Source organism: Saccostrea cucullata, unplaced genomic scaffold, assembly GCF_032062105.1.
Source record: "Saccostrea cucullata isolate Sc308-1 unplaced genomic scaffold, CSIRO_AGI_Scuc_v1 ctg3722, whole genome shotgun sequence".
Lineage (NCBI taxonomy): Eukaryota > Metazoa > Mollusca > Bivalvia > Ostreida > Ostreidae > Saccostrea > Saccostrea cuccullata.
Window position 1 is genome coordinate 1 of NW_026919432.1, and position 61,650 is coordinate 61,650.

The 61,650-nt window shown below is 31.4% G+C and overlaps 3 protein-coding genes across 3 annotated transcripts; all 3 read left to right on the top strand.

Moving 5' to 3' along the window:
• Nucleotides 1-2,099: 2,099 nt before the first annotated feature.
• Nucleotides 2,100-10,035, top strand: LOC134231403 (neurotrypsin-like; the record flags this gene model as incomplete). Its single annotated transcript, XM_062713366.1, has 8 exons — nucleotides 2,100-2,241; nucleotides 5,515-5,684; nucleotides 5,796-5,937; nucleotides 6,389-6,564; nucleotides 6,758-6,908; nucleotides 8,944-9,119; nucleotides 9,543-9,684; nucleotides 9,769-10,035. Coding segments are annotated over 8 exons (1,268 nt in total), but the record flags the coding sequence as incomplete, so codon positions are not given.
• A 5,330-nt stretch (nucleotides 10,036-15,365) lies between these two features.
• LOC134231461 (deleted in malignant brain tumors 1 protein-like) lies at nucleotides 15,366-27,642 on the top strand. Its single transcript, XM_062713425.1, has 12 exons — nucleotides 15,366-15,450; nucleotides 16,467-16,812; nucleotides 17,025-17,166; nucleotides 19,550-19,713; nucleotides 20,451-20,592; nucleotides 24,090-24,259; nucleotides 24,362-24,503; nucleotides 25,390-25,565; nucleotides 25,874-26,024; nucleotides 26,614-26,789; nucleotides 27,039-27,180; nucleotides 27,268-27,642. Exons 1-12 carry the CDS (start codon nucleotides 15,424-15,426, stop codon nucleotides 27,437-27,439), a joined length of 1,950 nt encoding a protein of 649 aa, XP_062569409.1. The 5' UTR covers nucleotides 15,366-15,423; the 3' UTR covers nucleotides 27,440-27,642.
• An 8,263-nt stretch (nucleotides 27,643-35,905) lies between these two features.
• On the top strand, nucleotides 35,906-37,679 carry LOC134231413 (uncharacterized). Its single transcript, XM_062713374.1, has 3 exons — nucleotides 35,906-36,139; nucleotides 36,789-36,968; nucleotides 37,408-37,679. The coding sequence occupies exons 1-3, from the start codon at nucleotides 35,920-35,922 to the stop codon at nucleotides 37,653-37,655; spliced, it is 648 nt and encodes a 215-aa protein (XP_062569358.1). The 5' UTR covers nucleotides 35,906-35,919; the 3' UTR covers nucleotides 37,656-37,679.
• The last annotated feature ends 23,971 nt before the right edge of the window (nucleotides 37,680-61,650 follow it).

Here is a 61,650-nt window from a genome sequence, read left to right on the forward strand (position 1 = left end):
TATTCCATTTGAAGTCTAATCACTAAAAATAGCAATGTATGGAATAAAATAAAAATCGAATGCCATATCCTGCGTCTTGTTTTCTTGAATGAGATGTTGATCCCCCAAGTACTTAAGCTTCAACGCCATTAAGCATAACAAATCAAAAAAATTCAACAAACAGTCAAAATATCAAAATTAAGGACCAAAAAATGTGTCGAACATGCCAAGCAATGTGACTTTTGAATGATCTGTGTATCAATTTAGTTTGTACAAATGATATCCAAATTCGAACAGATTGTTTGAAGGCCTGATCATTCTTTTTGCCAATAATTTCTCCTAAGAAAGGGGTTTTTTTGGGTAAAAGATGGATTAAGTCCCAGTTCCTCCAAAATATGATTCAAACAATGAGCCTTACAAAGATAATGTTGTAACCTGCTTTGTCAACTGGGACCAATACATATTAATCATGTAAGCTATTTAATTTTTTTTCACATCTGAATTATGAAACAGAAGGACAGGTGGTTTTCTCATTGCCCCTCAATCGCTCAGTAAGAGATTTTAACATACATCTGATACTTTTAATCCATTTTGACGAAGTGTCAAGGTCTTTTATTAAATGTTTAGCCTATTGCCTGGAGTAAACTTCCACAAAATTCACAATATTTATGAAAAAATGAAAGATCAGGGTTTCATAAGTTTTGGACCTTTTAAAATACTTTATTGATAACTATATTTACTTCATCCATTATGATGAGCTTAAAAAAACTGTAGTTGAGAGGTTTGAAAAGCATGAACGCATTTGAGGATTATGTTTCAGATGTTATAAATGAATGATATTTAAGCTCTCTAGAGTAGATATGTTATAAGTTAATAGTTTCGACCAAATAATAGTCAATGTATATTTGCAAGATATTTTAAACAAGGTCTTTTTGGAAACAACCTACCTTTTATAGGAAAACATATATTTCATTTGTTGTACCGATCCCAATCTATTTTCATATTATATGTCGCTTGGAGAGCTAGCGACACTTGTCAAGGTGTAGATCACTTAACCTGGAGTATCTTGAAAACTTTGCACATTAATTGCTTGACATTACGGGTTTAGATAACCAATTTCGTGACCTTTTGGACTCCACTTTGACGTACTTTTCAAGATAGTCCATATTGCCAATTATAATAAACAGCATACATTTGACATTTAAAAATAAACCTTTGTTCTTAAACATGTGTTCTGTTTTTGAAAAAAGTCTTTTAGCTTGACCTCACTAATGACATACTCTGAAAATTTTAGTCTTTTGAATTTGGAGAGGGTTTATTTTAATCATTGGTATTCCTATTGGTTTTTTAAAAAAAGGTTATTTTGCACAGATCTAGGAATCTTTTTTTAAATCAAAACTCATTAATCAATCTGTACGTGTACAATGTTAGAGTGTAAAAATGGGGAATAACTTTGAATGAATTGGGACATTGAGTGGCATATTTATGTCGTCGATGGTTTTTCTCTATTACTTCTATACGCAAGAGCATGCTCTACGTATGAACAATGTACGAGGTAAATTATTGACAAACAATTTGATGAAACAAATATCATCAGTCTCTTTTAAAGTCACCATTTCGTAAGTTCTATCGTCGATACAATGACTTTGTCAGGAAATACAATTATCATTGAGTCAAATGTTGACTGGAGTTTTTCATACTAATTGTTAGTCCATTATTCATTCACTGAATTGACGACGGATTTTCCGTTATTTCCCGATCATGACAGAGAGCACACGGCGGGTTTGTCTGGTCGCCAGGGCATCTTCACTCTTCCATGATAACTGATCCCACCTCCGATGTTTTGGAGGTCCGTGTTTATAAGACAAATAATAAGTCACTTCTTGTGCGCTAAACTTTATTAACCTTAGACTAACCTCCTTTAACAGATACTTCTTGTTTACTTTAGAGAGCACAAATAAACGAAATTTTTAAAATATTTTTATAATTAAGATTAAGATAAATAATCATTCGAAATAATTATTAGCCTAATTCTTTTTTTCGAGCTTGGTAATTTACATTAATTTGTGCTTTTTCGAAGTTTGCTTATGCATCTTAAATTTGTATCTATAATATTTTAGCACCACTTATACGACTTTCAAGACAATTAGAATTTCAAGGACGAGTAGAAGTTTACAAGTACAGTGAATGGGGAACAGTTTGTGATGATGACTGGGACCATAGAGATGCTGGTGTTATTTGTAGAAGTCTAGGTTATAGTGAGTAAGTCTGTAATGCAACCTTCAGTTCTAATAAGTTCATTTTATTATCTTTTGAACAGCGCAAAGCCTGTCCGTCTTTCTGCTTGTCTCCGGAATACTAGTTCCCATTGGTAAATCGATGATACAGGTATTCAAAGTAGATGGGAGAACTTAGCGTGCAAAATACTCACTAGTTTCAGATATATACAATTCATATTTAAATTGTGAATTTAATATTTAAAGTAAAGTTCTCATTATTGATACGATAAACAAAAAATTCTGAGGAAAATTAAAAATGTTATTTTTTATTAAAAAAAAAATAATGTGGTATCCATTGGATTAGATTGATTGATTGATTGTATATTGTTTAACATCTCTCTCGAGAATTTTTCACTCATTTTGGAGACGCCACCACTTGCCGATGGAGTGATGCAAATTTTGTCCTATACTCGGCACTCAGGGCCATTGAGCAGGGGGGATCTTTTTCGTGCCAGCATCTACAGCGACACGGGACCTCGGTTTATACGGTCTCATCCTAAGGACCGGTCTCTACGTCCCACAGTGAGATTCAAACCCGCGACGTAAGCATTAAATTCGAGGCCTTGCAATAAAAATCCTGAGTAGCATTCTCTACTGACACTAGCACAATAACCACTACGCTACGCAAGTCCTGATAAAGGATGGCATTTAATTCATATTAGTGATATGACCATTGACTTAGTGGACTTCAAGTATTTTTGGAAAAGATACGACAGTTATGTCATATAATTATATTTTTAAGGTATAGTAGGTCTTTGCTCCATCAATTTGGAAACCAAAATATGTATATTTGTATACAAATTTTGAGGATTAAAGTCTTTTCACCCTAACAATTTTTATGGTTTAAAGTACAAACATTGAATCTATTTTCATTTGATAAAGTTTAGAATTACCAATTATTGTCTAAAATGTATAGGTCGCCATATTATTTAAGATGGGAGACGTAAATAAACAGAAGCAAATGTCAACATAAAAATTCATACACTTTTTGTACACAGTATCATAAATATTATGTAAAAACTGATTCAAATGCATAATTCTGATGCTGTAAGTTCCTAAATACTTGATACTTATAAGATATTTTTGAATTGTTGATATCAGGGACACTATTTTACATTAGAAGTACAATAAAAGAAAATGCCTGAATAAAACTGCCTGAGTAGGAGTTATTGCCCTTCTCAACATTTTTTTTAAAGATTGTATAATTGATTAAAAAAAAAACATGCATTTTTTAAATTCTTTTACTTAACATTCTACCACGATTGTTGTAAAGATCAAAGAAAACCGGCGGACATTATTCTCCAATAAATCACGCACGTCATCAAAAAATTATAAGATCAGAAACACGTATCAAATCTGAACAATTCAAATGCATGTTTGGCTGTAGAATGAAATACTTGTTTAGACAACATCGATGTGTCGTCTTTTGCAGTATAAACACTGTAAATTGCATAAAGTTGCTGATGAATGTCGGTTTTTATAGCTAAGCGGGGCTATTCCACGGACCTCCCTACACATTTAAACAACGTGATTTTAGTCCCAATAGAGTAGTAAAACAGGAACATGATTTTGTTATTGTATATTCATTATAACTGATCAATACATATTACGAACAAATTTGTAATTTTAAAAGGCTATTTTTAATGTAACGAAAGCTCAAATCGCCTGCATTCCATGCACAGGTAAGCAAACAAATTTTACCTGTGGTATTAAATGGAACAGCGTAATGGAGACATGGTGACCTAATTCGTTTCTCTGTAGAGGACACGATCAGCCATATTTTAGCGATTTTAGTAGACATGGAAGAATAGAAATAAAGTTCTTGTTGTCGTAAATGATGCAGAATAACCTCCTTGGTCTCGAAATGTTGCTTGAAATATAAAAGCCTCGGCTAACGCCTCGGTTTTATATTTCAAACAACATTTCTCGACCTCGGATGTTATTTTGCAACATTCACGAAAACGCGGACTTTATTTCTTAAATATTTATCATTACACCAATGGAAAATAATTCTTCCAAAATATATTGTTCTATTGGGTGTGGATTTACTTTAGTAACAGTATTTGCAAAAACCTATGACATCATAGGAGGGTGGAATTACCTTAACTTTCAAAAAATGGAGCGAGGACCCACTCATATCGAAAAATAGTGTAATAGTGTGAAAAAAAAACTCATTTTGCCCTCTTTCGTGTGTGTATAATATTTCTTAAGCAAATATCTTCAATCTTCATGAGATTTGTGTAGTTGTAGAGATTTTACATATAGTATACTTTAATGTTAGATGAAATATGAAGGAAAATTTTGATATTAATGAGATTTAATTTTTCACCTTCATGTTTGTTGCGTTATAGGCATATCGCTCGTCAAGTTCACCCATCTCCTTTCTCATTTAAATTTGGCCTTTTGTATGGTCGTTATTAAATTACCTTGTTAGAAAATATATCCTATCACTGGGTGTCTTGGCTGACTTGATTCATTCAAATTGTTAGGCCTTTGTTTTCATACTGAATGCGATAACGGAAAAGTCTATCTGTTCAATACAAGGCTTTCAAGGCGGATATGACAAGTCAACAGGGAATGCTTACTCCTCCAAACCACCTGGCCACGGATCTCGATGTTTTGATGTTGTAATAGACTGTAGAATTTTTAATATGATCATTCTTTTATAATATTTGAACAAAGCTGCATTTGTAAAACTCTAAAAGAACTATTTGAGAAAGGTATAATGTATTATGATCAATACCTACACCACAGGAGACGTAAATCAAGACAACCATTAAATTTTAGAACGAAAAAATAACTGAAATGTTTGTGTCGAGATTGACATGATTTTCTCTCTTGCAAAATAAACTTTTTATGTGTTTTGGAAAATAATTTTCCAGTATAAAAGGGTCATATGCATATCATATATTAAAGTATCAAATGCTGTGGGGATTCAATAACAGTAAATCAATGCATTTGATATGCATAACACCTCTTATGAAATTAAAAAGAACTGTTGATATAGAACAAAAGGGCCAACTCAGCAAAGCATTTTGCGCTAAATACAAATATTAAGAATACTGCAGTATTATTACAGACCTCGAACAAATTAATGCATGCCAAAAGTATCTTTTTAACCTAAAATTACATATTCAGAATAAAAAACATCCTTTTAAAAGAAAATATTTTGATTAGTAAATAAACTGAAGTGTCATCGTTTCATAACATTACCACAGAAACATCTAAAATAGACGTTTTATGAAACATTAATTAGACATGGACTGGCTGTATCAAATGCAGTGTTTGGACAGGGAACTGGGTCTATAATCTTTGATGATGTGGACTGTAATGGACGTGAAACTGGTCTATCTGAATGTACATTTTCTTCAACTCACAATTGTCATCATACTGAGGATGCCGGTGTAATATGCAGACTTCAACGGGGTAAGTGGCTAAAGCTAGTTATACATGTACTCTGAAATGTAGTTCACTCAAATTAAGAGAAGTTACAACGTTTAAAATACGTATAATATGTTGAATATCTGTATACTTTAGATAATATCAGACTATCAAACGGAACATCTGTAAACGAAGGTATTCTTGAGGTGTTAATTAACGGAAAATGGGGAGCTGTCTGTGATAGTGACTGGAATCAAAATGATGCGAAAGTAGCATGTCGGTCTTTGGGATACTCTGGGTAAGAATATTTGAATAAGACTGTATTAAGCATTGTATTGAAACCTTGTTTACTCTGATGCTCTGGTTCCCAATTATAAATCGTTCAAACTTGGTTTTGCCTCAATGTCAGTGCTAAGTTGCTCATATTTGAAAAATACATTCTCACCGTTGAAATGTTTTTTTTTCTCGGAAATGCTTGAAGCATTTAGCAATAATCACAAAATAATAAACAGCTTAACAACTAAACAGTTCTAAATTTGATAACCCCAAAACAACCCAGGACAAGAGATTAAGTCCCATGGTAGGATTGTCACATATCAAAAATTACAATATTTTATTCTTATATTTTTGAACTTCTTATACAAATGATGTACTAGTACATAAATGATTACAGGTATAGTTGTAAATTTTTCTTATATGTCCAGAACACATTGTCTAATATTCATATGCATAAATGTTTATACTTCTAGAGGGGGGCTCTCTGCTGCAGCAAATATTTATGGAGGAAATGAACAGATATGGCTGGACGAAATAAATTGTAATGGAAACGAAAAATCTTTGGTGGAGTGCTCCCAGTCAGTAATCACATTAAGGTCCTGCAATGTTAGAAGAATCGCTGGAGTCATCTGTTACAACACCGTAAATGGTATATATACATATTAAAAAATATACAAAAGGTCTATAGAATTTTAGCGTTCAGTATCTTGACGTTTTATTGAATGCTGGGTAACTGTATATACCGGTAGGTATACTAGGTTAAGATATATGTGAGAGAGAAAGAGAGAGGGGGGGGGGGGCTATGTAGCCTTCATAATAATTTTTGTTTGTTTTCTTAAAAGAAATTATGAAACTTCAGAAGGATTCATCTATAGGCCACGACATCATAGTGATACCAACAATATATATAAATGGAAATTGGACTGAATTTTGTCGGGACGGATGGGATGATTCAGCGGCTAAGGTTGTGTGCAGAAGTCTTGGTTACTCTGGGTATGTTGACGCACTCATTCCCCTCACACACACCTTTTCACACACGCGCTTATTTAAAGAAAGTCTCTCTGTAAGGTAGGACCTGTAAACAGAGTTAGCCTAGAGACTGGATATCTTTAACGTTGTTGCCAGATTCTTTTCTACAGTACATTTAATTCAATCTTTATATTTTCATTAATGAGAGTAAATGTCACACATAACAATTTTTTTTATTTCTGTATGTTTTAAAAATTAATATACCTTATAGAGAAAATTTAGATTCTGTTGTTAATAACTTAAACACCACATGCAAGAACTAGTGCTAATTGTAACGGGGACCGTTACAGATGTTCCCCAAACGCTCCCCAACTCCCTTTTATAATCATATTCCATGTAGGCGTAATTAAATAAGACAAACTCTATGCATTTGAGACTTTAACAACGTTTACCAAGAAGTGTACCATGTTCATTCAAATTTTATTATTGCACACTTGCGCATGTGAATGCATGTGCGTAATGACCATATCATATTGTCTACACAATCTATATATTTTAATATGCTAAATATAATCCAAAAGTATATAAAAAAAACGGTCATTCAAGTGTATTTTTGATTTTACCCATTTCATGTGCACGCACGTGCATACATGAGCATGGTGACCATACATTCTTGTAGAAGTCCATTACATCTATCCATGTTCTAAATGCCACCCCGTTTGGTTGAAAACCAAGGGAGTTATACCTGTTTAAAGTTTCAGCCAGTCAGATTGCAGCGCATGTACACGCACATGTTTGCATGTGCATAGTAACCATACCTTCTTGTAGAAGTCCAGTATAAATATCTATGTTCCAAATCCCATCCTGTTTGGTTGAAAACCAAGGGAGTTATGGCTGTTTAAAGTTTCAGCCAATCAGATTGCAGCGCACGTACATGCACGTGTATGCCTGTGCATGGTGACCATACCTTCTTGTAGAAGTCGATTATATATATCTATGTTCCAAATCTTATCCTGTTTGGTTGAAAACCAAGGGAGTTATAGCAATTTAAAGTTTCAGCCAATCAGATTGCAGCGCACGTGCATGCACGTGTTTTCATGATAATTGCTATATACCATGTTGTAGGATATTCTTATGCATGGCTATGTTCAAAGTTTCAAAGGATTTCGTCAAAAAACAAGAAAGATTAAGAGACTTTAGTTTCAGCCAATCAGAGCAAAGCGCACGTGCATGCGCGTGAGATCTTGCTATTTTGACCATGTCATCTTGTCTATAGTACTAATATATCTTTACACTATGAGTTTCAAAGCATTTCATCAAAAAATAGAAAAGTTAAGGCAATATACATTATATTGGTCATTTCAAATGATGCACGTGCGCGCTCTTGCAAGCACGTGCGCACAAAATGACCTTGATTCCGCAAATCTACATAACATGTCTACTGACCCTAAAAAGGTTTTACCTACATCGGATCAATAGTTTACAAGATCACTCCCGGACAAAAAAGTACCCAGGAAGAAGAAGAAGAAGAAGAAAAATAATAATAATAATAAGAAACAGAGTAAAAACAATATGTTCCCCAACTTCGTTTGGGGAACATAATAATGAGTGTTATCAAATGTTGATATGATTTTTTCTAGTGTTGTGAGAAATGGTTAAAAGTAGGAGAAATCTACTTTAAATTTATAAAAAAAATAATTTTTATTCTTCCAGAACTTATCCTTTTCTTAAATTTATTTCTCTGTAAAGAAGGGATATACATTTTCATGCAACAGTTACTTAATATTTAGCCAATTCCTATAACTTTTAAAAAGTGGGAAAATGTAACATTGCCATTCAAAATCAAAATTTAATAACGTTTTTTTTAATCGCAATTTTTCAGGAAATATATCGATGGAGTCTGGTTTTTTTTCATTTTACACATGTGAATTAGTTTCTGTTGAAAGAAATATCTTTTTAAAAAAATAACAATGTTACTCTTCTTCGTTTGAAATTAAAAAAAAGTGTTTGGAGTAAGTATTAAGAGTGTATTAATAAACATCTATTGTCTTTTCCTTAGTTATGCTGGTTTAGTGGACAAAGGGCAAGCAGGAATAAATCAAAGAGAGGTTTTTATGAACGTTGATTGTACTGCAAATGAGGAAACTTTGACCCAGTGCAACATTGGCACAATTGGCTTTGAACAATGCAATGATACTAGCCCTGTAGGGATAAAATGTTATGCTAATGTTGAAAGTATGTTTATATATATATATTCATATACATCGTACATGTATTTATTAATTTCTATACACAAATTTCGGCAAATATTTATATGCAAATGTTAACAGTAATTTTAAATCTTTGCATAAAAATTGGGTTTTCTTGAAATAACGAAATATATATATTTCTTTCTTTCTTTCTTTTTAATAACGTAATATGGTCAGAATTAAACTTGTAATGCATTCACTTTCAAGTGTAGATTGTATAAACTGTCGTAAAACTTGATTCAAGATTAACAACAGAATTTTAATTACGAAGAAATCGACGGTATCCTTCACGAAAGTCTAATTCAGGTTTAACAACAAGAAAGTAAATATAGATGATGTTTATTTCAGTATGCATGTAAACAACATTGCTGAAATGTTTCACTTCATGTTACATGTATCATTTTTACAGAGTTTATTAGGCTAGTCAATGGAACTACAAGAAGCGAAGGGCGTGTAGAAATATTTATTAATGGGGAATGGGGAACTATTTGCGAAAATTATTGGAGCGATACAAATGCAGAAGTGGTGTGCAAAAGTCTTGGATACTCAAGGTAATTATATATGCGTTTTCTTTCCATTGAATCTCTTCCTTAAAATAGAAGTATCATTGCAATTTTTTTTAATTTTCTTAATAGAACCTCGACTGCTCACCGCCGTGCCTATTTCGGACCTGGGACCGGGCGTGTTTGGTTAGACAGAGTTCAATGCCAGGGCACAGAGCCCTCAATCTTTGACTGCAGACACACAGGCTACGGAAAAGGATATTGTGCACATATCAGTGATGCTGGTGTAACATGCTCATAATTCTTTCATAACCACAAGTTACTGCTACCGTTTTGACCTTCTGCAATTTAATTATCTGATATTGAGGATGTCTGTATTTGTGTTTTGTATTGTAATACATTTTTATGGCGTCGAGTTTTAGCTCGGCGCTCATCTAGCTATGAGGAAATCTCTGACTGCTCACCGCTTTCTTCATGCGCTAAATCATGTATCTGGCGTAGGAATATACATGCCAATTTTTGCATTTATTCCATAAATTAATTGCTTGAAAATCATACATTTTCAAAAGTCCTATACATGATTGCCTTCTCACCCACTTTTGTCGGGATTGCCGGATTTGGTTCGTAAATTAGGTTGTACTTTTAACTCCCAGTTACAACTTTATAAACAATGCAGATGGCTATGTGCAGTAGGCCAGTAAATTATCAGTGCAGATGTAAACAATAAACTGGAATTGTTTTGACAAATCAAAATTTAAAATGGCCTCCAATAGAACAAGATTAATTGTTATCAGGACCAGCAGGAACAAATTGAAGTAAGAGAAAGAGAAACAATATTTATGTACATGTCAAGGAATCTTGAAACAACTTTCATTACATAAAATAAAGTGATCGAAGACAGTGTAGGTCTTACTGTACACATGTACATTTAGTACACGCTGCACTAGTTAATTAAATTAATTAGATCCCTTGGGCTATTTTTCTACAAAAGTAAAATTTTTCGATGTCAGCTGGGAGACCATTTTTCAACGTCGAAAAATGACTCGCGACCGTTTTCCTGTGGGGGTCAATATTCGTCTTTACTCCAGTGTAAGTTTCTAAATGACCAAGCAGTTGAGTTTTGTTACGAGCGATTGCTACAAAAAATTATTTTAATGCTTAAAAAGGGCATCATTTTACTCGCATTACGAAAGGCAATTTTAAATGGATTTCAATCGCAGATTAAATATGTATCCCCAATATTTACATGTAATTTATTGTAATTTATTTATTTATTTTATTGTATAATTTTAGTTTGTTTTGTGAGGCGATTGGTGGAAAAACTTATTAGTAGTTGGCTACATTCCCGAGTATCTGTGAATACAAAGAAGATGAGTGAATAAGGCGGGCAGAATGCTTATAGTGCGACAGATAAGAAGTGAAAATTTTAATCTCTATTGAATCCAAATTTTACTTGATATTTCATCTAATATTAAAGTATACTTTATGTAAAATCTCCACAATTTACAAAAATCTCACAAAGACTGAAAATATTTGCCTATTGTAATCTAACAACCAAGCTCTATGATAAACGTAATGACTAACTTGTCAATTGTCAACTTCCCTTACTTAATGTAGCAATATACCTTCATCAACTGTATACAGGGAGTATATCTCTCAGTTGATTCGATACGCATGCTCTACATATGTACGATTTCAAATAAGAGAAAACTTATTGACAAAAAAGTTTAGGAAATTAGAATATCAGCCGTCCGGTTTAAAATCATCATATCGTAAGTTCTATGGTCGATATAATGATCTTGTCAGCAAATACAATTTATCATTAAGTCAAACGCTGACTGACGTTTTTCATACTATTTGTTATGTAAACTGAATTGACGCTTTTCCGATATTTCCCGATCATGACAAGGAGCACACGTAGGTTGTGACCGGTAGACAGGGGATGCTCACTCCTCCATGGCCCCTGGTCTAACATCTACTTTTTTTAGAGGTCCGTGTTTGCTCTGCTCCTATTTTGTATTGTTTAATGGTTCTTAACATCTAATTACTTTTTATTATCTATATATATTTCAAATAATAAAACATGGTTTAATCTTGTAGCTCTTCAACTCTTGAAATATTAAGAGAGACTATAATATTAAAAGAAATGCTCTCTTTGGCAACAAGGTTTAAAATAAACCTTACATCCTACGTTGTTTGTGCTCACTAATTTATGATTTCTTTGCTGTTGCTGAACTTGTAGTAAAAGTGTAGCTCTTTCATTTGTTGCCACGAGTGTCCAATAGCTACTGAACTGTTTGTTTTAGTAGTTGAAATAGTCTTTTTTTTTAATCTGTATTGTGGTTGTTTGAAGGGTTTATATTTTAATTATCTTTCGTGTTCTGTTTAAGGAAAACTGTCCAAAATTCTGCTTATACGAGCAAAAAAAAAACCTTTTCATCCGGAAATTACTATACTTCTTGACCAGGATAAGATTTAGAATGCGTTGTTCTTTCAGTTGTCTTAAAAAGGCTTCTGATCGATTCTTTTCTTAGCTATGAACATAGCTTACTTATTCTTAGTATCTAAACGAGGCTACTTTCTCCAGGCACCTCAAAGAAGTGAAATATCATGGAAAGGTTGATTTTTATTGGGATTGTGGGCGTGAGTTTAGTTCTTTTTACGCCCTGAAGTATCACATGACAGCTGCCCATGGTCTAAAATCTAATATTAAATGTACAATTTGTAACAAAATGTTCCCATACCAAAGCTTCTTGAAAAAACACATGATTTCACACAGCAGAAAAAGCGGTGTTATGTGTTTTCGCTGTGGAAAAAGCTTGGAACAAGTGAATCTTTAGAGTATCACTTGAAAAGTGTCTTAAGAGTTAAGCACTCGTTGAATACTTCTTTTCCTTAATTCAGCTACAATGATTTTCATAAAGGTTTTATCTTCTTATTACGAAAGCCCAGAAGGCTCATTCGAGATTCAAGTTTCGAAATACGAGATTCGAAATTCGAGTTTCGAAATTCAAGACCCAAACTAACCAATCAAAAGATGGTTCAAGTTTTGATTACTTCCCTTTGTTACGTTTTTACTATCTAGAAATCGTTGAATATATTTATAACAAATGGACCATTTGCTAAAATGATAATGCAAGAAAAAATGTTTTATGTATTACATTTTGAAAAATACATATATAATCTTTTTTTTTTCTAATTTAACAAAATAGTAAATACGTATATATGTAATATTATATGGTCTTATCGTTGACTTGCGGAACAAGTGGGTCAACTAATTTTATTATTTAATACCATATATATATATATATATATATATATATATATATATATATATATATATATATATATATATATATATATATATATATATATATATATATATATATATATATATATATATATATCATTCCTGATATATGTATTCTATTTAATATTTAAGAAGCCATAATATAAATAGAAGTATATCTTGCTGATCAAAAATCCAGTGATTATTCAAATTTCCTTCTAATATACTGTAAAACGAGATTGGCGCATACGTATTTTAGCGCAAACGCAAGTGGGAATGCATTGGCGCAAATAAATTTTAGCGCTTGCACTTGTCAGTAAAATATATAAATGTGATATTCTGTTTTTTTTTTTAAATCTACATCCGTATTTGACTTTTTGGTTTGTCAAGCACGGAAACACATTAGTACTCTCGTATATCAGTAAACATTCGTTAACTTTACCGCGTACGTGTTATCACATGGCGGTGGTACAATGTCAGATTTTTTTTTATTTCTAATTTCAATTAAAAGAAATGGAGCATTTACTCATTTAAATCATATTAAAACAATGCATGCATCGACAGGAAATTACATAGAGAAAACGGTAATCCTAATCAGGTATTGTCTGCAAACTCAATCGCCATGCTTGACTGCATTGTTTCCCTCCAATCGATAGATGATTGACACGCCGAGAAGCCAAACTTTGAGGGTGCTAATGATAATAACCGGCTAACAACTACCGGGGTAACAATAATTAATCAAATTATAATTTGGCGAACTTTCTGTCTTCCGAACATCTGCAGTGCTAGTGTGTATATAAAATCCTATGACCCTTCGACATTACGTAATCGCGCGTTATGGTTTACATGTACTTATGTAAAAGCTTTGAACACACACAAAAATGATATTTAGAAACCATTAGCGCACAATAAATTTTAGCGCTCAGGGGCTCTTGCGCCAAAGGCGCTAAAATTAGTAGTGCGCCAAATACTCTCGTTTTACAGTATATAACACTCTTTCTTGCATTGTAATTTAATTGAATGACTTATTTGTTATTTACATATTAAAGGATTTCTTGATAGTAAAATCATAATAAAGGGGAGTAATTAAATCTTGAACCCGTTTTTGATTGGTTAATCTGGATCTTGAATCTCGAAATTCGAATTTCGAATCTCGAATTTTGATTCTCGTATTTCGAACCTTGAATCTCGAATGAGCCTTCTGGGCTTTCGTATCTTATAAATATTTTCAGTAGGTCTTAATTAACAAGAGTAAGTTTAGGTAGCTACATTTTATAATGAAGATAACATGCATCTGTTTGATGTAGTTTCAATGTAAATACTGTTCATTGATCCAGTTCGATTCTTTTCTTTAAAAGAAGTAGTTTTTTGAAACCATTAAGCATATTTTTCAAAACTTTATATGGTATCAGATTTTTTTTATTATGATGAAGAATCAGTTCAAATATATCTGGTGAAATAAAACTTTTTTGTACATTTTATGTTCTTAAATCGATCAATAAAATACTTTCATTAGTCATTTTGGATAATTTACTGACTATATACGACAAAGGTTAAAAATCTATTAAATAAAAGATACAAACCTGTAAAGAGGGTATTATCATTGATTCCTGAAAATTTCATAGGTCGGATCAGGTTATTAGAAGGGGGAAGCTTCTCCCTGTTAGTCGGTCATGCCAATCGTGAACGCCATGTGTTGATCAGGAAAATGGTATGAAACAAGACACTTATAGCCCAAAATACGTCCTAATGATAGATATATTTGTTGACATGGTTATTTAAATAACCATAGAATTTACGAAATGTCGACCTTGATCTAGGTTGTTGATTATAAATAAATGGTTAAAAGTTAAATGTATCAAATTTAGATAATATCTCCAAGCTTACTTTTTTCCGTCCCCGACTGCTTGTGCTTGGCTTGTGAGGTCTACCGGAGTAGAGTCGTCTGACAGCTAGCTTTTTGACTATGTTAAATCTGGTTCAAATACATGATTCTGATGCTTATAGTTCCAAAATAATTGTTTCCTTATAGATATATTTGAATACTGTGAATATCAGGGAAACTGATACTTTACATTAGAAGTACAAAAATGAAAATGCTGGTAGTGGTATAGATACATGTACGTGAGAAGGTTTTAATGCCCTAAGCAACATTTTTTAAGATAAAAAAGAGACATTACATTTGTTAAAATCTTTTAAACAATATTTTTCTCTACACCTATTGAAAACCATTGATTCAAAAGGTATTTTTCTATTGGGAATGATTTTAAATCAATAACAGTTTTATCAAAAACTTGACACCACAGGTACAAAGAAGCATGTTCTCTGGTTACGACATGGGATGCACCTGTATTTGTTCAACATTACTTCCTTGTTATATAACTAGAAACAGAGCCTAATATGTCGTCCGAAAAAATAAGAATAAGGTTTTTCTAAATCAACAGAAAGAAAAATTAAGGTTAACTTTTGTTAGGTACGTTATGCATATCAGAAGTTAAATGGACATTTTAAATAGTGTTAACAAGGTAAGTTAAAAATTGTTGATATATATCTATATGAACTGATAAAATATTTAAGCATCTATGTTGCATTGGTCGTCACGGTGCCTTAGTCCATAGGGAGCTCGCTCCGTAATAGGACGGCCTTGAATTTGTATCCCGACTGCAATTGACCTATGTGTAAGTCGATAAAAAATAGGTAGCAACTGTTAATGGGGCGTTAAACAACAAACAATCAATTAATGTATGTTGCATTAAATTAAAAAAACATTTTATGAAATATTTTAATTTTTCTTAATGCTGTACAAGTTCTTAAAAAATATGAGCTGTGGTACCTTATGGTTAATAAATCGCAAAAGAAGTTAAAAACGTAAACTATCCAGCCAAGGTTAATTGTTCAACTCTGATAAAAGTAATCCTTATTTTTTAATTTATCTTTACATTTTTAAGACATTCTATTCAACTGTCTCATTATAATTTTTGCAAACAAAAAATGAATTATGTTAAACATATTTCTTCTATCAAAATATGATCAAAGTTACATAAATTTTTATACTTATTTCATATGTTTAAAATTTCATTCAATATGTTAATTTTTTAGCGTAAACCATATGTGTCAGCTGACTAAAATAATTCTCCAGACTTGATCTATGAAATATATGGAGATAGCGAACAGTATATTCAAGCTCAAAAGTCCACTAAAACAGTACAAATCAAGAGCAGAACAATTAGAGGTGGAATCAGGTGTCATGGAGAATTGAGCATCCCCTCCTGGTCGTGTGCACCTTGTCATGTCCGGGAAATAACGGGAATACATAAAAATGCTCAATATTAATTATAATATATAATATATTATACATGATTATATCTAGTTATGCTTAATTATCAGCCTTTTAAAACTTATGTTTACTGTATATAAGATATAAACTCTAACAAAGTACAAAATTGCAGAAACTCAAAACATTCATAAACTATAGATTTTCAGATTCAAAAGTAAAGTATCACATACTCAATGGACTATATAGTCTTTTCTCTTTATATAGTTTGCCTCTCAAATGGATATACATAAAATACTGTGTATAACACTCATGGCGATGTCCGTGAATGGCCAGAGTGTCTTAGATAAATCTAGCCTTCGGGAAAAATGTCCATTAGTTAATCTGGAGGAGATGGAACTTCTGATCAACTCCGCAGCCCAAAAAGTGATAATGTCATACTTCAAAGATACAGATTCTCGGTTCAATCAGAACAGGAGAGAAATGGATGATCTTAAGAACATGCTGCAAAAGAACACTATGGAAATTCAATTGTTGAAAGGGAAAATTAAAAATCAAGAAGTCTTGATAAAGAATTTGCAAAACAATATGGAGGCACAGGCTGTGAAACAGGGTAGCTTGCTTTCCAAATTCAGAATAAAATACTAGCTTTATTTAATAAAACTAACCAATTTGGTTAGAACACGCCACTTTCTTAACATTTTTTTTTTTACATTTTTGCCTTGTCAAAAAATCTTTTTAGCTCTGGTAATAAAGTCTGCTGCTTGTGAAAATTGTGTATCTTCTATATATGCAAAGTATTTTTTTTTTTTACATTTTTAATAGGTGCACGCCTCGTAAATGGAAGTTCTTTTAGAGAGGGCAGAGTTGAGGTCTACAAAGATGGGGTATGGGGAACAGTTTGTGACGACAGTTGGGACTACAGTGATGCCAATGTGATCTGTAGACAACTATTTGGATTAGTTGGGTATAACTACCAGATATCTTTGATGTCCCTCATTGGATTTTATATTGTTTAAGGAAGTAACATTTCAGAGGTTTTTAATTTATTGAAGGAAAAAGAATTTGCCTTTTGATTTCAATATTTACTATGTATATTTTTGGAGATAAAATCTAAACAAATAAGAAATCACCAAAAAAAGTGGTTTACGATCTTGGTGTAGGACATTTTATAATTGTATATAGTGTAAGAAATGAAATATATGGAATAACGAACGGTATTCAAGCTCAAAACTCATTCAAACACAATACAAATAGAAACAGAGCAAACCTGGACATCTACAACGTCAGATATAGGATTAGGTGCCACTGAGGAATGAGTAACCTTTCTTTGCAATAAGAAAACAGAAAGGTGCAAAACAATTGAAACAAACACTAGTATCTTTTCAAAATATTGATATAATTTTATTTGGTATTGTTTGTATTATTGTGCTTTGTTTGTTAGCGGATGGAAAATGAAAAAAAAATGGTCGGTTGCAAAGTTAGTCTTATTAGTTTGAGCTTTAATACTACTAAATTTTAGCTTAAATAATTATAAAATATAAAAGATACGACAGGATTGAAAAAAAACTATCCCTGGCAGATCAACTTTTGACAGTTTATAGAGAATGTGATTAAAATTTGTTAAGTTTTAAAGAAGAAACAGATGAGTCAGTGTTAAATTCATTAGCAACATTTTGTTTCATAAAATTATTTACAATATATTTCCTATTTCCGTGGAAGAGAATTTCTACGTGTGATTTATTTATAAACATACAAAAACCTAAAAAAAATTATTCAACTTGAAGTTTCAAGTCACAAATAAAGACAGTATTTTAAAAAAATCTTCGAAATAATATCTTTTGTTACAATCCATCAACATGTATCAAAAAATTAAATAGCATGCATGTCAGAAACTATTAAAATAATATGAGCTAAAAATTTGATGTCAACATTTTCTTTTGTAAAATTGTCATTAACTATTTCAAGTACAGATAAAAAGTTTAAACCTACAAGTGTTTTACTAATGTAAATTTACATCATTGTGGTCATGTGCAATTTTTTTCTTAAGTAATACTAAATATTTGATTGTACAGAGGTTTTTCTCTTGAAACAATTTAATACTTTATTTTAGTATAATTGATCGTAAAAGTTAAATACTTACAAATCTATCATAATTACACATTCTAATTGCAAAATAAATTCTAAAAAAAAATGCAGTTTATATTGCTTTAACTCCACTTGTTCATTTATTTTTAATTTTGATATTTATGCCCTGTTCACACGACGAGTTTAATTCGCAGTAAATTAATGCGAAGTAAACTAATGCGAATCAAATTAATGCGAATTAAATTGCGTTCACACGACAGCTAATGCGAAGTAAACTAATGTGAATTAAAAAATTTTCTTCTATAGTCAGGCGCCAGTAAGTCTATTATGACGTCATTTATAAATCACGTCATGTATGCAGAGCCATCCTTTGATACATCATGTAGTGGCTTCAGGTATTCATTGATTTTAGTGATTAACATACTTTCCCTCAATTTTTGATCCAAATATAGCACAAATACCTATATATAACCACCAACACGTGTCCTGTGACTTAATTCTGGCCTTACGCATGCGTCAAAATTTAATTCGAATTAGCTTCGCTTAACGTTCACACGGAGCTAATGCGAAGTAATTTAATGCGCAGTAAATTAATTCGAATTAAACTAATTCGCATTAAATTCTCCGTGTGAACGCTAAGCGAAGCTAATTCGCAGTAAACTTACGTTTAATTCGAATTAAACTCTCCGTGTGAACAGGGCATTAATTTCAATATTTTATTTCTCTGTTGATAAAAAGATAAGATGTACGACTGGTGTCACCAGTCAAAATGCTTCCTCCTCCAAGGATTCTGATCCCACAGATCGTGTTTCCAGGGGGTCCATGTCTTTTATTGGATAATGAATGTTAAATTTCCTGTTTATAATGTTTTATAATGTTATAATAGGAAGTCTTTTTTGGTTATTTAAATTTCAGTGACATGGAAAAAAACTTCCTTCTTGAACTTAATTTAATCAATTGTATAACTTACAGTACAGTAATACATGTAATTTATTTTCAACTCACTTAAGTATATTGTATTTCATTTGACTTAAAGGCATATATCAAAATTTGTCAATTTTTTAACATATAAGGTTCATTGATCTGGTCTCTCTTTAAACGTATTTTTTGTCGGTTTCGATAATTTTTTCTATTTCAAAGTATCCATTGCTATCTTTCTTGACTTATTTGTTTAGATGAATCGTGAATATTAAATGTTCAAAAGTCAGGGTACATCATAGATGCAATCATGTTTTTTTTTTTTTTTTTTTTTTTATTTACAGAAGTCCGTATTCTTATGCACGTTTTGGACAGGGAGTTGGTATCATTCAGATGGATGATGTCAATTGTAACGGTTTTGAAGGCTCCCTACTGCGTTGTACGCATAAAAATCATCTACACCACAACTGTGGTCACTCAGAGGATGCCGGTGTTGTGTGTATGAGAGGTATTTGTAACATAACTTTTTTCATAGGTAAATCATTTGCATACATGTACCTAAATGGTTGGATGCGTACATGTTTGTTTGTAGGTTCGATTAAATTTTAATCATTCAGAATTTTCCAGAACCAGTTGATTTAATTTCAACAAGTAAAGAATGTGTTATTTGATATAAATATGTTTTTAGCATTTCTTTGTAAGAGCTACTGTCTTGTATCTCTTTAAGACTTTTATGTCAATAATGATCATGTTTCTTCAAGTCAAACACTGAAATTTATAGTTAGGGTCTGAAATATTACCCTCCAATGCGTAGAATATAGGTCGAGCCTTTTATAAGCAATAATTCAATTGATTATGTAAAATTATTAGAGATTATTGCATTAGGTTTAAATTGCTGGTAGTTATTAACAGTATTTTAGTCTAGAGACAACTCCTAGAAAAGCTATTAATGTTCCTTTCTCAGGAAGTCTGAAAGAGATAGAAAGAGAATTTGTAACACTGCATTGACATGTTTTAAACTGCTTACATTCTGTTTAAGCTATAGAGAGATAAAAGATATAATTTGAAATAATATTTTTGTTCAACTTAAGAATAAGATAAATAATCATTCGAAATCGAAATAATACATCTTATTAGCCTTTTTCATTTTTTCCGAGCTTGGTGATTTTATATTAGTGATTTTCTTTTCTAAATTGAATTATGTATCTGAATTTGTATCTTCATGTACATGTATTATATTTTTAGCACCACCAATACGACTTTCAAGACAATTAGAATTTCAAGGACGAGTAGAAGTCTACAAGAACAATGAATGGGGAACAGTTTGTGATGATGTTTGGGACAATAAAGATGCTGGTGTTATATGTAGAAGTCTAGGTTATAGTGAGTAAGTCTGTAATGCAACTTTCAGTTTTAATAAGTTTATTTGATTACTTTCTGAATAGCGCAAAGTCTGTTTGTCCGTCTTTCTGTTTGTCTCTCCGGAATAATAGTTCTCATTGATAAAACGATGATGCTGGTAATTTCAAAATTCTCGTTTAAATTCGGCCTTCCATATGGTCGTTATATAATATCAGAAAATATAATCTATCACTTTGTCATATTTTGACTGATTTTTTCATTCCATTTGTTTCGCCTTTGTTTTTATATTGAATTTGATAATGAAAAAGTTCGTCTACCTGTTCAATACATTAGGCGTTCACGCCGGGTATAAAATGTCAACAGGGGTTGCTTACTCCTCCTAGGCACCTGACTGCGCCTCTCGATGTTTTGATGTTTTATTAGATTGTGGAATTGTTAAAAATTCATTAAAAATACAATGAACAAAGCTGCATTTGTTAAACTCTATCATAACTATTTGAGAAATATACAGTTAATTAATATCTACTCCATAGGTGGTTTGTATCAAGATTGACATGATTCTCTTCCTTGCTGAAGAAGCTGTTTATTACAACTGGACAATATTTGACCGGCTGTGACGGTGGAATTAATTTAATTATGAAACTTTAGTAAAGGCTAGACCGAAATTAGACATTTAATTTTTACCATAAGGTAGAATCCTTCTCTGTTTCTGACTACATGAGTTATTCATTTGGTTATATGTCTTATATATTTAGGTATGAGATTTAAAAGACCATATTTTTTTCCTCATCATAATTGTACAACTTTAAATAGAAATGGTAAACAGTGTTTGAAAACTAACAGGGACTATATTTTTGGCGGAATGGTGGCGTATGAAATTAAAATACTAGTATCTTCTTTTCTGCCTCTCAAAATTATTATAGAACAATGAATTTCGTTATAATTTTTACACAATCAAACACTTGGAGAACTTTTCAAATGTACGTTTAATCAATAATAAGGGACTAAACTTCCTAATAATATCAAAGAAATAAGATTTTTCAAACAAACTAGAACTATGTTAGCTTTTATAAGCTTTCAATCTGAGTACAGATTTGAGCCAAAAAATTCTCTCTTTGTAATCGATCAAAACTTTTTGTTTGTGTATCATTTTTTATCTGTATGTGACAACTTTACCATATGTGAAAATGAGAAAAATTTAAATATAGGAAGCATATAAAAATAACTAATACATCCTAAAATATTTTAGAAAAGCAGAGAGAATTCGGATAAGACAATATCCATTTTAGTTAAATGATTTATGTCAATTTGGTAATATCATCTTATAAGCCCTTTATGGTAATATCTTTTTATGCAAAAAGAAAAACATTCAATCTTTTTCAATGCAAGTAAGGATCGCATAATTGGCAACGGTAATAATTCATTATTAATGTCCAGGAAAACGGTAATGACCTTGACTAGAGATTCAACTAAAGTAAATCAACCGTCATAGGAAATGGTCTGTATAAAAACTCTTATGAATTTAAAAGGAACTTTGATATATGATAAACGAGCCAAACAGACTCACATAAGTATTTTGTGCTATACAAAAACTTTTTGTTATGTTGATTTGTTTCTCTGGAATGGCGCCCCGTAATTAGCAGACCTATTTTTGTATTCATATGAAGCAGAATTTGTGCAAAATCTTATATGTGAAAAGAAGAAAACATTTTCTGTGGTCTTCAACTTGACATTAAGATATATCGACGACGTATTGTCAATTAACCATTGTAATTTTAGTCTTATGTCGATATGATATATCCTTGTGAGCTTTAGATAAAAGATAACATCAAAGGTCGAAAGATCTCATGCATTGTCCACATGTCTTTACGACTTGTCGTTAAGAAGTTTTCAGTTCTTCGTAAACATGAGAAACTGTTAGGGTCAATAACTGCTTAAAATAGTTTACGAATTCCTTCGCACTAATAGAATGAAAAATGTACTAAATAAGTCACAGACATTGTTGAAGGTTTTATACCTCTACGGTTTACGGTTTCGGAGGAGTAGCGATAACAAGGGTTTACACTGAAAGGGGCACTAACTTTTAGAGGGGTCAATCTTAGGGGACAAGCATGAAATCTCTGAAAGGGTTTTAAGATTACATACTAAAGATGCAAAGATGTGTAGAATTTGGTGAAGAACAAAAGAGCTATAAAAAATGCTTAATTTTACATATTTTGAATGACCTTGACCTTTGACCTTGACCTAGATTTTAAGGTCAATGAATCTTTTGCAGTTGGCCCCATGTCTCCACGACTTGTCGTTTAAGAAAAGATCTTGATATTCATAAATATCGCAAACATTCAGGTGCAATGATTCATTATAGGAGTTTACAAATTCTTTCGAAAAGACAGATTGAAGCGTCTACTAAATAAGTCGTAGACATTAGTTAAGGTTTTGTAACTCTACATTTTAGGGTTTCGGAGAAGTAGCGATAACAAACATTTATTGCGAAAGGGGTCGTAACTCCTTGAGGGGTCAAAGTCTGACACATCTGTTTCATATTTGGATATTTTACTTGTAAAAGACGATAATGATAATCTAACAACCAAGCTATAAGATAAACGTGATGACTTTAACTTTTCTATCTTCAACTTCCCTTACTTATGCAGCAATATACCTTCATCACCTGTATAACAGAGTTTATGTATCTCAGTTGATTCGATACGCAAGAGCATGCTCTACGCATGAACAATTTAAAAAGCGAGGTAAATTATTGACAAAAAAGTTTGAAACATGAATATCAGCAGGCAGTCTTGTTTAAAGTTATAAACTTGTAAGTTCTATGGTCGATACAATGACCTTGTCAGCAAATACAATTAATCATTTAGTCAAATGCTGAATGACATTTTTCATACTAATTGTTAGTCCTTTTTATACACTGAATTGACGACGGATTTTTCCATTATTTCCTGATCATAACAAGGAGCACACGGCGGGTGTGACTGGTCGACAGGGGATGCTCACTCCTCCATGGCACCTGATCCCACCTTTGAAGTTTTGGAGGTCCGTGTTTGCTCTGCTCCTGTTTTGTATTGTTTTATGGACTTTTGATCTGGAATACTGTTCGTTGTTTTCATGTTTCATTTCTAGGTACTTTTTTCTTCTACTTTTTCTGGGGATCAGACTTTATCATATTTTACGTACTTACAACCAGGGCTTGTAAATCTGATCCTCTTCTTGTATGTTAAATTGTTTACATTTATACCGTTATTTAAATAAATGATATATCTTATCTATGAAAGTGTTTTATTTGATTTATACAAAGTTAGCAAAAACTATCTGCGATGAGCATGCTTAGCATTAGAAGACATAAATACCATTTTAACCTAAAATACATCTTCATACTTTTTTTCGCCAAGAATAAAAACAATTCTTTTAATACATATAACATTATTATTGATAAACTGGAGTGTCGTTGTTTCATAACATTTCCACGGTATACGTCTAGACTAAAATAGACTTTTATAAAACATTAATTAGACATGGCCTGGCTGTATCAGATGCAGTATTTGGACAGGGAACTGGGTCTATACTCTTTGATGATGTGCAGTGTAATGGAGGTGAAACTGGTCTGTCTGAATGTACATTTTCTTCCACTCACAATTGTCATCATCCTGAGGATGCCGGTGTAATATGCAGACTTGAAGGGGGTAAGTGTATAAAGCTAGTTATAATTTAAAATGTAATTTATTCCAATTAAGAGGAAATACGTTTAAAATACGTGTAATATGTTAAATATCTGTATACTTTAGATTACATCAGACTGTCAAACGGAACATCTGTCAACGAAGGTATTCTTGAGGTTTTAATTAATGGAAAATGGGGAGCTGTCTGTGATAGTAACTGGAATCAAAATGATGCGAAAGTAGCATGTCGGTCTCTCGGATATTATGGGTAAGAATTCTAGTGTTTTAGCAAACTTTGCAGTTCCTTGTCAAATTCATTCGGAAGAGTGACGTGACTTATAAAACTTATATATTATATCCTCTTTTTCTTAACGTGCACTTTAAGGAGGCTCTAAACACAAAAGACTGCTAATTTTAGGGTAGTTTTATGCCTTTAGAATTACCAACCCTTAAAAATGAGATAGAAAAATTGTTGTCAACAGTTTATTACACAATTTGTTATAAGCAACAATAAGCTAATCATTTTATTAGACTAAAAATAAATAATTACATTCATTATTTTCATTAACTTCCCCCAACGTAAGTAAACAACAGTGTCTCTGTTCAAGCATAGCCCATTGTCTTTGAACATTTTAAGGTAGGTACCCTATGTTGAAAATGAATTAAATAGTCTCCATAGGCACACCTTTATATATCTTTAATACTTTCAAGTCCAAAAAGCACTCTTTGTCAGTGATTAGAGCTTCCTGAAGTTCAATTTTTCAGAATATTAAAATGGAGAAATATTGGAAAATCTAATTTTGTACAGATATTGCTTATGGCCAGAATGTGGCACCAGGGATTTTTTTTAATTCGCACAGTACCTGTTGTTTGTCTTTTAATTAAATTTCTCTCAACATCTATGGTAATCAGTAAGTGTCTGCAACGAATTCTAAGAATTTTTCAGAGACAGCCATGATATCCAGGTGCCCTAGGCATCTAGTTTAAAAGGCTACTAGTTTCCTCAATATATATTTTTCTTATTTATTTCATTTTTATTATGATTTTCAATATCGTACAGATTTTCAAAAGAATTTTTGATTGTTATTTTTGTTCCTTTATGATTTATACTGCACGTACAATAAAACATATGATGCCCAATTATTTTTTTCTAGAGGAGGGTTTCCGGTGGAAGCAAATGTTTTTGAAGAAGGAAATGAACAGATATGGCTAAGCGGGATGAATTGTGATGGAAATGAAAATTCTTTGGTGGAGTGCTCTCCGTTGGTAGTTTCAACGAGACGTTGTAGTGATAGAAATGTTGGAGTTGTTTGTTATCACAATTTAAATGGTAAAAGTCTTTCCTGCCATTTAACAGCCATTCCTTGCTCTTGCTTAACAACTATCGGTGCAGCAATGAACTCCTGTATTTTATTTTTTCTTCAAAATATTTTAACATTATTCATTGCAAGCAAACATTTAAAGTTTAAAACCGATATATCTATCTAGCTTATATTGGAATCATTGAAAAATCAGGAAATTAATGTTTCAGAATAGACCATTTCCAATGCCTAATCCTGGTCAATAATTCTCAAGTCAATCTGATGTACTTTTTCTCTTTCATATATATACATACAATATTATAATTCTTTTTTATAGAAATTTTGAAATTTCAAGTGGATTCATATATAAGCCATGACATCGAAGTAATTCCAAGTATATATATAAATAATAATTGGATGGGGTTTTGTCGGGACGGATGGGATGATTCAGCGGCAAAGGTTGTGTGTAGAAGTCTTGGTTACTCTGGGTATGTCCACATACATAACAAGTGTGCGTAGGGAAAGTTATTATCTTAGCTTACACCTGAGACTGTACGTCTTTAACGTTATGCGAACTTGTTTTTGCTGCTTTAATTGCAATTATCACGTTTTTAATAAGAAATTCAACAATTTATGTACCATGCATGTGTAGCTGTCAATTTGTATATTATTTCTTTATCATTTAATCTTGTCATGAAAATAATATAATCTTACTCTTGTTTTAGCGGCGCGTCTGCTAAAAGAATTGATACATGTCTATTATTATATGTATACGTATACATGTATTTAGCCAAACTGGACAAGTTTTTAAAAGTGAGGAAATGTCTCATTGTTAAAAAGAGATTCAGTTGATTAAGTTTTGCTGTCCCAGAACATTTTCAAGAGCCTGTATTTTAATTTAAAACAATTTACACATTTGAAATTTTAAACGTAGGCTTCTATTGAAAGAAATATTTTTTTAAAATATATTAATATGACTAGAAGTATTTTGTAGAAAAGTTAAGAAAATTAGTTAGAGGTGAATATCCAACTTTTTCACGTCGTAAAAAAACATAATAAACATTTACTTTTTTAAAGTTATGCTGGTTTAGTGGAAAATGGACGAGCAGAAAGATTGCATAGAAAGGTCTTAATGAACGTTGAGTGTACTGCGAATGAGGAAACTTTGACCCAGTGCAAGATTGGCACAAATGACTTTGAACAATGCAATAATACTACCCCTGTTGGTGTCAAATGTTATGCTAATGATGAAAGTATGTTAATCTGTTATACTAATATTTAGTTATTTATCTATTTTATTTAGTTACTTACACGTATTTATTCAATTTAATATGCATTAATTTCGGTCGGTCGAGACTTGCATATAATAAATATGTACATTTCTATACATCGTGTGAATATTGCGTTTTCTTAAAATAAGTTTACATGTTGTTTTTTTTTACCACAACTGTTCCTCTTGAGAAAATTGAATATAAATCTTATGTTGTTGCATTGTTTTACAGAGTTTATAAGGCTAGTCAATGGCACTTCAAGAAGTGAAGGACGTGTGGAAGTATTTATAAATGGGGAATGGGGAACTATTTGCTATCATTATTGGAGCGATGCAAATGCTAAAGTGGTGTGCAAAAGTCTTGGATACTCAGGGTAATTATAACTGCGTTCTATTTCCAATGAATCATTTCCTTGAAATAAGAGTATCATCTCATGATTTTTTTAAAATTTTCTTAATAGAATCTCGACTTCTCACCATCGTGCCTATTTCGGAGCTGAGTCAGGGCGTGTTTGGTTAGACAGAGTTCAATGCCAGGGCACAGAGTCCTCCATCTTCGACTGTAGACACAGTGGCTACGGAAAAGTAGTTCATTGTTTATATAATCATTATGCTGGTGTAACATGTTCATGATTCTTTCATAAGCAGTGAAGAAGTTACTCCTACAATTCTGACCTACTGCAATTCCTTCATCTGATATTGACAATGTGTGTATTTATGTTTTAATTTGTAATACATTTTTTGTCATTTTTAAGGGTTATTGGACGTATGATAACTGTAAAGTTTGATAGTTTTCTTCATTAAGTACAAAAAAAGCTTTACAATATTGAAATTTGTTTACAATTTTTTTTTAAAGATGACTCTGTTTATCCTAGGTTTCTTAACTTATAATCAATATCAACTTAATCAACTTATAATCAATAGTTTGATTTAATGTTAAAATTACTTATGTAATTGCGAACAACTCCTAGTAACGCGGTGTAAACTCTTAAGGTATCTTCCATCACGAAGAAAAGGAATTTCCTTCTACTGTTGGTGATTTATTTAAGGATGGGTTTTTTTTGGTGAGTACTATCCTAAATTTTTGCAAAGAAGGAAAAAAAATGCAAGAAATATTTTATATCTATCCTTATTGTTTATTTCTTAAGATATATTCTTTTTTATACATAATTGTGTAGAGTATTGTTTTCTTAACATTTATGAAATGAAAATTTATCATGTAAATTGAATTTTTTTTATATAATTAGAAAACCCCTCCTTATTGGGATTTTAGACACCGTATGTATCGAGTGTTTGAGAGTGGTTTGGTTAGAAAGAGTAAAATAAATGATAAGTTACCGACAGATTTTTTGATCTGGCTTGTGATATGTTTACTTCCAGTGTTAATACTTCTGTCCTCTACAAAAATTTGAATTTTTCAATTAGATTTTGTATATGACATTTGTCATACTAGTATACAAATTTTCATTGAAAAATTCAATTTTTGTAGTGGAAACTTTGTTCACAAGTCCTTAAAAGTACACGTACGTCTACACTTTTGTCTCGATTCAGCAATCAAGCTCCCAAAAAGTACCCCTGTCTCTTTAAACATTATGCGTAAAATTGATGGATAGTGCAAAACTAGAGGTACTGTTAGCACTTCAGGATATCTTATCCTCAGCCAGGAAGGATAACTCCAAAATTTAATTTGAAATGCATGAAAATGAAACTTGAAAATTAAATTTTTTCGTGCAATAATTTTTCATTTTATTCATTTTTATAAGATTCAAGGTTTTTGGAAGTCGTAGAAAAAGTCCTATAAAAGTTGAAATCTGTACCCTATACAAAAAAAAATATTAATATACAGTTTTAGATCTAGAGAAATAAGATTCTCCTGCATCAAGCCTTAGATACCAATGCTTATTAGCATGATATGAAATAAAAAGTTATTTGTAGTGTCTTGCAATGATAGAAAAAGCGTTTTACACTATGTACTGTAGATCACTTGATTTTCGCGAAACTTTATTTTGGCGAGATAGTCATTGACTCTTTATCAGCGAGACAAAATTTTCACGAATTGTGTTCATTCAACTTCATTGCTCTATATAATCTTAAGGAATTCTTTTATACGCGAGAATTAAATTTTCGCGAGCATACCGTCTCGCGTAATTACGCGAAAATAAATTTATCGCAAATAAAAAGTGATTTAAAGTATTATAGAATACATGACGGAAAAAGAACACAAAAAACAAATAAGTATAAAAATCATGACAATTTCTCTGAATGCCTGGATACCTATCGTTTTTTAACCTAAAATTTATTTGTTGATCAATTTGCAATTAGAAAAAGCATTGCTGATATTCCAATTTGCTTTTTCTACAAAAATATTGGAGAGTTGACAACTTTCACTATATAATATGATTAACTTTAATCTCTAACTTCAAAGAAATACTGTGGATAAATTTACATAACTTTGTGGATTCAGAGATACTTTATGTATGTTTGATTTCTTAACTGCTAAATTTATAAACCTGAGGATCGGACTACCTTACCTCACTAAAATCACTATATGATACCCTTCACCTCCAATATGATAATAATGGCAAAGCCAATGTTTTTCTCTGGGAGACCAGAAATTAATGTCAATTAAATCAAAAAGTAGAATAAGAGGTGCATAATGACATTATGTAATAAATAATATGTGAAAGAATAATTAAATTTTATTTAGTAGTAAGGGAGGAATTAAGGATACACTGTAAGAGATTGACACCCTTCAATAAAATAGAAAAAAATGGCAGTGTCAATGTTTGGCTATTTCACTAATTGATCTGCCACTTATGTCTGGTTTCCCAGAGTAAAACTCTGTCATTATAATCATATGGGAGGCGGAGGGAATCATTTCACCGCTCATAGTACCTCTAAGTGAAGGTTCTGTTGCCTTCCATTCAACATCTATATTTATCAATTAATCTATGTAGAACATTTTAAGTTGATTCATTATATGTTGCATTTAAATGATTTTTCGAAAAAGACGGAAACTGACACATTTGCCTCATATTAGACATTTTACTTGAGAAAGATATTCATGACAGACTTAAAGCTAAACGTTATCATAAACGTGATGACTTAAACTTTTCTATAATAAAACTCATTCTTGTAGCTGTATACACATGGATTTAATATTTCTGTGTTGATTCTGTATGCAAGAGGATATTTTTCCAAAGAATGATTTTTAAAAGTTAAATGAAGCAGATAATTGACAAATAAGTTATGGATAATACAAGGGTATCTATGATCTCCTTTGAAGTCAATTGTTTTATCTTATGATCGATGCAAAGACATTTTATGCATGCAATCTTAAGTAGGTCGAAATATTGACTGACGACTTTATATTATAATACAAGGGTATAAGTCAAATATTCATACTCAATTGACTTCGAGTTTTTCTTTTCTCTTTTCCGTTTTTTATTCAAAGCGAAATAATATTAATTACAATGTCATTAAATAGTTGAGAGCTTATAAATAATTATTATTCTGAGCATGTTTTTTAAACAATTTAGATTCTGTTAGATGAATTCCGATAATAATTAAAATATATTGAACCAGCTATATTTAGTATGCTTTAATGTTAAAAATTAGAAACGAATCGTGTAGAATTACCTTAATGCATTTTCATCTCAGTCTTATTTTCACCATAGATTATGAATAAACTGGTTTGTTTATGATTAATATGATTCATATGATATGAAACTTTTATTGACAGAAAATATACGACAACGACTCTTTTATTGGAATAAAAGATGATTGATATTTGATTATGTATTTCTAGTTCCTTAATTGTAATTGGTACAATTTTCATTCTTTGTATAGCGCATATAAAGTAAGAAATCTTTTTATTAAAATTGTTTTAATTTTTACCCTAAACTCTTTTTCAACATATCAAGAAAAAAACGTTCTGTTTGCATAGACGTAAAATTTTTGTACATACCAAAATATCAATTTTCTAATCAACCATTTCACCTTTGCTTATATTGAAAGCAAGTCCAATGTTTCTAAAACCAAGTTTAAAGCATCTTAATTAATGCAAATTATATATTAAAAATAACAAAATCGAGGTAATGAGAATTAGGCCATTTTGTATTCTTCAAGAAAGAAGAGGAACCGGACTTCACTCCCACATGGTGCAATTTACATAACTCGATTTTGAGTGCGAACTTAACTATATAATAGTGTGTGTATATTTGATCACAAGATATATATATATGATCAACATTAAAAAAAATAACTAAATTTTGCATAAGACCCCATTTTAACATAAGACTGATTTTCACATTGAAACAAACTAACAAAAGTCAAACAAAACGGAAAAGGGCAAAATAAAACGAAATAATAACCAAGAAGGAAATTACAAATACATCAACAAAATATCGTAATGAAAACAATGATTTGGTGAATACAAAATGGTAAAAAAAATGATTTTTTAATATAACAATATAATAGAAAAATATGTGGAAATAACGAACAGTAGTCGAGCTCAAAAGTCCATTAAACATTACAAAATAGGAACGGAGCAAAAACGGACCAACAAAATATCAGAGGTGGGATCAGGTTCATGGTGAAGTGAGCCCCCTACCCTGGTGACCTATCACACCCGCCATTGGGTCCTTGTCATGTTCGGAAATAAGAAAAAATCCGTGGACAATTCGGTCATAGTAATAACGAAATGATGACTTTTAACGGGACTGCTGATACCCTTGCTTCATCAAGATAGGATGAAAACTAATATAACTTTTGATCAAGAAAAATCCTTTATTTACGGATTTCTTTGAAACATAGAAATACTGCCTTTATTTAAAAAGGCCTACGCAAGATTTAAATAAATTTTTCTGTAAAAAAGTAGACATTTTAATTTTATTATATCTTTATTTCCAAAAGGAGTTCAAGAAAAAATCTTGAAACTTTGAGATGAATAAACTGACCAACTTTCTACCGGTCAATGATCTAGATCTGAAGGTGGGACAGTACAGTGTATCACAGTGTGGAAAATGTATACAGATGAGAATAGTGATCAAACATTCTTATACAAACCCCAAGACGAAAAATGTTTTTTCTACACATACCCATTGTTGGAATATACACCTGTAGTCCCAGAAGCAGGAGTAGATGTCTACGAGATGATAGTATTGTCTTCCATAATTTTTTTATTGAAATAAAAATTTGGTGATCCAAAACTATTTTTTTCAAAAGTGTTCTATTTGTAGGAAAGCAGTATAATTATGACAATAACAAAAGATTACAATATTAATTTTTGAAACACGCATTTGCTGTTTTTTGTCCGATTTAAAACACTTTAAAAAATATCTACCGTATAATTTACAGCAGAGATGGAGAAAATTATAAAGCAGTTTTGGTTATTTCATAGAGTAAAAAGAATTATTCATATGTTTCCTTTTATTCATTAAAAATTACCATTCGTCTTTGACTAACAAGACAACAATACAAGAATTCTTTTCACTGTATATTAATCGATATTATGTTACGTCTAACGTACTAGGACATCAAGGGGATAAGATTTACATGCATTTACTTTTTTATTTAAACAAGGCCTTTATCTGCATGAACCATAAAAGGACCTGCTTATTCATCATTCATTTATGTTGAGAATTTTAACCAATAATATAGTCTTATTTACAGCAGCAGAATTTAATACATTAGACAAATGATTTTGATGGCTCAATATTTTTTTTTTGCTTTTCAGCATATCCTCTGTCTAGTTTTACTTTAAATAGAGAAACTGTCTATATTTTACACATATTCTACACTACCTGAGGATGCTTCCATATAAATAAAACCATGCAAGCAAGGTTGTGAGGTTTTAAGAGATTTTGCCTATATATTCCTATGTTAAACTTTGATCACCCATTGTGGCCCCGCCCTATCCACGGGGATCTGGATTAGAATACATTTGAATTTACACTACCTGGGATATTTCCAGATAAATATGAGCAAGCGTGATTTTGTTGTTCTTGAGAATAAGATTTTTAAGGATTTTTACTATATATTCCTATGTAAAACATTGTGGCCCCGCCCTACCCCCGGAGGTCACGATTTGAACAAACTTGGCTCTACACTACCTGAAGATGCCTCCACATTATCTCCCCTTGGAAGAGGGCGTGCCCTTCATTTGAGCAAACTTGAATCCCCTTCACCCAAGACTGTTATTTGGCAAGTATGGTTGAAATTGTCTGAGTGGTTCTTGAGAAGAAGTAGAAATGTTAAAAGTTTACAGACAGACATACAGCTAGATGGACAAACGGACTACAGACAGAATGTGACCAGAAAACCTCACTTGAGATTTCAGCCCAGGTGAGCTAAATATAGGTCTGGTGGTACTGGGACGCCATTGATACCCATGGAGATTCCAATAGATTGTTGGAAGACCTCCAAACACCACATATATATTGTCAATCAGAAACTCGAGCATCTTTTTAATATCAACTTCAGAGTACTTGTGTGTACAATCAGAAAGTTTTTAAATGAACTAATTTTGTAAATGACCGCTGACAAAATAAGTAAATTTTTCGAGTTCCATTGTCATTGAAAAAGTATCTGAACATGAAATCAAATAGCCTGGACTCTAAATTATCAAAAAACTTCTTTTTTTAATTGGACTTATTAAAAAGATAAATGTTATCTAATATGTTTAAACGTTAATATTTATAATAAATCTAGATAAATTTCACTCTTGGATTGAATTTTCGTACAAACACGATTTCTCTGAACTCGAAATAGAAGGGTAAATATTTTAGAAACAATATAAGATTAAAAAAAATGGGTACAAAATGCATTTTGTTTGATGAATAGCGTTCCTCTGTTGCTCTAAAATGTATTTGTCAGAAAATCATACCTTTACAATTGTTTTAAAACATGTATACACAATTTTTGTTCAGTTAAATGTTGACTATCTACTAATATTTTAGAGATTTGGCTTTTTTGACGGATTTCCCCAGAGAAAAGATTACCTAAAATTATTTTTTTTTTTGTTCTTTCTTTGTTTTTGTTTTTTAAATACATACATGTATAACTTTATAATGTTTAGACTTGTTAACAGGACCATTTTCTGAAGAAATGTTTGTCCTAGATATTTATTAACTGATAATCAATAGACTGATTTGGTGTTTACCTCTGTAATTGTAAAGTACCCCCAGAAACGTAGTTAAAACTGTTAAAGCATCTTCAATCATGAAGAAAAGAAATTCCCTCGTTCAGTTTGCGATTGCTTTGTGGATGTTTTATCACTTTGGTGAGTACAATATTCCTATTATTTTGAAATTTGTAATACGATAAAAATATTTTGGCAAGAGATATTTTATTTCAACATTCGTTGATTATTTGTTAGGATGTATTTATATTTATTCTTTTTTGATAGATACTAATTCAAAGAATAACTATTTCTGCTCTTAAGAAATGATAAATTATCATCTAAATTGAAAATTTTTCGAAATAAGAAGAAAATTCCTTTAAATCGAGATTTCAGATAAAGTGGGTATCGAGTGTTTGAGACTGGGTTAGTAAGAAAGACTAAAATAAATCAATTACAATTCATGCAGTTACAAAATGAAGAACTTTTTATTTGGTTTGTAATATATTTACATAAAATTAGAAATGAATTTTGTAGAAATAGTTTAATGCATTTTCATTTCAGTTTTTCTACAATAAATTTTAATATACTGGTTTGTTTTTGACTTAATATGATTCATATAATATGAAAATATTTTTTTCTTGATAGGATAAAAAAAAAGCCTATGGTGAAAATTAAAATACTTTTAAAAGAACTCTCTCTTACTTTATAAACATTTTATTTACTATGAAAATTGTAACAAACGAAATAAAGGAACTAGAAATACATAATCAAATAAATAATCACCTTTTATTCCCATAAACGAGTAGTTGTTGCATATTTTGTGCCAATAAAACGCTCTTATTGTGTAGACGTAATATGTTTGTACATACCGAAATATCAATTTTCTAATTAAGCATTTCACCTTTCCTTATACTGAAAGCAAATCCAATGTTTCTTGACCAAGATTAAAGTACTCTTAATTAGTGCTAAGTATATATTGGAAAGTAAAAAAATCGAAGTAAGGAAAATAAGGCCATTTCATATTCTTCGAGAAAGCAAGTAAGAAAAAAGGGAACCAAAATTCACTCCCAGAATTACTCGATCTGAGTGCGAACTAAACTATAATAGTGTATGTATATTTATCACAAAAGATATGTATGAGCAACTTTAAAAAAAAAATGAACACTTAATTTTGCAAAAGATCCCCTTTAAGCATAAGACTGATTTTTATATTAAAAAGAATCAACATATTTAAAAAAAATAGCAAACAAGTTAGCAAAAATGAAACAAGCCGAAAAGGGCCAAATAAAACGGAACAATAACCAAGAAGGAAACTACACATACATCAATAAAACATCGTAATGAAAACTATGAATTGGTAAATGAAAAATGGTTTTTAAAAATTTTGATTTTTTTTAAAAATATAAGAATATAATTGAAAAATATGTGGAGATAACGAACAGTCTCCGAGCACAAAAGTCCATTAAACATTATCAAATAGGAGCAGAGCAAAAACGGACTTCCATAACACCAGAGGTGGGATCAGCTGCCATGGAGGAGTGAGCACCCCATGCTGTCCATCACACCCGCCGAGTGCTCATTGTCGTGCACGGAAAAAGGAAAAACTCGTGGACAATTCAGTGTGTGAAAATTGCGCAATCAGTATAGAAAACATCAGTCAACATTTAACTTGATAAATTGTATTTCCTGACCAGGTAATTGTTTCGACCAAAGAACTTACGAAATGATTACATGTACTTTAAATGGGACCGCTGATACTCTTGCTTTATCAAGATAGGATGAAAATTGATATAATTTTTGCCTAAGAAAAATCCTTTACTTACTGGTTTAATTCTTTGAAACATAAACTATACAGCATGTATTTTAATTCAGAATACATATGCAAGATTTAGATATTTTTGACAAATATTATTCTTAGATTGGGAGACATTTCAATTTTATTATATCTTTATTTCTAAAAGGAGTTCAAGAAGAAATCAGAAACTTCAAGATGAATCAACTGTTTACCAACTTTCTGCCGATCAATGATCTAGATCTGAAGGTGGGACAGTACAGTGTATTACAATGTGGAAAACTGTGTACAGATGAGAAGAGTTGTCAAACCTTCTTATACAAACCCCAGGACGAAAAATGTTTTCTCTACAAATATCCATTGTTAGAGTATACACCCGTATTGTCGGAAGCAGGGGTAGTGGCGTACGAAATGGAAGGTAGGATTAAAGCAGTTACAATACAATTAATCTTGCTGTGGAATCGTTAGACTTTGTGGTGGCTTAATTTTCCTGGAATTCGTGGTTACCTCTCATCCAAGATATTAATGAATTAGGGTTACACATTTCCTCTGTAGGTTTAAGAGAACACACGAAATAACATGCCCACGAACCTGTAAAAATTAAGTAACCCCCCATTAGTTTTGATGATTCCAGAGTATTGAATTTGACACAAATATTTGCTGTCATATAATTGTTTTAAAACATATTGAAAAATAAATGCGGTATTTCATTTCTTGCAAAGCTAGAGAAAATCAGCAGTTTGGGTAAATTAAAAAAAATAAAATTATCCATTTATTCCCTTCTTCATCATTAAAAAATTCGCCATTGATGACATGTATGAACCACACAAGAATTAATGAAATGCACAGCATCCAATATTTTATATTTGGTCTGACATTAACCAATTGCATAAGATTTCTTTTCATTGAACAAAGCTTTCACATGGATTTCCTTAAATAGACTTACTTAAAATGCACTCAATTTTATGTTAATTTTATATTTAAAATGCCTTTTTCGTTTGTTATTTATAATAAGAGTATTCTTTATATTCAACATTTTTTATTAGTTAAATTTGTTTCCTTTTCAGGATGTCCTCTGTCTGGTTTAACTTTAAATAGAGAAGCTGGGTTATGTTTAAAAATATTATTCACAACAAACAGAACGTCATTCTACGCCAGCTCAGTGTGTGCTCAGCTTGGCGGAGAACTAATATCTCTAGAGACAGACCAAAAGATGACGTTCCTAAAGACCTATATTCTCCAATATTGTAAGTAACAAATATAGACAAATTAATACATTAGTAAAAAGAGTTTGTTATGAGCAATTAAACTTTTTATATTTTGATTTAGGCTACTATTTCTGATTTTAATCGTACAGAACATACTGAGCAATCTCTCTCGAAAAGTTTTAAAATTCCACTCTTGTACAACGCATTTAGCACTTCTCAAAACTGCCTTCGAGCAATTCTTCAATTTAAAACTTGTTTTTTCCCAGTATTTTTAAATATCGTATCTCCAATGCAAAATAAAAATAATAAAAGAAAAGAAATAATTCCGTATACCATTAGATTTATTGCATGATATACAGATACAAATGATATACAATGTATTGATTTATTGATTTTTTTTCTGGAGAAATGATTTTCATACTTATGAATAGACAGTCAAATACATGTTCAATGAAACTAAATATTTTATTTCTCACAGATGGAGAGAAAAAGGGAGTTCTTGTGGGTCTCAACAGTACTGGTGGTTGGGATTGGGCCAGTGGTGCACCATGGGTACCCAGTTCCTTAATCACAAATAAAATAAACAATTTTGACTCTGGAATGAATCCATGTGGTAGCGATTTCTGTGGGGTGTTTAGTTTGTCATCTTCCTCAGCTATGGAGATTTTTGACAGCTGTTGTCTCAATATCCCACTACTGTTTGTCTGTTCTACATCGGTTCTGTGACCCAATGTCTTAACTCAAAATTTTAAACATTTTTCCCCTTTCTCAACTTTTTATTCAATAGGTTTATTACCTACCGAAGAAACAGTATATACATTTATCAATAATTACTTCAGCATCGTTGCTTTCAATATAGCAACAAACATGTGCAATTCATATGACATTTTTTTTCAAACCTGCTCTGATTTTGATTCAAAGCAAGCAGGGAGCTTACAGGAGCTTGAGAAATAAAATATATAGCAAAATTACCTTAATTTTGGAATTCGGAACACATTTTAGATACGTTTAAATTCAAGAAACAATCACATAATTAAACAATATAGCTTATTCAAATTTGAAGACATTGTAAAAGACCTTACTCTTCTAAAAGTATGTATTTCAAGGCTTCTGTGTTTTTAGCTGGATGTAGGGGTTGAAAACATGCTGTTTTTCTTTAGTTGCTGCTCTTTTGTTTTGTTTTTTATATACGAGTGTTAAACTATTATTTTTTTTAAATAGATTTGGGTTAATTTTAATGTTTCAGTTAATTTTGTCAACGTTTTATAGATTTGTTTACCTGGGGAGAAAACTTTTTTCATATTCAGAGATTTTTGTATAAGCAACTTGTCCTGTCAGTTTTTTTTTCTGGATCTTCCCTTAATTTGATTTTGTTATCATTATACAGAATGAATATTTGACTTATTAACATCTAATAAATGACAATATCCACAAAATTCTTTTGTTATGTAACGTTTGGATTGTTAATAAAATAGTATTTAAGTAATCACTGTCTAATTAGTAGAATATGCCAAGACATCAACGATAATTGGAAAAATTGGGATAATTTGCATAACAGACGAAGCCGTAAATTTACCCGATGTATTTAATATGCTGGCAAGAAAGTCCATTTCAACCTACACCAGTTGTCTTTTTGATTTGTATAACATCATCAACAAGATGTGTTTGTGAAACACTGATGCCCCTGTATGGTAGCTTTTGTCGAGTGTTGAATTTTCTCAAATGCATGCCAAATGCAAAGGTCAAGGACAAAAGTGTTAGAACCCAAAGGAAGGCCTTCTTCAAGGAATACACATGTGGAAAATGAAAGCCATTTTTAACTGTTTAAAAGATATTACTAATGTTAAGATTTAGACAATGAATACACATGTGAAGTTTGAAAGCCCTAGCTCTAACTGTTCAAAAGTTATGGCCAAGATAAAATTGTAATAAATTTTTGCAAAAGTATGGCAAATTTTAAGGTCAAGGAATCAAAATTAGTGGTATCCAAAAAAAGATATTGTCACAACGGATTCATCTGTGAAATATGAAAGTCATAGCTCTACCCAAATCCATCGTTATGGGCAAGGCTAAAGATTTGTGGACAGACATACGGACAAACAAGGCAAACACTATATACCCCCTGCTAAAACTTAGTTTACAGGGTTATAAAATATTGTAAATTATTTATTGCCTTTTTATGACTGTTTTAAATACTAATATAACACAAATCAAAATAGCTAGTACATTCGTCTTTACAGAGATAATATTTATTCGTAAAAAATCCCTTTTCATTCGGTAATTTGAATTTCATTTGAGTTATCATGGCTGTGAAAGATCTTCCCTTATTTCCTAATGTTCATGTCTGCTAGTAGAGCAATGTTCCTGTAAATCCTGAATATCCATTGTAATGTATTATAAAGCTTGTACCTGTGTTTTCGACCTTGACATGGTCACCACGCTTCAGTTTTACTATAACGGTTCTGCTGATCTGCAAATAAATTCCGTCATCTTTAATTCTCCTGTGCACATTTGCTACAGCTTCCTTGTTTACTTTTATGGCAAGCCAAAAATCTTCATGACAGAAAGTATCAACAACAAACATATAAGTTCCTGCCACTGGACACACGAATACCCCTGTTCTATCATCATATCCATTACCATCGTTTGTCAAGATTCCATCATATTTAATGGTCTGTCCTTTTCCAACAGAGAGATCTTTTGCCCTTACATAAACGGAGAAACTGACTATCCTAGTTGGCTTTGATGAACCTACACATTTATAAAATCAGAAAATTTTTGTAGTGGATGTTCATAAATGAATTATAAGAACACAAAAAAACTAACATACGAGGGTTGTCCCGTAAAATCGTGGACAAAGCGTTTTTCTCGAAAAGTAATGGGCGCACTAAGCTGAAAATTTCAGTAAATGTTTATTTATTATATTTAAGTGCATGATAATTTTTTTGATTAAATATAGGCAAAAATAAAGATTTTATTATACTTGAATGTGCACGAGGTATTGTCCTACGGCGCACAGTCACAAAACCGAGGATTTATTAAAGAATACACAAGTTTGAATTCAAAATAAAAGTTTTAAATACATAAGATTTGGATTAAAATTATCCTAATTCAATTCCACAATCAATTTTATAGTCTTTGTAAAAATTTTAAGGCATTTGCTTAATTTTTGGCAGTTTCTCGAGCATTCAAATGAGAAAATGGTAAATACAACACACGAAAAATGGCGACGTTTTGTGACGTTACGGCGCACCGGAGAACAGCTCAGTTTTATTTCTATGTTGTAATGGCACCTTTAGAGACTTGAAATGACCATAGAAGAAAAAAGATTATAAAAATATCACCATATCTTAAGTATACAAATGAAATAGGAGTTTTCTTAGGGAAGTTTTTTTCTGATCGAGTCCCTGGGGAGTACAAAACATACGGACAAACTCCTAATGCAATAGCAAAGGACGCTGTCACAGTAGACCGCCGATATGAGATTTTCTATTAGTTGAATGATGGTGAGAATATTGTCCGTAACTTACTAATAAATCTTCAGAAGATCGCATGAGGGTGCCAATTGGTTCTTCGGCTGTTTATGGAGACTAAAGAATGTGTATCAATGAAATTCCTAAATTTAAGTCGGACTCATCCAACTTCATTTTCAGCAAAGATAAAACGTGACGCTGTTTTAGACACTTTGACGTTATAATCCATGCGCCGTAAGTTGATACAATACATGGCATAAAATCTCATAATTTGTTTATTTATGCATATATTTATCTGAAATTTGCTGTGTATATTACTAAGATATGTACTAAATAAAAGTGAAAATTTCAGAACGCAGTGATGTTTATTTTTCACACTAGACAACTTGTCCACAATTTTACGGGACAACCCTCGTACATTTTGAATTAACTATTTTTCCCCTGTTATGCACTGCCAGATGTATAAAGCTAGGAATACTGTGCTTGTTTTGTTTACAATTTTTAAAAAAAAGTTTATTTCTGTGAACGTAGTTTTTTTAATAACATTAAACGTTTTTTTTTCTTTATTAGTGACTTAAGGTTCATTGATACTCTGATGAGAGAGATAACTCTTAATGACATAAATGTCTATTATTACTTTATAAATTTGTCAAGTTGAAGTGTCTTTTATTTCAATTTTGCCCCGCAAGCTATGCTATGATTGTTTATATTTTACTTATAAATACATTTCTTTTCCAAAAATCATTAAGGTTCAAGCAACAATTTATATGAGTGAGAAGAAGATTTATGAATCTTAATATTTATGATTCAATTTTAAAATAAATCATCTAATCTATATTCTTCTTACTCATCTGTGAGTGATTCAAACAAGACAAAATTAAGTACCTTTTCTGTTAACCAATCTCATGTGTTAAAATTTTGCAAGAAACGTCCAGAAAAAAATCAACACCATTTTTATATTATTGTAGCTCATATTTATGAAATATCATACTTATTACATTGTGCTCTTCTCAAAATTGCTCATCACAATTTACAACACGCAAGTTAAGAAAATTATATTATTGTACAGTACTCCTAAAGTTCATCTTTCATAATTGCTGTTAATATTGTAATAGAGTTGTAAAAGAGAGAGAGAGGCTCGGTAGAACATTAACTGAAATTCGTTATGTATATTTAAAGGAATACAGCATGTATAGGTGTAGTATTCAAATTCATTTATATGTTGGGAATATAAAACTGACGTATCATTTTGAATAATTTCCTTCTTAGAAAGACTGTTGAGATTTACCGATCCCAATCTATTTTCATATTATGTCACCCGGGGAGCTAGCGACTCTTGTCAAGTTGTGGATCACTTAACCTTGAGCATCTCAGAAACTCAAGGGGTTTGATATTTTAATTGCTTGCATTGATTGCTTGACATTACGGCTTCAGGTAACCAATTTCGTGACCTTTGAACTTTACTTTGACCTACTTTTCAAGGTAGTTTATATTTCGATAAATATCCTTGAATTCCGCCATAATTCGCAAAAAAATTATCGTCGCGAAATATATCATTTTCTTTGTATTTGTACCAAATGTTCTTTAGTTTATTTAACTATCGTCGCGGATCTATTTGAGAATGTCTTATCGCAACGAGAATAACAATGGGTTATTTCGTGACATTGGACTCAGACAATAACAGAAACACACTTGATCAGATTAACCCCAGTAAAAGGTTTAAGAAGTCTGAAAATACAGTCAATAAAAACAAGACTATATTTGTTTTGGCGTGCTTGTCATGGCCATTTAATAATAAATTAGATATAACACAATGTATGCGACGATCATTATGATAATATGGCAGCATAGGTAAATGAATACAGATAATGAGCAAGAGAAATACCATCTTGATCCAAGGAGTCTTGAAAAAACAGTACCCCCCGGAGACAGCATTCTTTGCAAAATTATGCAATTTTTTTTGCGTCTGCTTCTTTCAAATTACAGATTAAAAAGGAATATTCTAGAAGACATGCGCATACAAGAATTTTTTGAGCACCGAGCCCGATGATTTATGAAGTTAAGTGTTAAGAAAGAGTTATCTGTCTTTGCAAGTAAAACATTAAGTTGCACGAAATAACCAGGTTTATCCATATTGGATAAACCCCATTAACAGTGTGGTAAGAAAATATCTATTTCATTTTTAAACAATAAAATCCCTTTAAGTGGGTGTTAGTTTGGTAATTAATGTTGCTGCTGTTTAGATAATTATTCTGCGTAAATGAATTATTTATTCTGCAATAGCTACAACGCTAATATACTGAAAGGAAAAAGAAACGCATCAGAACATAATATGGGAATTTTTTTGACTATGTGGCCGAAAAATATGAAAATTGGTCAGATGTGAATTTTGGTTACTTAGCACTAAAATCGCTAGTCAAAACTACTCAACCATGAAATGTATGGCGTCACAAAGGGGAAATGATAAAAAGTAAAAAAAAACACGTGCATGTTGATGATGATAATTTTGTGATAAAATTTTGTAGTGCCATACGATGCATTAGAGTTATAGACATCGTTTTTGCATATTTGCAGTCAGTATAAATTTCTTGCAATCATGGTATGGCTGACGGAAGCTACTTTGGGTTTAGTAATTGAATTCAAAATTGTAAGTTAGTAAAAAGGCAAAAACATGCGGCTGTACAGATTGTTTTCAACTTTTCAACCAAGTAAAAGTTTGGTTTTTTTTTGGTTGTCAGAGAGTTAACTTAAAGTGTTTCCAACCAACCATGCCACCTCGGTTATTGTCAAGGCATTATCACTGAAACTGATATTTATACAGCAGACAATCATACTAATTTTTTTCATCCTAAATTGACAGAAACTCTCTGCTCTAACTTGGGCCACGAACTTGACCACTTTACGTCGATTTTACTCTCAAACGCGCACGTATGCGTCGTTTGCGTGATTTTTTTTTTAGCATGTTTACACTGGAAAAATTTAGCTAGTGTTTGTCGAGCCTTTCTTTTCATAAATCCACGTGTACCAAACCTGCTGGATTCCGTACATTCTATCTTAAATCGAAAATTCGTATTCGATTGGGCGGGGGGATTTGTTGGCTTTGGAATAATACAGCTAATCTCAGCCGTTTAGACTACCGACGGAAGAGTTGAATAATAATGTTATGAAAAAGAAAAATGCTCTGGTGAACTCAATGCACAGGAAAATCAAGTTTGTTACTGATGCAAAAGGGAGATTATGAGGATTTTTAGTTTTATTTTTGGGGGGTGTCGATATATTGATATCAATATCTCAGTAATTATCGCTCAAAATCACACAAAATTTTGGTAACTTGTTTATTAAAGATGGATTAGAATGTATGATAACTATGGTGGAAAACATATTTGAAATAATTGTTTTAATTAAACTCAAAAGTTTGATATGCGTTTCTTAATCCTTTCAGTATATTTTCATACCATGTGTTTGAAAGAAAGAAAGATATGTTATTGTTTATATCTTTTCTATGTAGTAATTATCGAAAAAGGATTTTATATCTATATAAAATGTTGTTTTTATATTGTATAATTGGTATGTTCATCATTGCAAGTTTCACAACAACAAAAAAAGAGTCACTGCTCAAGAAATCTATGCAAAGGGCATGTATATTGGCTTTTTTTCACTGATAAATGACATTAGTATTCTTAAAAAATAAAGGAGAAAATATTAGTAGATGTAAATATATTACATTGAACGTTTAGTTATTATGATTGATTATATTTTAACACTTTATAATATCAGTACAACAGTATTCCTGTAAATCCTGAGTATCCAGATCCGCGTATATTGTCTTTGCGACCTTGATTTCCACCAAATTCTACCTTCACATGGTCACCTCGCCTCAATTTTACTACAACAGTTCTACTTATTTGGTTCCAACTACTGTCGGGAATTCTGTAAGCTGATGCTACTGTTAGTTTATTTACTTTTATGTGAAGCCATGTTTCTAAATTGCACAGACAGTCAACAACAAACATGTATGTTCCCGCCACTGGACACACGAACACTCCTGTTCTATCGTCATACCCGTTTTCAATGTTTGTAATAATTCCATCAAATTTTATGGTCTGTCCAGCTCCAGCCGTCAAAAACGTTTTCTTGACGTAGACAGAAAAACTGACTCCTTTAGACGGCTTCGAAGATCCTGTAATATATATAAATAAAAAAATAATAACTCCAGTTTTTAAACCATGAACATTCTAAATGAGGGTGTAAAACTTTAAAAATAAATATGAACAAGTCAAATTAATTTCCTTTTTTTCTTCCATATAAAGTTATAATCGATCCCAGTCGTTCGATTATCAATAGAAAATAAAATCCGAAATTTCTAACGTTTTCCAGGCTTTTTCACGATTTTGATATTTTACAAGACAGGATTCCTGTCACACAAAATATCAAAATGGTAGAAAAATAGCCTAGAAAACGTAAGATATTTCGGACTACAGTAAAATATGCACATAAAAAGGCATTCAATAAAAGTTTTGGTTTTTGTTGTTGTTTATTTTTTAAAGAGTAAATATATATTTAAGGCTAAAAGATAAATAAAAGACTATTTGTAGCAAATATAAGAGTGCTAATAAATTGATCTATATCTGGATCTGTGGGACAATTACATGTAACATCGTTTTCTGTATAAGTTTATAATCAGTTTAAATGGAGAACGTTCTAAGTAAGTGAAAATTTCCCAAGTTTGACGTTTTAACATATATTTAGATAGATGAAATGGTACTCCAAGCCTTATGTGTATTTATGGAAATATACTTATATCCACACATGAATTATTTAGTAAAGTCGGACAAAATTAGGACTGTAAAATTATGTCTGTTGCTTCAATATATTTCCTTATCATTAACATTAGTGTTACAGTCTTCGTCTATTTTTTTCATAAAAACATTTCATGGTAAGTACGCGTTATAAATTTTGTTAAAATTTTGTAAAAATTGTAAATAAAAAAAAAACAAGGATTAACATTTACATTTATCTGTGAATATGAAATGTATATTAAAAAAGAAGATAATTATTATAAGAAAATCTAAGTTCGTATTCCCGTCACGTAATGCTAATTTATTTATTATCATTTTTTTTTTTAATTATACATTGAAAATTGAGTACACATGATTGTTAATCTACCTGATGTTGAGAGTTTGACTAGTTCCTTTAGAGCTGTAGAGTCCAAATTAACTGTAGCCTTCGCATTACTGTAGATCAAGGACTTTATGGAGTCAAGCTTTGTCCGTGTGTCTGACAGTGTCCCTCCTGACACAGGGTGATATCCATTACAGATCATAAGAAACATTATCAAGAGACCTTCAAGATTTGTCAGCATTTTTTTAATTATTTTGATTACGGCACCAAAAACACTGATAAACCTTTATTCCATTTATGACAAGCAAATGCATTCTTACAAATGTTATATATATAAAATTCTTTTGTAAAATATCCTTGAATATAGAATTTTGTCACGCAATATGATCGTTATAGTATCGTATTACATATAAATCGAAAAAAGCTTATGACATTGTTTATTGAGACACCATACAGTATATCAATCAAAATTATAATTCAAGACATGTTATTCTAACCTTCAGAGTTTCCTGAAAGCAAAACTTTGCCCCTGACAGCAGGTTTTACCAGTAGGCGATTAATAAAATTTAAAATGCTTTGGAAATGTATTTCGATATATTGGGTAAATCAATCCGATATTAAATGAAAATGATCTTTAAGTCATTAAGAGTCGGGGTTAAGAAGTACCCTAAAGTCTAATATTTCGCGGGGTCAAATTTTTCGCTATTTGAGCAAAACTTTACAAGAATTTAACCATATATGTGTGGAAATCTTGCGTTGGAAAACTTTTCATTTTGCTTGTCTCACAATTTTCTTCTAAGCTGGTCTGTATTGTTAAGATTAAATGTCATCAATATAAAAGAATGTTGAGTTGATAGCCAGCGCTTTTTGTAATCGAAATATTATCAAAAGTTGGTGGAAATTATCATAGCATATGCAAAATACAGTTGAAATATCTTGACTGAATTGCCGTCTGAACATAAGCCAATTAATCAAAGAAACCAAAAAATATTCAGAAGATGTCAATCCATATCTTTAATATTCAGAGAAATAAATGAGTGAATATGGAATTAATTCTAATTGATATTGATATATACCTGATAAAACAATTTAAAAGACCAAAACAGTTCTAAAAGTCCCAAAACAAGCTAATTTGTTTTTTAAAAGAACAGTATTTCAAAAATTTAAATCCTTTTAAAAGATGACAATGAAAGAAAAATGCAAGCTCGTTTAACACAAGAAAATAAAATCCTACATTTACCTACTAACTGCCTTATTCCTTAAATCATCAGTCCTTAAATAGGTGCGATGCGGCACTCCAGTAGAGAGGTATTTTGAAATCAATATCATACAAAGCAGGATGAATACTACTTTATATCAACAAAAAGAATGGTAATGAGTTTGAAAAATAGGATGTTTAAAGTTAATATTTACTATTACAGACTTTTGAACAAAGTTGTTAACATTAAAAAGATCATTACTAGTATATGTGGACTTGAATAAATATGTAGGTATTCAGATCACTTTCTCTTATAACTGCTTACTGCATCTTTGTTTCATTAAATTCAACACAATTTTGATAATCTTATAGCTCATATCTAAGAAAGATCATATTTATTAAATTGTTCATTCTTTATTAATACATTCTTTCAATTTAAAAAATGGAATTTAAGAAAGTTAAAGGATGTTCGTAATCCAAAAAAAGCTTAGGAAGGGCGTGAACAATTAGCTTATATTACAAGCATTTTCTTACACCAGTGGCATAATTATGATTTTAATTTCGTTCAAGATTATGATTGTTTCATTCCTCGTTTATTTCAAGAATAATATTAGGTTCAGTTATGTAAAGTGATATTTTTCAAGAAATGTTCTTTGTATTCCATTTGAAGTTTTACAATTCTGTTCAAATTGACAAAAAAGAAAGTCTAATTTGATTTAAAACTAGCAATGGGTGGAAATAAAATGAAAAATTAAATATAACATTCTGGCTCTTGTTTTCTTGAATAAATTGTCGATCCCACAACGTACACACTTGCTTTGGCTATTAACTCGACATTTAGATATATCGACGTCGTATTGTCAATTAATTATGGTAATTGTTATGTCCATACGATATATCCTGGTGAGCTTGAGATAAAAGGAACAACACAGTCTGACACATCTGCTTCATATTTGGACATTTGGAAAAAGACGTTAATGGCAATTTAACCATGCCCTATGATAAACTTGATGACTTTAGCTTCACAATCGTCAACTTCTCTCATGCAAATACATGTTTACCTTTATCACCTGCATACGTATATATATCTCAGTTGATTCGATACGCGAGAACATGCTCTACTTATGAACAATTTCTAAAACGAGGTAAATTTTTGGCAAACAAGTTGATGGAACAAGAATTTCAACAGTTTCATTTAAAGTCATCATTTCGTAAGTTCTATGGTCGGTACAATGACTTTGTCACCAAATACAATTTTTCATTGAGTCAATGCTGACTGACGTTTTTTTTTATACGAATTGTTAGTCTATTATATACACATTTCCTCCATGGCGCCTGATCCCACCTCTGATGTTTTGGAGGTCCGTGTTTGCTCTGCTACTGTTTTGTATTGTTTTATGGTCTTTTGATTTTGGATACTGTTTGTTATTTCCTTATGTTTCACAAAATCATTACGAAACAAATTGATCAGAAAACACGTACAGTCAAACTTAAATACGCTCAAGATTTCAATATATGAAGAACAAAAAAAAATGTCAAATATGCAAACCAATGTGACACTCACATTTGAAAATAGTCTTTTTGTTTATTCATTTAGTGCGAAAGGTATCCATATTCAAGAGGTTGTTCAAAGACCTGATCTTTCAAAAACTACATTCTTTTCGTCAATCAGAAACTCAATGATTTTTTTGATTAACAACTTCAGAGTACATGTATGTATGATAAGAATGTTTTAACAAAAAAAATTTCCAATAACGATGATTAAGTAAGTAAAATTAAGAGTTCAATTTTCATTGAAAAGGCAGCTTTGATGTTAATATGCCTGGATTTTAATTAATTTTGGGGAATTTTTATATTCAATGTGATAAGAAGTCGTATATTTTGATGTGATCGATTTTGGTGAAGTTCAGTTGATGATTAAGGTATCCATATTTCTTTTGCAACACTTCTCGAATATGTTGTTATAAAATATCCCTAAAGTTTCTCTTTCATTGATGCCAATATTTTTATAGAGTTGATAAAGGAAGAAGTTCGGTATAATGGTTTGGTGAAACCCGCTATGTATCTTTATAAGGATTTTTATGAAGTATAGAAATCCAATCATGTTAGGTACGGTAATATAAATTCATTTCAATTATTCAATATAAAAATATTTAAAACTGACATATAATTTTAGATTATTTCCTCCTTAGAAAGGGAGCTTATGGTGCAAGTTTGATTCCCGCCAGAAATATTAAACCTCAGTTCCCCCTAAACATAATTAAAATAATGAGCCTTACAAATAATGACAATGTTGTTACCTGCTTTATTAATTGGGTTTTGTTTTGGTTCTATCAAAATAATTGCTTAAAGGTCATCATTGATAACTATATTTAAGTCATCCGGAATGGCGTGCTTAGAAAGACTGTAGTTTAGAGTTAGGATGAACGTTTGAGGATTATGTTTATGTTTAAGCACTGTATGGTATATATTTTTTAAGTAAAAAATGAAATTGATAGACAGTCAATGCAACGAAAGATATCTTGGACAACGCCATCTTAGAAATTAGCCTAATTTTTGTAGAAAACATATACAGTATTTCTTCTGTTATACTGAACCCAATGAATTTTCACATTATCTTGTCGCCTGCAGAGCTAGCGATACTTGTCAAGTTGTGGATCACTTAACCTGGAGTATCTTGGACACTTAAGGACATTTGATATTTTGCACATAATTGCTTGACATAACGGCGGTAACCAATTTCATGACCTTTGGATTTTACTTGGACCTACTTTTCAAAATAGTCCATATTGCCAATTGCAATGAAGAGCATACTGTATACAGGATTATTTTAGCCCTGTGTTATTTTCGCTCTTTTGAACTTGTAAACAATTTTGCCCCTTTTTAAATTCGCCCAGTCATAGTTCTGTTTAAGAAATTATGTGGTGCAATTTGAATTCGCCCCTCTTTAAATTCGTCCAATCAAGGAATATTCCTGTATACACTACGTTTTATAAGTCTGTTCTTTAGTATTTGCTCTGTTTTCACAAAATATTATGAAAAGAAAAAGAATCCTCTACGCTTGACCTGGCTATTGGCATACTTTGCAAAAAATATTCTGAATATATTTTAACTAAAGTCTTGAGAATGGTTTGTTTTAATAATATCAGTTTACGAGCTCTCACCACTGAACAATGAGTCTTTAGATACAATTACCTAATGAACTTCTATTTGATTTATCATCTTGAAGCGTTGCGAGTTGGAGAGTCCTATTAGCACTAAAGCTTTTTTTCTACCGTTCATATTTTTTTCTTAGCAGATTCATGATCTATCGTGTCATTTCATTAATCATTTCAGCTCTGAGGGTTCATATTCTTATCTGATTTTCAGAATGTAAAGTAGTCCTAATGTTCGCGGATTCTCTACTTTTTCTTTGCAAGCTAATGCATTTGATAGAATGCCATTAGCAAATGAATAGCTTACTTATCTTATATTTATTTACAACTTAAATGACGTTGTAAAGCAGATGTCACAGGCGTTCCTTGATTGATTGGTTATTGTTTTTTTTACGCCGAGTCGGCAATATTTCAGCCATATTTCGTTCATTGAGACACTCTTGTTTTAAACTGCAGTTTGTGGCATAACTGTATAGAATACAATTTTAAAGAACATTGCTTTTGCAAAATGGACCAGAGGTCAAATGTCATGTGTCTAAGACATTAGAATCATTCTTAATGTTTTGTGGTAGTATTAGAAAAAAGCATAATTTTACCCTTTAAATGTCTAAGATGTGTTGACATTGACAGAATGGGCTATTTTGAAAAGAAAGTCAAAGTTCAAATTGATTGGATGTCGACCGCGCTTATCGTTTATGGTAATCTGACAATCAAGCTATATGACAAACGTGATGACTTTAACTTTTCTATCGTCAACGTCCCTTACTTCCTTCATCACCTGCATACGGAGTATATATTTATCTCAGTTGATTCGATACGCAAGATCATGCTCTACGTATGAACAATTTCTAAAACAAGGTAAATTATTGACAAACAAGTTGATGAAACAAGAATATCAGCAGTCTCGTTTAAAGTCATCATTTCATAAGTTCTATGGTCGATACAATGACCTTGTAGGCAAATACAATTTATGATTGAGTGAAATGCTGACTGACTTTTTTCATACTAATTGTTAGTCCATTATTTATACACTGAATTGACTAAGGATTTTTCCGTTATTTCCCAATCAAGAAAAGGAGCACACGGCGGGTGTGACCGGTCGGCAGGGGATGCTCACTCCTCCATGGCACCTGATACCAACTCTGATGTTTCGGAGGTCCGTGTTTGCTCTGCTCCTATTTTGTATTGTTTTATGGACTTTGATATTGAATACTAATCGTTATCTCCATATCCTTAAAAACTCAGGACCTGTGTTGCGAAAGACGTTGGCACGATAAAGGTCCCTCATTTCTCGCTAGCCTTGAATGCCGAGTAAAAGCCCTTCACCGGTTTATGGTGATGTCTCTTTATGAGTGAAGAATTCTCGAATGGTACGTTAAACAACATAATATTATATTATAATCAGTCAATTAAACCATATCTGAAACAGTTCTCAAGATGTATGGTGTGACAAACCGACGGACAAAGAGACAGACACTTCCACATAAAATGATCCTAAGTGCCGCTCTGGTCTGCAGGTGACACAAATAATGCCAAGAATTTTGTGCAACATTTGCACATTGTTAAGAAAATAAAGGCAGAAAAGAAACAGGTAAAGGTATGACTTTCAGAAAATGGTGAACACAAAGATTTTTATGTTGCAGGGATAAAAATTATGTTTTTATGACCTTGGTATAAAATAGTAAACATATAATATGTCGAACTTTATCATGTGATAGGAAAACAAGAATCCACGTCACACTCGTAAGGACAAAAGATAGAGTTAGCCATAATCGAAATTTTCTTTTATATACTGAAGAATGCATGCCTGTGTTTCTGCCAATCTGTTCTCATCGATAGTTGTTTGCATCTAAAAATGTGCATCGAACAAAAGAGAGTTGACCTTGAAGTCAGTAGGAGGTGGGATGGTGAGAGTCCCGACTTCCTTTACGAATGCTTTCTGAAACCTGATCCTCTTTAATTGGAAACATGTTATGCCTTGCAGGAGAATATAACGAGGTGGTTTTCCTCTTGCATAATTACCGTGCATTTCTTTAAAAAGCTAGCGTAACATATTAGAAAGAATATTTACTTCCATTTTATCCTAAGCTTCTTAAAATTAAACCTCTTCTAAATTTCAAGAGTAGGGATTTTTCTTGTTGGAATTGTGTTGTGGACAATGCGATTGCCCTATTTCACTCTTTCGTAAAGAGCTTTATTTTTAGTGCATGAAACATGTTCATTCTTCTGATAATTTTTCAAAGAAATAAATCCTTTTCAGTATATAAATCATCCTATAAAACTCTTTTCTTACTGTAACATTGATAAAATCGCCAGAAAAAAAATAGATAAAATAAAATGAACTTTTGGTACAAGTATTCTAAAAATAAGCATGTAATAAATCAACTTGAAATGAATAGAAGAGAGAAAAGATTGTCTTCCAATATAAATACATTTTAAGCAAACTAAATAGCGGTTTACACGAAAACGATTGGTCAAATCCCTGAAGAAAGTTTTCGATGTTTCATCCTTCGACATGTTCGACTTGCAAATCCGATGTATATTACTTTCTTTGGGAAACCTAATTTAACTTCCTTCAACGGACGGAGGGGAAGACCAATATAATCGATGAATTATATCATACTCATCTGGCCTCATCACCACTCCATTCAGCGGAACCAGACGCGAGAGTCAATGGACATCGGATTAAATTATTTCCAGCTTTGCGAACTAACATTCCTATAACATGAAGGTGTTTTATCACTCTACGAAGTGAAAAATCAATTCATTTCCAGGATGAAGGAAGGAACGAACAGGGTAAGGAATTCTTGATTTCTTTCTTTTTAAAATATTATCTGCATCATTTTTTGATAATTATTTTTTGCCCCGTAGAATATATATATCTCTCTCTCATTTGTTATTTATTGATGATATGCATTTAAGGCAATGCACGCCCAAACTCATTAAGATTTATCAGATTTTATACAAGAATAAATAAACATGTTTCATTTCATTTCATAACCACAAGCATATACAATTTGAAAAATTATTAATTTAAAGTAATTTGCTGTCCAATTCATTATTCTATTTAAGATTTTCTAAAAATATATATATATATATATCAACACATAATTTGTATTAAATGCGTTTGGTAGCTAATCGCGAAGGTTGAAGTTTCTCAGATGAAAGTCAAACTCCAAAAGTCAAGATTAAAAAGTCAAAATAGTAGCTAGGTATCCTAAGGAATGTCTTGTCACATAAAATACACCTGTGAAATATGAAAGCCTATTTCTAACTAATCAAAGGTTTTTGCCAGTGTTAAAAATTTTTTAAAGTGGGTTAAACTCAAAATCATGTTTAAAAGGTAAAAAATATTTATACTCATTGAAAGGTCTTGTCACGATGAATATTCCTGTGGAGCATGAAAGTTCTAGCTCCAACTCCTCATAGGTTATGGCCAAGGTTAAGTGTGGTAATTTTTTTGTAAATTTGGTCAAACTCCAAGGTTACGGTCAAGAGCTCAAAGGAGGTACCCCAAAAAGGTGTTTTCACAAGGAATACATCTGTAAAATATGAATGAATTATCCCCAACCACTCGAAAGTTATGGGCAAAGTTTAAGGTTTTTTTGGACAAACAACAGATACTAGTTAACAGACAGACAGACGGACAGGGCAACAAAAACTATATACCCCGAATCTTCGAATACGGGGGCAAAAAAAACAAAATAAAGTCAAGAATTGAGCAAGAAATGTGTGCACTGACCACTGAATACAACAGAGAGGATCTGAGTGCCTATTTTTGGTGATATTTAACATCTATTGTCAATTATTCACAACTGCTGCGAATTCTCTGTATTGATCAAAGTGATCTATTATGGTAGGAGGCATGATACTCAACATTTTCTTATCAAAGTAAAAAGTAGTGAAGTAATCATACTCACTTTATATTGATTAAATAAATTCTTTATAAACATGCGTGTGTTCGAATGAAGAGTATTGTTTGTGTCGAAATAAGCCCTGGACCCAAGACCCAAAACTGAAAATTTCAAATCAGTTTAACTTAAGAAATAAATTTGATACCAAAATAAATTTTGTACCATATGTTTAAATTGAAATATTCAAAGCTGCAAATTTTTTATAGCGTTTGTATTATAAATGACACGCTATTCAAAACCAAAATTTTGACTTAAGTCTGCTCTCAGTTCATGGTCTCCAGACACGTAGTAGACTACCTATACACAGAATTCTTCAGTATCGCGTTTATCAATCGTAAAAAATGCTTTGGGGCTCATAAATTTTGTATAATGAGGAGCATTGTGTTTACATGATTAATATGCAAATTTTCGCTTTTAAAATGAATATGGATCAATGGTCATTTTCCTAAGCTTGTTCGTCAGTCTTCTTAAAAAGCATTTTCATAAGTGTTTAGAGCTTTCTTGACTAATAACTTTCCCGTGGCCAATATCCGATTCAGTAATATGACACCATTTGTATTTGGTTGATGGAAACACAAAACTTTCATTAAGAAATTGGTTTCTTTGAGACCTCATTTTTTTTTTAAATTATTTGATTAGAAAAGCAAGAATTTTATTAGGGTTCTCAGAGAGTTGAACAGATTATCAAACAACGCATATTAATAAAAGTATCTTTTTACTAACAATAAGAAAAAGTTCATTTGATGTCAAATTATTAATACATTAGAAATGTCTGTCTACATGTGATAAACAACAAAGTGCGCGTTACAATGATTTGTTGTAAGTAGATTGTAATTTTTAAACCAATTGCTTTCAGATACCACGTATGAGACACGATTTTTTCTTCCGTGAGGATCTTTTTAAATCACCTTAAAGAAATCCTTTACCAGACATAATGAGGAAGACGAGAAGGAATAAAGCTATATTTCAGATTATGCATTTCGTCATTATGACGTCAGTTCTTAGCTTTGCCATGAACAATATCGTACTTGGAATGTCCGCTTATCGAGGTAAGTAATTATATTTGAGAAAAATAAACAAACGCAAGGTTACATTAGCTAACATAAATATATACATAGTGTATATGTGCTTGAAATGAAAGATACCACAGATACTGACATATCTGTTTCATATTTGGATATTTCACTTGAAAAAGGTGTTAAAATGGTATCTTTCTTACTAATTTTTATGATATTAAACATGATCACTTTTAAATTTCTCCATTGTCAACCCCCTTACTTTTGTTTCAATTTAGACTTAGCACTTCTATATGGGTTTATATCTCTCGGATGATTTGAAACGCAAGAGCATGCTCTAGGTACGAACAATTTCTGAAACGAGGCAATCTATTGGATGAAATAGGAACATCATTAGTCTCGTTTGAAGTCATCTTTTAGCAATTTCTATTGTCGATACAATTGTTAGCGATTAAAGTCTATCATTGAGTCGAAAGTTGATCGACTATGTTTAATACTTACTGTTTTGCCATTATTTACACACTGAATTATCTACAGATTTTTAGTTACACATGTCGGGTGTGACCGGTCGATAGAGGACCCTTCCTCATCCATGGCCCCTGATCCTACCTGTAATTTTCTGAGGGTCTATGATTTCTCCGCTCACAGTTTTTAAGTTTCAATTGACTGAGCTTAGATACATTTCATTATCTCCATATTTCCATTCGATGACAGCGGTTACCATTGAAATCAACAAGTCTCCCTGAATTAATTATAGCCTGTTTACGCTGTAATGATCCCCAAGAGTACAATACCAGAGATAAAAAAAACTAAGTAACCTCAATAATAAAAGTTTTTGAATTCAGAAATAAAGGGCTTTTTTCATATCAGGTCTCTTGAAAAATTTAAAATGAATAAACCTGGAATAACATTTACACATCCATATTATATATATATATTTTAAAAAGTTTGATGAATTTTTTTTTAAAAAATTCTCTAAGCATTTACAACAGTGATTAAGTTGCATGGTCGATTCCATTTTGAAGTCAAGCCCTTTCTTTTTTTTTTTAGATTAATCTCAAAAAAATATTTTAGGTAGAACCTTTTTGTTACTTACTTATAAATTAACCAAAATTATAGATTTTAAAAAAAAGTAAAACCAATCGAAAGCTTTTTCTCACTCAATCATTTTAAGTATAAACCAATACATGTACATCTAAAATCCCACCAGGGGCGTATAATGTCTTCTTTAACGATCATATTTAACATCAGAATGAAATGAAAATAACTTGAGCCTAAATGTACTCCCTTGCAATAAACATCTCACTGATGTTTATGACACATGTTGATTTATCAAGCCCATCGTTACGAGTTAACATCTGATATGCCAACAATAAATTTCATCTGCTTTTATTATCCTGTTTTCAAAAAAATATATCTTTCGTTAGTTCTTAAACAAGCGTCAGATTGATACCAAAGGAAAAAGAAGGTGAAGAAAACTGCTCGATTTACCATCAATGTCTGGATCAAATTGCCATAAAATATTCTGTCATTCTCTACAAATGCTACTTCTTTATAATGTTATCAGTTGTAATACAGAAGAAAAATGAATAGACTTACAGCTTAGAAACGCAAAAAACTGATTTTTTTAAGAGAAATAATGATTCAAGACTTTTTTTTCAATTTTTTTTTAAAACAATTGAGAATTTGTTTTGTGATGTACATTTTGAAAATGTATTAGAAATTTTAAAAATGTCTTTAGTTTGATTTTCATTTTTATTATCAAAGATCAATACTTTCTTCCATGTTATAAGCAGTTTTATGACAATTAATTTTATTTTGTATGATTCCTGTCGATTTGTTATACTTGTATTCAAAAGGTTAAAAAATTATCAACTTAAGGTAGGATACTTCTCATATTTCCAATATTTAGAAATTAATGAAATTTTCACAGAATTAAGAATACAATATTAGTAAGTGATAGTATCAATGAAATTAAATTTGACCGTTTTATATTAGGGGCAAGGTCAGGTCAAGGTCATTATTTTTTTTCCTTGACATTAAGAATAAAAAAATACTGTTGCCAATCATGTGATACCTACTTCTATTTCAAAAGTTTAAAGATTGCTCTTTTTGCATAAAAACATATTACTATATCGGGTCTATAGCATGATATTACCAAATTTACGTAAATAATTTAACTAAACTGGATATTGACTAATCCGAATTTTCTCTGTTTTTCTTAATTTTTTAGGATATATTAGTTATTTTCATATGCTTCCTATATTTAACTTTTTCTTATTTTCACATATGATAAAGTAGTCTTATAAAGGTACAAAATGATGCAAAAACAAAAAGTTTTGATCGTTTACTAAGAGAGAAAAAATACTTTTTATGGATTTTTGGCTCGAATCTGCACTTTGATAGGAAGCTTTTAAAGGCTAACAAAGTTCTAGTTTGTTTGAAAAATCATATTTATTTGATATATTTTGAAAGTTTATTCCCTCATTATTAATTTACTTACATTTGAAAATTTCTTCAAGTCTTCGATTGTGTAAAAATTAGGCCTATAACTAAATTCATTGTTCTATCATAATTTTGAGAGGCAGAAAAGAAGATATTTTCATACGCCACCATTCCGCCAAAAAAATAGTCCCTGCTAATTTTCAAACGCAGTTTACCATTTCTATTTAAAGTTGTACAATTGTGATGAGGAAAGAAAAATATGGTCTTTTAAATTCCTTACACCTCAATATAAAAGACGTATAAGCAAATATACTTTGAATGTTTCATCTAGTCAGAAACCAGAGAAGAATCCTACCTTAAACAGCTTGTTGTAGATGTGTATATAACAAATTCAAAACTATCCACGTCGTCATTGTCTTCAAAACTACGGTATATTTTTGTTTTGCATGGGACAAGATATTAATATTGAAAATGCTTCATCCCAAAGAAAATTCTGTGAAAGATATTAGGGTTTTGAAAGTAACTCCATTTGTCTATGCTAATTATTGTTCTTAATGAGCAATTTTCAAAGTTTCTTTTAAATGAACTGTAATTGGTAGTTTACTAGGTCTCTTAACTCTTTACTTTCATCTAATTGAGTTTCTTAATACCTTGTACTTCAAAAGACAAAGTATAGACAGTGAAAAACGCAGTGTTTTCCTTCTTATGTATTCCTGTAATAGGATTTCTTTATTTCAAAAGCAACTAGGTAGTGCATGGATATGAAATAATACAGAATTATCCATGAAAACATTTAATTTAAATTTGCCTGGCCTCAGGATTACGAAACAAACTTAGACTTAAGTCAATTTTTCAATCACCTATAAATTATTTATTAATTGTGGGATTTATTTCTAAATTTGCAGATAACAACATCTCTGTGAAATAATATTGAAAAATATTTCAAATTTTGGTCTGCTTGACTTCTACAACATTTCATTATAAAATAAAGATTTTGAATTAAGCTTAGGATGTTTTTGATTCCGGAGCACCTATCGAATATTTTAGATAAAAAGCATTTACAAAAGGGTCTCGAAAATTTGTCGGACCACGTTTATTGAAAGTTTCGAATAAATCAGATCCCTCAAGCTTGCCAAAGCATTAGATCATCATTGGATAATATTACGAATTGTTTCTATTTAACATAGGTTAATGTTAGTGAGTTCTCCTTCAATGCAAAATTTGTCAATAGATTTTCTCATTAGAGATAATGTTACGCTCACTAATACCCTTACATGGTGTGAAGTAGAATAGCTCTGGATTGTAACCCGTCAAGAAAACAATAAATCAATAAGGGCACTGCAAAACGAAACACTCCCTCGCAAAAAAGATATATTTTTCAAGATAGTATTCGACAGACAGACAAGATAGACATCGATTCCAATGCAAATTATTATGTCTGCCTCCTTTTGGAAAAAATGCTACATGACATTACTTTTTGACACTCTTTTTTGAAAATGATTTTTAACCTTTTTACTTCCTTCTTCTTGGTAATCTTTACGGTCATTTTACTGTACAGAGCATCTAGTTTTGAGGTGTAGCATTTAAATTACTTAAATTTCGTCGAAACATTTTTCCTAAATTCATTCTTTTTGTATTGCAAGATTCACATGTATATCTCACAATATAATTTGACGTCAAAGGGTGATTGATCTTCCACTCATTTCCTACTTTCTTCATTTGAAATGTTGAAAAGTTTAATAACCTGTATTCTCGCTAGACTTGACGTCGGAAACATTGACTACTAATCAGGAAATAATCAACATTTTAAAAACACAAAAGATGCATAAAATACCAGTGTTAATGGAAATCAGAAGATGGACACATGCTAGAAAAAGGAACTGTGTGGAGGAGGATCTTTTCAGGATTCTTCCTCTTAAAGCCTACTCCTACCTAGATTAACATGTACGCTGAGGACAAATAATTAACAGAATTTAAATAATTGAAAAAGCTCGAAACTAGAGACCCCAGCACAGGATGGATGTTTATACCTGAAAGAAAATATAATATGCAAATTAAATATGCATGCATAGGTTGATGTTTTTTCACGAACCAGAAATACATTTTATGATTAAAGGGGCATAGACACAGTTTCAACTGATTTTTTAAATTGAATTTTAATTTTTACAATTCCAAGGTATGGCATCATCTACTGATCAGCCAAAATTTGAACATCATTTGTTTATTAACGAACGAGATAGAGAACTTAACGTTTATGTAAACATAAACAAGGCACGAGACTTGTTTATGTTTACATATAGAAAATATCATATTTATAACAAAATGAAATTCAGCAAATCACTAGAAACTGACTAATTGAATTTAGAATTAACTTTTTTTATTGAGATTAACTGCTTTGTACGAACATATATTCACCCCTACTAATGTTATTGTTATTTAAATTTACATCACGTGGTTTCTCTTGAACTAGTCAAAGGTCATTAGGTTCGCAGTAAAGGAGAACGTTCACAGCTATAGTCTGTTTTCTGTATATAACTCAGATCTTGACAAAACAGTTACGAGCAATTCCTTTATATACACATCAAATGTTAACAAGATTTCTGTTCTCATGGTTCAGGAACATTTAAATTAAGGTTCCATTATCCAATAAATCCATGTGGGCATGGGCATGGAGGGGGGGGGGGGGGGGCTTGGAGTTACTTGGATTTCAGGGCTAGTGATATAAGTATTTATTAAATTAATATTAAATGTAACATTTTTTTTAATGAATACTGAATTACATGCAATCTAAATGACTCAGAAACTCAGAACCTGGATCCCTAAACATGTCAAGTTGGTTAGACATGCAGGAAATTAAAGCCCCCCTCCCCCCGAAACGAACTCAATTTCTTCCCTTTTTTCCAACTTCTTTTTATTTGGAAAGGAGGGATGAGATCCATCCATCCCGCCTCTCAAATTTTTTTCTCCCATTTTCATACTTCTTTTATAATTTAAACCTTTCTCTATGGTTTAATAAATTTTCCAGAGCACTAAGGATATTTTTTAATTGGAGGCATGGATGGTTCCAGGAATTCTTTGTCCACATGAGTGGTGGGGGTGTGGGTGTAAAATACCAGCACCCCCAGTCAGAATCATAAAACCAGAAGAATTGGGGGGGGGGGGTTAAAAAAACATGTATGAAAATACACACACACACAAATCTAATTTCCTAGTCATTATTAACCTAGAATGATTTAGCAAACTTTAAAACCTAGCCCTTTTAAATCTAGCTGACTGTTATATGTAATTGTCACTTGATCATGATCTTACACATACATGTACTTAGTATATCTCACAGGTGCTTGGGGACAGGACCCCCCCCCCACCCCCCTCCTGTGTTGCATACCCCAAGGTTCTTTGACTTTTTTTGAATAAAATATTTTTCAGTGATATATTTTCAAAGTTTTACAAATGAAAAAAACCTAAATTTAAGCTTAAACTAGCCCTTTATAAAAATTTACTCTCACTGAGTTCTGTTATAGTGTCAGTGAGGGGAAGAAGGGTCCTGTCCCCAAGCGCCTGTGGTATATCCCTGTCCCCAATGTCAAGTTTGGCTAAAAATGTTCACATTTCTTCCCATTGTGCCTTTTTCATAGACTCAAAAGCATTTAAATAAATATCTAGGATATATATATATATATATATATATATATATATATATATATATATATATATATATATATATATATATATATATATATATATATATATATATATATATATATATATATATATATATATACATGTACATGTAAGTTCTTTTTACAAACTTTTAACTGAGAAAATACATGTACTTGAAAAAAGATCCAACATGATGTTTTCTAAATCTAAGTTTTACCATGAAAAATATATTTCTATATTTTAATCTCACTCTGTGAAATATTTTGAGCCCCTAGCTGTATTACTATTAGCCAAACACTTCTGGCCACAGCTCCAGTGAACAAGGTTCAATATTATACAGCTATTTACTGGCTATGAGGACAATAGCAAGTTTATCGTTCCCCAAGACAGCAAACTATTTCCCGAGGCGCAGCCGAGGGAAATAGTTTGATGTCGAGGGGGACGATAAACTTGCTATTGTCCGAATAGTCAGTAAATAGGTGTTTTATTATACCGATGCTGACTTAACCTTTGTTAACTTTCTGGGAGTTCAGGGTACACACAATTTTGATATTCCATATTTAATACCGATGCTGACTTAACTTTTGTTACGTCATAATATATACGCGTCACAATCGGTATAAAACCAGAAGTTTTCCTAGATGCAAAGCGAGGGAAACGGAATGCTGCCGTTGAATAGTTTGAGGACTATTCACCATGGGCAAATAGCACTGAAACTATTTCACGATAGAGACTGTTT

What these genes read in the sequence shown, in the direction of transcription:
- LOC134231413 (XM_062713374.1), top strand. Translation starts at nt 35,920, where the DNA reads ATGAATCAACTGTTTACCAACTTTCTGCCGATCAATGATCTAGATCTG. An exon ending in AGTGGCGTACGAAATGGAAG is followed by an intron (nt 36,140 to 36,788) that starts GTAGGATTAAAG and finishes TTTCCTTTTCAG; the next exon opens with GATGTCCTCTGTCTGGTTTA. An exon ending in GACCTATATTCTCCAATATT is followed by an intron (nt 36,969 to 37,407) that starts GTAAGTAACAAA and finishes TATTTCTCACAG; the next exon opens with ATGGAGAGAAAAAGGGAGTT.
- LOC134231461 (XM_062713425.1), top strand. Translation starts at nt 15,424, where the DNA reads ATGGACATTTTAAATAGTGTTAACAAG. An exon ending in CGGTGTTGTGTGTATGAGAG is followed by an intron (nt 19,714 to 20,450) that starts GTATTTGTAACA and finishes TTATATTTTTAG; the next exon opens with CACCACCAATACGACTTTCA. An exon ending in AGAAGTCTTGGTTACTCTGG is followed by an intron (nt 26,025 to 26,613) that starts GTATGTCCACAT and finishes ACTTTTTTAAAG; the next exon opens with TTATGCTGGTTTAGTGGAAA.